We start from the raw sequence: 72,089 nt of genomic DNA on the forward strand, positions 1-72,089 counted from the left end.
TAGTCACGCTTTGACTGGATCTTTTATAAAGTTGATAGAAAGCAAGAACTGTGCTGCTGAAGAAGTGGTAAAAGCATTTCTATAACAGGTGAAATGTCTTTTAGATCTCAGAAAAGGAGGTTTGACGATTACCCTGACATTGGCTGCTATCTTAATTGATTGTTTTTGCATTTCTGATGGTCCTTTAGCCTCCGGTTTTTTGCTTATTTGCTTAATGGGATCCGAGGAGAGGCTCAAAAGTAAGTTTGCATGTGGTTAATAAATTTTCTAGTTCTATCTTTTGTTTGTTTCTTAATCATTCTTGGGTTCGCATCATCCGCCTCACACTATTTATTACTATTAAACTGAGTTTTTTTTTTAATTTTTTATTAAGATTGTTGTACCAAGAAGGCAAGGTTATTTTCAACATCCATCTTTTATTCTGGGGCCTCATGTCTCGGGGGTGTGGAAACATGACTGACAGCTCAACACAGCGGCTGAACAACATATTCCCAGCTGCTGCATTCAGGGACCGTGGGACCTGGAATTATCATATAATGACAATAAAGAATCCTGAATCTTGTGGTGGATAAAATCTATATTTTTTGGATGAATATCTTCTCTGGTCTCAGATGCTGTGCAGCTGGATGGATTTTTGCTGATACTATTTTACTTTTGGACATTTGTTATGATGCATCACCATAGCAATGGGTTTGTTTATTTACTAGGACCAGCTGATTAATATCTTAAAAGCTTAAATAATACTTCAACTGCAACCCCAAATCCCTGATGAGTTGAAAAGGAGGCACCATGGATGCAGAGCAGTAGAAAAGAGAAGAGAGAGAAGGAGGAAGTTCAAACCATCTCTTCCATAGATTCGGATGGGCAATGTGAGATCATTGGGAAACAAGCTGGATGAACTCCAAGCTCTACAAAGGACCCAGCCAGAGTATTGGTAATGCAGTATTGCTTTGGAAAATAAAGAGCAAATGTCTCCAAATTCACAAGGATTGTTGTGTATAATGTGAGGAATGAACAACCCAAAACATAAGATGATTGGTTAATCACTGTCCCATGGGGTAACAAAACATTACAGGGTGTGAAATATTCTGTTCCCCTTTGATTTTCCTAAAACATTTTAACTCTCTTTTCAAAAGGGTGGAAATATGTTCTGATACAATACAGGGACAGTATGTGTGATAGAGGAATATGAAATGTACTTAATACATCTGCTAGAGAAGATTATTTTAGAAAAAACAGAACACATTACTGATCAAAAATTTGCTTGTAGAAATATCTCATTATTCCAGTAATGTGTTATATTTTACATTAGAACGTGTTCTACCAGGGCTATCAAAAACAGCTGACCAGAGAGCAACAGCTACGGCTAAAGTTACTGCAGAGAAAGCTGCTGTCTCAAAAGATGTAGGAACTGCTGTAACAGCAGATGAAGACGTGGAAAAGGAGTTAGGATCCATAGTGGCTGCAGCACTCTGGAGACATGTTGAAGAGCTCTTGGGAAAATATGATAATGATGGAGCCAGGACTGTAGATGATGGTGAAGATAATTGAGATGCGAGTCTGTGTTTGAACCCATGAAGGAGCTGCAAACGCATTCTGGATATGGGGACCGGTGAACTCAGCTAAACTCAGGTGACTCAGGTTGTAGAATGCTCAGCTGCAGGAAGCTGCATGGAGAAAACAGAAAGATTTACAAAGCATAACATTCCTTGATGCCGGGCTGATGGTTCACTCTGAGGAGACGAAGACAACAATGATAATTAGAAGGTATCCTGGTAAGTACTGAGGTAGGGTCGAAAAATGGACCAGTGAACAAGAAAGGTTAATCAGAGGGGATCGGGAGCAGCTGGTGGGAGATTCATGACAACTGAAGTACAGAGGCTAATTAACTCAGATAATCAGGGAGTCCAGGGAAACAACAAAACATCTAAGTGAACACAATTAAGTAAACAATGGAATTAAAGAACGCAAACAGGGAGGAAACCAGATCTACAAGGAAACAACTACTAACACATCTAGCAAAGGAATCCAAGAGAGTCAACACAAGGATTAATCTAATTAACATGAATAAACTAAATTACGAGCAACAGAAGACATGGCAGTTCCGAGAAAACGGTTAGAATTAAAACTCAAAAAACTAACACAGACAGATCATGACACCCCCTCCTTTAAAAATGCTTAAATTAGCAAATCCCCATGTGCTTCCTAGAGTGTTTAATTTTGCAAGAGTGTGCCTATTGCTCCCAGGAATTAGTGACCATCTTACACTAAACTTACCCAAAAACAATTTGCAAAATACAGTGAATGCGTAACATCAAACCAAAATTGATTTTGATCATATTATGTCTTCAGTTCGACATAGCTATCAGAGTAAAGACTGAGTAAAGACGTTGCAACGCCAGTAAATAGTTGGCACCAAATGCGGAACAAGTTTGTCAACACTAAACAAGATGCATACAACTCTGCTACAAAACCCTTTTGATGACTAGCTCACGTTAAAGTCAAGTCTCCCAACGACCTATCCCTGTTTTTAGTCTCATGATTCAAACAGTTGAAAAAAACACATGAACTACAACTTATGTGAACTGTCAAATAAGTCAACATTTACATTATAAATACAAAACAAAACACAGTTACTACCTGCAATGCACTGGTGACCTGTCCAGGGTGGAACCCACCTCTCATCTGTAGACTGCTGGAGATTGGCACCAGCTACCCCACAACCATGTGTGGAAGAAGCAGGTATAGAAAAGGGATGGATGGATGGATGGATGGAGTTAATAATTTTATATGCCTTTCATGCGGCGGCTCCACAGGTTGGCGGGTTACTTTCTGTAATGGTATAAAGTTACACATTTCCTGGCATTAGCGCACATTGCGATGTATGGCCCAGAATCTTAGGGTACATTTATGATATTTTGTTATGTGGCAGCTGTTAACAAATATTTAGGGTAGATAGGATTTACCCATTGTAATTAAATTGCTGCCTACTATGTGAAGGTAATGTTTTAAAAATTGGCATGGATTGTATTTTGGGAGCGAGCGGTCGGATCTCTGAGCCAAAATAATTAAAACAGTACTCAGAAATATTCTCCCTTGAAACATCTTCACGAGAGGGTACTGTATTCTTCAAAAAGCGCACAGAATCATCTTCATCAAAAATTCCAGAAGTCACCCTGCCTCCAGTCTTTACAGGGCATTTTGTATACAGATACAAAGCATTGGTGTGTATTTGGATTCTCTTGACCAATTGAAATACATCATATTCATTTACGTAATACATCTGGCATCCACAACATTGCTTCCTCTATTTTTCCGGGAATACACATTTAGCTAAACATCTGGAAAACATCAGATTGGCGTACGTGACATTTTATAACAACACTCTCATGACTTTATCAGGATGCAAGCTCTCAGGTCAAATTGACCTGGCAGGACTTTAGGGATATCAAAACTTTCCCAACTGAAACACAATGCAAGCTCTTATTATTCCATGTCACACTGGCCTGGCAGAGTCAGAATATCACCAGATTTCCAAACTCATCAGTCTTTACCTCTCACCAAGAACTTTTCCCTAATGTAATCTGTTTCCAGACAGGCCTGTTTCCCTATGCACAGAAGAAAGAATTCACAGAATTCATCTTATAATGGTAAACACAATAACACTTTTAATCTATTCAAACACACCTCTACAGTATTTACCATCCTCCAAAATTCTTTCTTCCAGTGTCCCCATGAGGTCCCCCCTTCTCAAATCAGAGGGAACATCAGGCCGCCAGCTACGCCATGAAGTGCAAGAGAGAATACCCCTCCACAAAAGACCTATAGAAGATATGCAGCATCTTGCCGTAAACACTGAAGCTTCCTCAAGAAGTACAGTCTGCTCTGTCCCTTCTTGTAGATGGCTTCACAGTTGCATCCCCACTCCAGTCTGTTGTCCAGGTGAACACCGAGGTAATTATACTCCTCCACCACCTCCACTTCTTCTCCCAAGGAAATAGTGTCTGACCTATTCTTGTTTCTCTTAAAATCTACAATCATCTCCTTTGTTTTATTCATGTTAAAGATGAGATGATTGTCTCTACACCATGCCACAAAGCGGTCCACCACCTTCCTGTACTCAGCTTCTTGTCCATCTCTGATCCACCCCACGGCTGCAGAATCATCCGAGTATTTCTGCAGATGACAGGAGTCTGTCTTGTACTGGAAGTCTGAGGTGTACAGAGTGAAAAGGAATGGTGAGAGTACAGTCCCCTGTGGTGCTCCTGTGCTGCTGACTACCTGGTTAGACTCATAACCCTTCAGTTTCAATATTCTGGAGTTTCTGACAAAGCAAATCAGATTGGATTATATTAAATGCACTGGTGAACTCTCTGGGTAAATAATATGGAGAAAAAAAACTTACTGCTAGCAGCTCATTATCTGGACTGCAGAGATGACACTTCTCTGTAACATGTTCTGGATTACACCATCTGTTGTTCACAAGTACTGCTACTCTACCTCCTCTATGTTTACTGCTTCTCTTTAAATCTCTGTCTGCTCGAATGATCAGAAAGCCTGGCAGAAATATGCTGGAGTCAGGGATGTGATCCTGCAGACATGCCTCAGTGAAACACTTAATACTGGATTCTAGATACTCTGGCTGGGTCCTTTGTAGGGCTTGGAGTTCATCCAACTTGTTTCCCAACGATCTCACATTGCTCATCATATTCGACGGATGAGATGGTTTGAACGTCCTCCTTCTCTTTCTTCTCTTTCCTACTGCTCTGCATCCATGGTGCCTCCTTTTCAACTCATCAGGGATTTGGGGTTGCAGTTGAAGTATTATTTAAGCTTTTAAGATATTAATCAGCTGCTCCCGGTTGTAAAAAACAAACAAACAAATAAAAAAATAAAAAAACACCTTGTTGCTATGCTAATGCATCATAACAAATGCCCAAAAGTCCTAAAATATCAGCAGAAATCCTTCCAGCTACACAGCATCTGATACCGGAGAGGATAACTGCTGCTTCAACCTGCTGCCATCTTGAGCAGCACAATTTTAGAATTAAAATAATTGTGTAAAGAACAGAGGGCCAAGGCGATATAAACTAAACTGGAATCCTCCATGGTGGTTGGTTGGTTTGCATAGTTTTTCACTTAATGAATAAATTCTTCATCTGAAAACAGCCATTTTGTATTTATTCATGTTATCTTTATCCAGTATAATTTTTTTTGACGATCTGAAACAAAAAACAAAAACCGAGGAAATTTGCCAGGAGGCAAACCACAAGGTGTTTAGAAATTGTCTTAAAAGCCTATCCAGACTTCTCCATTGTCATTCCTGATGTCCTTCCTTCTTGTCATGGTGTTAACAAATACATGCATGCTTCTTTACCTCTATGCATGTTATGAAACCTCTCTTTTTCTCATGAATGTATGTGCCAATTCAAAACAACACAAGGACTTTTAAAAGGAAACAAGATGGTAAATAATTTACCATGCCAATAACAGCTTTTAAAATAAAAGAGAAAACAGATTTTTAAAACCATTATTAGAAAACACAATAAGACAAAATTCAGTGTTGTTTCTCAATCCATGCAGCAGGTTGTGCGCTAGCATCTATGAATATTTTTACTTTGATGCCCTCTAGTGATTGTATGTTTTCAAAGCAATTGGGAGAATAATTATGTGACAGAACTCTTTTTGGATTGTACATCAACTACTAAGTTAGGCTGAAGGTTAAGGCTCCCAAAGAATTGGTAAATAAGTAAAAAACAAAACCTAGATTACTAAAGTGGTAATACTACTACTAAAATTGGTCATCTTACCATTTTCTGCACCAGCTTTATGGCCACAGATGCCTCTATCCAGCAGTCAATGGGCAACGTCAGAGAGGTACACACAGGACAGGTCACCATCCCTTACAAAAACACACTGCAAAGGAACTAGTGCTGTAAAAAAGTTTTTGCCCCCTACAGATTTGCTATCCGTTGTTGCTTGTAGGCGTGGCAAAACCAGAAGCAACTTTACAATAACTGACATTTAGTCTTTAACATCGTCATTGAGGAATTTTGGCCCATTCTCCTTTGCAAAAATATTTGAATTCAGCCAAGGTGGAGGGTTTCATTATGAACACTGTGTTAATACAGTATTTGAAAATCCAGACTTTAGCTAGGCCATTCCAAAACATAATTCTTTTCCTGAGTCAATCAGAAGTGGCCTTGCGACTGTGTTTTAGATCACTGTCCTGTTGCATAACCACCATGTTTGAGTGTCAGTATGATTAGCTGTTTCTCAAATGTTAGTTGTTAGGTCAGATGTAACATGACACACTACACTCTAGACTATATTTTCATCATTTCTTTGATTAAAAGCTGAGGACATCTACAATTTAACAACTCATCAATAATTAATACTTTAATAACAGGTTTGCAGGGAAATAAATAAACTTTAGACATCAAAAGACAAAAGACATTACCCTGGATATCGTGGCTCTTGATACATCACAAAGACTTGCTGTCTTGGTCACAGATGTGCCAGCAAGACGTGCACCAACAATTTGTCCTCTTTTGAACTCTGGTATGTCACCCATAATGTTGTGTGCATTTCAATATTTTGAGCAAAACTGTGCTCTTACCCTGCTAATTGAACCTTCACACTCTGCTCTTACTGGTGCAATGTGCAATCAATGAAGACTGGCTATCAGGCTGGTCCAATTTAGCCTTGAAACCTCCCACACTAAAATGACAGGTGTTTCAGTTTTATTGTCCAACCCCTGTACATTCAGATCTATTTGTATATTCACCAATAACATTTATCTGTTAAAACCCTTTTGTGTAATTTTTCTCCTCGTTTAGCTGCCTTTCAATGTCTTGTCCCCATGCAAATATGAACACATCAAACCAGTAAATAAATAACACCCTTATTAGCAGTATTATTATCTGTTTCATGATATTTCTGTATGCTGCTATGGAAGCCATTTCCAAAGGAAAATTCCAAAAACCTCGGATGTATTAGTTGGATAAGCAAACATGTTGCTGTTACCTTAAGACCCCAAGGGATGGCAGCAGAGGGACATTTACAGTGTCTTGCAGGAATATTTATACTTCTACTCATTTAGATTTTTATAACCACAATCTTGTGGTTAGTAGATATTTTATGCATTAGAACAACACAAAATACAGCTTATGTGAAGTTTAAGTAAAGTGATGCGTGGATACAATATAAAAATAGAAACGTGTGGTCTGTATATCTGTTCAGCCTCTTTTATTTTCAGTAACAGCAATAATACTAATATACTTGTAGAGACAGACTCCAAATGACAATAAGAAAGGGACTCTTTGAAAACTGTGAAGAATATAATTGTGTGCAATTTCTGGTATTTCAAAATAATAAAACAATAGAATTTTTTCACAACATAAAGTGTTTGAAACCGATAGCAACAGCTGGTAAATTGTGTATGTTTGAACAATCCAAACGTATGTTCATTCAACTCGATTTATTTATTTATGTATGTATGTATTTATTTATTTATAAATGTATATATTTATTTATAAATAAAAGTGATGAGATATGTACTGGATTTTTATGTGCCCAAATAGCAAAGCAGGCTCACCAGATGTGTCCATACAAAAAGTCTCTCCATTCCATAAACTATTTTTGTATCTGCATGTTTTGCTAAATGTCCTTTTTTCACTCCGTGAAAAAATCAGAGTTGGGAAGAGTCTGCGAAAACTGTACTTTACTTCAAATATTATATTTCATGTAAATTCAAGCAAGTGCAACTAAGTAAATGTAACTCGTTACTACCCATCTGTGTGAGACACATTAGTTACTGTTATTAGTCATGTTAGTGCCCTGATAACCTCCTGTATTGTATGAACACCATTCACTAAAACTGTGATAGATTTTAATGTATTCTCCTGAAACAGCTGCTGAGATTATACCTGTGCTTCTAAATGTCCCGTGTTGTTAACAGCATGTAGAACAAGGTCAAATTAGACCCCCCTTGTGAATTGATATAGTTACTGTTGCTATAGATTTAAAACAAATTAGAAAAGAAAAACAACATCTCAGCAACCTGAATCTAATTAAGAGTAAAGATTCCAGATACAGATTCTACCTAGCAAACAGCTGTAGAGCTTAGTGTTCCTAAAAGCTCATGCTTATTATTAACAGCAGGGTTGATGAGGTAAAATATGACCTTATTAGCTTTACGTAGATTTAGGTTTCTTATAACAGAAGAAGTTCTTTCTCTGGCTGCAGTCTCTGATCCCAAATAAGCTGTTGCTGTTCTTCTCCAGAACACCACATCTGACAGCTGGGCAGCTTGGAATGTCGGGGTACTGCACCTCTTCTCCAAGCATCCAGAACCACTCATCAGCCAGGTAACGCAGACCCGTCCAAACCTATCAATATTTAACAGAGAGAATCACATAAACGCTGTGGCATTATGCTACCCTCATATGTAACACAAGTTTTTATTTTCTCATCATGTCATTTTTAGAATTCCAGCTGAGTATGTTTTGTTATAGTCAGATAAGGCCATAGGCAGGTGCAGATGGAGTTTCCATTATAAGAAAATACAGTGTGCTCCTCTTTATTGCTTAAGTCATTTTAGAATCATTGTTGTAGCTGTGATTTTAAAGGAGGATTGTGTAAATCTAAATATAATCCTGGAACTATTGTAAATGTCATGTTCAGAATTATTTATGAATTACAATAATACATTTTATGTTTTATTTTGGAAACTTTTTTTTTTTTTTATGTTTTTCATTTTATCTAGAAAAGAACAGAACAGTGTCAACAACAGTTAGTAATTACTACTCTAAAACATCCATTATATAAAGGCACCAGCTCCCCCACGACCCAGTATGGAAGAAGCAGGTATAGAAAATGGTTGGCTCCATATGCTGAATAACTTGGTGGTGGATGAGTATAAATACCTCGGTGTTCAACTGGACAACAGACTGGAGTGGAGATGCAGCTGTGAAGCTGTCTACAAGAAGGGACAGAGCAGACTGTACTTCTTGAGGAAGCTTAGGTCCTTCAGTTTTTGTAGCAAGATGCTGCATATCTTCTACACTCACCGGCCACTTTATTAGGTACATCTGTCCAACTGCTTGTTAACGCAAATTTCTAATCAGCCAATCACATGGCAGCAACTCAATGCATTTAGACATGTGGACATGGTCAAGACGATCTGCTGCAGTTCAAACCGAGTATCAGATTGGGTGAGAAAGGTGATTTAAGTGACTTTGAACGTGGCATGGTTGTTGGTGCCAGACGAGCTCTTCTGAGTATTTCAGAAACTGCTGATCTACTGGGATTTTCTCGCACTACCATCTTTAGTGTTTACAGGGAATGGTCCGAAAAAGAGAAAATATCCTGTGACAAATGCCTTGTTGATGGTTTGGTCCTTATCAATCAGCTCAGAGACGAATGACTTTAGACTGTCATATATAATAGATGTGTAGTCTTGGTTCAGAATTGATATAGCTCTATAGGAGCTATATAGCATTTTATTAATGCCTTCTTTTGGTAGAACCGATATAATTGCCTCATACCACTGTGGTGGTGTTGTCATATTTACTTGTGTCCAATTCAGTGCTTTTAATAAAATTGGAGACATTTCCTCTTCCTTTTCCTAACCCTTATACCTTTTGGCTGGGTTAGGCTTAGTTTTTTTAGGGTAAATGTTTTTAACGTCACCTATAACTCTTTTTTTTTATTATTAGGCTTAGTTACATGTTTATTCTGACACTCTCCAATTGTTGATAGATCTAATGAATCAATCTTCCAAATTATTTTGTTTCATTTGTATATACAATCTTAGAATATGTTTGAAAGGCCATATCAATACCTTATATACTACTTTCTAATTTTCGTGTCTTTGGATCAATTATTGAACATACTGATTGCATTACTTATTTCTTATGATTTTTTCTTGGAAGTGATTATGCTGCTTTCGGACCAGTTTCATAATACAATTATTTGTATTATTGTTATTTTTTTCTCATTATTATTATATATCCAGAATTTTATTCCTTGTCTCTTGGATTTGTGACAGAATATGGTTTCTGTTAGTCTCAATCGGCATACTTTCCAAATGTTTTAATGTATTGTCTAGTTAACTTAGTTGTTTTCCCTTAGCTTTCTTAATAGCCTCACTTAATGATATGAATTTGCCATTTATAACGGCCTTCTAAGTGTCCCATTAAATGTTAGGGTCAACTTGTCCATTGTTATTTCATTCTAGGAAATTTATAATTTCTGCTTTTATCTCTTATATGACATTCTTATTATTTAATGAGTTTGTGTTTAGTCTCCATATAGTTTTTCTTTTGGTCTTGTACAGATTAAATGTTAAGTATATTGGTGCGTGGTCTAACAAGTTCCTGGTACCAATTTCACAGCTTCTTATTCTGTGTCTGTCATTTCTGAGAACCAAAAGGAGATCAATCCACAAATACACTGCACAAAGGGGAGAAAAGTAGGTAATATCTCTATCTGTTCGGTACATATCTCACCAAATATCTGGAAAACCAATATCAACCAAGCCCTTTCTGAACAATTTACTTTGTGGAGTAGCTGTCCTTTTATTATTAGATGTGTCGTTTTTATGCAAGATTATATTAAAGTCACCTGCACAAATTAATACTACTCTTGACCCTGAGATCAGTTCCAAGACTTTTCTCAGCAAGAACATGTCATAGTGAGCGGGCATATGCACAGACAAAAGAGTACACATTTTCCCCTCTGTTTTTCCCTACACCAGTATATACCTTCCTTCATTGTTTCGTATTTGCTAAATAAGTTCAAAATGTAAGGACTTGTGTCTTAAAACTGCAACATCTCTTTTACGATCTGTTTTGAATGAGCTGTAATAAACATTTCCAAATTTGTTTTTTTCATTTCTCATCTTCTGCTTGGATCAGATGGGTATTTTGAAGAAGCAGAATTTGAATTTTGTCCCTTTTTATCTTAGACATGACTCTGCTCCTCTTGACAGGATTGTTGAGACCATTTATATTCCATAAAGCTGCTGTGATATCACAGAATTATATAGCCATACCAGTATGCGATTTTGCTTACACAAGAGTTAGAACACTATTAAAATATAACAAAACTACAGAACATAATGCCAAAAGAACAACTTCAGGGCTTTACTCTGTCCTGTTAAACTACAATTTCCTTCACATAGTTGGAGAAACAGTCCTACTCTAAATAGGGCCTCCTTCTCTGCCTTAGACAAAGTCCTTTCTTTGAGCATAACTCTTCTCTCAATTAGTCCTGATTAATGTAGTATTTTCATGTGACATGGGAGTTCAACCTGCGTATTAGAAACAAACAAGGTATTATGAATTCAATAAGTATCCTGTATAATATATTAATGTTAGAACACAACTAAAAAAAGGCATCAAATAGAAAGGTCAATTGTTTATTTTTTGGATCTCAAAGGAGATATACAATAATGTCGTACTTACGTAACAGGTATAAATCTTAAGTACACAGCTGACACTTAAGATACTTAATTTGCTACTTGCTGAAATCCATGGAGCTTCTCCCTAATGTGTTTGGAAAAGGCGCTGCCCGCTTTATTCCAATATGCGTCTTGGGAGAGTAGTGGCTCCTCATCTACAGCAGCCGAGCACGGCGTCTCCAGCGAGTATTCTCTTTTCCTCATGTCCTCGGTCATATCAAACACATTCCTGTATAGGCGCGGTCCGTCTTCCCAATGAATCCTCATCCTAACCGGGTATGAAGTTTGAAAACAAATTTTTTCCATCTTCTAGATGTTTTTGTATTCTTTAAGCTTGTTGTTTATCAGTCAGCAGATCATGCACGAATGATATCAGTTTAACTTCATAGATAATCCTTTTCCCTCATGTCAATTTTAGGATTCTCTCTTCTATGAAAGTTCACCAGGATAGATTTTACGATCGCCACATTTTGTAGCTTAGGACCAGTGTCTGGTGTGCTCATTGTATCTGCAGGTCCACGTGTTCTTTGAGCAAAAGTTGTTCTTTCAGAAGGTTAGCAATGAACGTAAACGTAAGAATTACCCTCGGCACCCTCCTTGATACTGTAAATGTGAATATTATTTCACCTGGATCTTCCTTCTACGTCAGTGACTTTCTCCTGGAAAGTTTTCTGTTGTTTCAGGCAGTAAAGCAGCGAGTCCCTCGGGTACACGTTCACAGTCTCCTCCTCATTCACCCATTGTTCTGCCTCAGTTAGCCTTGCTCCTTGATTATGAATATCCGCACTGACCTCTTCCAGCTTCTTGTTGATTTCAGTCTGCTGCCCAGATTCCGTTTGATATCATTCTCCATTGTGTTGTCATTTTGAATTTCTTTAATATTGTCGCATAGGTTCTGAACAGTTGTAGCCATTGTCAGATCACTTTCACATTCGTCTCCACGGCCTGCATCCTGCTGGTTTTGTTTTCAGCGTTTGTTGGATTGGTCCTTGCTTGGTCGTGACTTTTAGAACCCCCTGGTCTCTTTTTGGATCTAACACCACACATAACATGTCATTTTAGGAGACATATTATTTAGTTTATTGAGTTTTGTGGAGTTTCTTTATATCTGATGAGGACTGTTTAAATTTTCAAGCCACCATCTTGAAATGCTCCCCTATATCACATTTTATGTTTAAGGTCTTTTTTGAAGTATTGCTTTGATGGGTTAAAAGCCTTTGGATGATCTTCTGGAAGTTGTGTGAGAATAGCTCCATCATTGATACGGTTTAGCCTAAGCGAAACCGTATCAATTATGAAAGAAGAATGAATGCCATGTTCCATTTGTGTTTACTCTATGTTCAGCATGGCTTCGGGAAGTAAGAAAGTCTCTCTTCAATAAGACGTCAGACAAAAAGGAATAACAAGAAGACACTCAAGAATTTTACTTTTATCAGTCAAAGTAGATTATTGTTCCTTCTTTGTTCATCAATATTTTTGTGTTAGTTTAGTTTATTATTTATACAGGTCCTTCTCAAAATATTAGCATATTGTGATAAAGTTAATTATTTTCCATAATGTCATGATGAAAATTTAACATTCATATATTTTAGATTCATTGCACACTAACTGAAATATTTCAGGTCTTTTATTGTCTTAATACGGATGATTTTGGCATACAGCTCATGAAAACCCAAAATTCCTATCTCACAAAATTAGCATATCATTAAAAGGGTCTCTAAACGAGCTATGAACCTAATCATCTGAATCAACGAGTTAACTCTAAACACCTGCAAAAGATTCCTGAGGCCTTTAAAACTCCCAGCCTGGTTCATCACTCAAAACCCCAATCATGGGTAAGACTGACGACCTGACTGCTGTCCAGAAGGCCACTATTGACACCCTCAAGCAAGAGGGTAAGACACAGAAAGAAATTTCTGAACGAATAGGCTGTTCCCAGAGTGCTGTATCAAGGCACCTCAGTGGGAAGTCTGTGGGAAGGAAAAAGTGTGGCAGAAAACGCTGCACAACGAGAAGAGGTGACCGGACCCTGAGGAAGATTGTGGAGAAGGGCTGATTCCAGACCTTGGGGGACCTGCGGAAGCAGTGGACTGAGTCTGGAGTAGAAACATCCAGAGCCACCGTGCACAGGCGTGTGCAGGAAATGGGATACAGGTGCCGCATTCCCCAGGTCAAGCCACTTTTGAACCAGAAACAGCGGCAGAAGCACCTGACCTGGGCTACAGAGAAGCAGCACTGGACTGTTGCTCAGTGGTCCAAAGTACTTTTTTCGGATGAAAGCAAATTCTGTATGTCATTCGGAAATCAAGGTGGCAGAGTCTGGAGGAAGACTGGGGAGAAGGAAATGCCAAAATGCCAGAAGTCCAGTGTCAAGTACCCACAGTCAGTGATGGTCTGGGGTGCCGTGTCAGCGGCTGGTGTTGGTCCACTGTGTTTTATCAAGGGCAGGGTCAATGCAGCTAGCTATCAGGAGATTTTGGAGCACTTCATGCTTCCATCTGCTGAAAAGCTTTATGGAGATGAAGATTTCATTTTTCAGCACGACCTGGCACCTGCTCACAGTGCCAAAACCACTGGTAAATGGTTTACTGACCATGGTATCACTGTGCTCAATTGGCCTGCCAACTCTCCTGACCTGAACCCCATAGAGAATCTGTGGGATATTGTGAAGAGAACGTTGAGAGACTCATGACCCAACACTCTGGATGAGCTAAAGGCCGCTATCGAAGCATCCTGAGCCTCCATAAGACCTCAGCAGTGCCACAGGCTGATTGCCTCCATGCCACGCCGCATTGAAGCAGTCATTTCTGCAAAAGGATTCCCGACCAAGTATTGAGTGCATAACTGTACATGATTATTTGAAGGTTGAAGTTTTTTGTATTAAAAACACTTTTCTTTTATTGGTTGGATGAAATATGCTAATTTTGTGAGATAGGAATTTTGGGTTTTCATGAGCTGTATGCCAAAATCATTCGTATTAAGACAATAAAAGACCTGAAATATTTCAGTTAGTGTGCAATGAATCTAAAATATATGAACGTTAAATTTTCATCATGACATTATGGAAAATAATGAACTTTATCACAATATGCTAATATTTTGAGAAGGACCTGTATATCTAATCAGCGAATGCTACCAAAAATCTACTTGCTTGATTAATGGTAAAAAAAAAGAAGGTAAATGGACTGAACACATTGACATATGGCAGAAGGAAGCTGGAATTGAACCCTCAACCTTCTGATTGCAAGACAACTACTCTTCCTACTGAGACACAGTTGCTGTAAGAATAAATCTGAACTTTGATTTTTCATGGTCCTTATATGTTCTTATGTCTGATTGAAAATAAACCATAGCATCAAGAAATGTATTAAACACCTGGTCTTTTTAATTGTATAATACACATTGTTTTGTGGAAAGGCACAGGATTCACATCAAATTAATTATTAATTAATTAACTCAAAAGATAAATATATGAGACTGATTGATTAATAAGTAGTATAATTTAATGCAGGGTTAATATGTGCTACAAAACAATAAATGAATTGGTCAATAACACCAGTACAGTAGAAAACTGGCCCACCTCATCAGTGGTAGCATGTTGTGCTCTCTCTCGTGCATAGTCGTAGTCATCAGGAGTGATCAGGGTGACCAGGTCGTAGCTGTTCACTTCTGTCAAAGTCCTGCAGTGTTCTAATGCCTCCTCCCAAGTCTTATTCTCCTTCACAAGAACCAGGGTCTCGTCATAACACATGTAAGTATGCTCAGTGTCACACCCATCAGGCGCCCAATAGTGGGGGCCTGATGTGTTGGGCCACTGAACAGCACAGTGCTTATCCTGCTTTGGTTCTGTAAACAAAGCAGTACATGGGATGAGTTTTTGGCTGGAGAACAAATGATGTCAAGGTGTGCCACCAAACATTCAACAGAAAATTCCATCTAAGGCATATTGTTTTTTATAGCAGTCATTTTAGTAAATATGTTGAATTTAACCCCTTATTCAATTTAGTCAAACATGCCTTAATTTACTCTTCTGGTGACAAGTTTATACCCATTTTAATGATGAATTTGAACTGTACTTTCTTGAGGGTGTAATGGCATAAAACTGCAAGGTATTATAAAAACTAGAATTGGGTGTTTTCTTGAAATCCTCAAAGTTATACATACAGGTTGAAATATATATTTAGACTCCGTCTAAAATTTGGTTAAATGTCCCTTGAAAAGTTGCACAGCATCATGAAGCACCTGTCCTCATTTTGCTGCCTGAATAAACTCATAAGCTCATTCTTCTTACAGAATCTTGGTAGAGTAGATTTAAATCAGTTGTTGATCTTTGTGCAAAGTCTACAAAGGCTGGGACTGTTTGGGTGTGCTTGAAATGAATTTTCTATTGAAACACCCAACTGTTTCAAGTGTGAAACAAATTTCAAGTGATGAACCAAAATTTGTTAGGTTGTTTAGAAAACAACACGTAACGATAAAGACTCAGGCTGATCCAAAACCTGGTGATGCTGGAGTACCAGTGGCACTGTCCAGGGTGACGTGTGTTTAATTTTGCCATCGACTGAGAAGGTCACAGCCGAGAAAAAAGTTCCTGCTCCAACACTGACTCTTAAGCTAGACTGGGTTTTATTGCTGCCCACATGGACAAGCCAAATAACTTCTGGAGAAAATCTAAAAAATGTGTAAGTGGCTGTCTACCTCAGTTTCAGTGTGGATCTACATTTTCCTGACTAGATGAGACAAAGATTGAACGTCTTGGCCAAAATGACACAACCTACGTATGTTTGGAAGAGTCAAGGTGAGGCTCTCAAACTAAAGAATACTGCAACAGCTGCCAAGTCTAGTGGTGGCAGCATCATGATGGGGGTCCATTTTGCTGCCAGTAGTATTGCAAATTGCAAGTATTACCTCCAAATTCTATAACTGCACCTCAAATCAACAACTAGACAAATTACACAGTTGGGTGTTCCGATTGGACAAGGATTCAAAACTGGTTTTGGAATTAATGAAGTGGGCTAAACTTAGGCTTCCGGAATCTTATTTTAACTAAACTGTACCAGCTGGACCAGGAACTCAGTTTAAATGAGTTCTACCATTTCTGGTTAGAAGTGTAGTCAAATACCTAAGTAGTTCATAAATACTTGTGCCAGAAGTTTGTTGATGGTTGCAAAAAGCATCAGGTTTCTCTGAAAGTTTTTGAGCGTTTGGAGAAAATACCCAGTAAAATTAAAAGTGTGCCCAATAGTGCCAGGACAATCTAAATTGGTAATTAATTTGATTGTGTTTTTAATCTTTCTTTTAGTGTCTTCCATTCCTGCAATTTGTATTACAAGTAATGAACCCACACACGAAACAGTTTGAATTGTTGACTTTCCTGTGTGGAAAAAGCCCTCATGCACATACAGTACAATGAAAAATTTAGTAGTCTAGGGAAAAACATTTAAAGACTAATCAAGACTTAGTCAATACTGTATATCCAGCAATCAGAATGCATTATGGGGATTGTAGGAACATGTGTAAGTGGCTATTTGTCTCATTTTAGTCCACCAGTAGACCCTTTTGAATTTGCTTAGGGATTAAACTGGACCATTGTTCCCCCCCCCCCCCCCCCCCCCCCCCATCAATTACTATCATTAGAATTAAGCAACTCATTGTGTGTGAGTAGCTTATGTTTGAGTAGCTCTGTTACTTTTATTCGGATCTATTTAATCTATTTAAAAACATTTAAAGAGAAACACAACTAAACAAAGCTCCTCTAAAGGAGTTACCACTGCAATTAATGTTTTACTTTTCGTTAATGTAGAATGTATTCCTAGATCAGCGCTTCTGTGTTTTTTGTGTGTATGTTATGGTATTGTATGAGGCTAAATGTGATTCAGTTTCATCGCTCTGGTTTAAACCATAAAGGCTCAAACTTATGAAAAAACATCAGGTTTGAGTCTCCATGAATTAAATAAAACTGAATGGAGTCATATTTCGGTGTATTTAGGTGAGTTTATAGTTTATTATAGTCAATTGAAAAAGCTTGTGTGGCTGCTGCACATTTTCACTGCAGGTCAAAAGTTTGTGTGGATTTCTGCACACTTTCACGCAATGTTCATTTTTGTACAAGCCAAGTTGTGCGTAAAACATTGCGACGCAGGGTTTTTGTGGGTTTGCATGCTTCGTACATGAGGCCCCAGTGAAGCTGCCTACAATAAGGGACTGAGGGACAACTGGGGAAGTCTAGGTCATTCCATGGTTTGAGAAACGTGCTGCATATTTTCTATTAGCCTGCTTTGGAGAGTGTACACTGTTCTGGGGACTGCTATGGAACCGCTGGAAATGATTGTGGAAAGGCGGTTTCTTTATAAAATCAAGAACATTGTGGACAATACTGAGCATCCTATCCAAGGGAAGATAATTGTCAGAAATCCAGTGGTTGTCTGTCTGTAGCCTCTCTTCCTCCGTCTCCTGGTTGCTGCAGAGTATTCTGGAGGGTTTGCTAAATGGCTGAGTTCCTGCACACTGGCAGCTAATCATCCTCACCAGCACAGGAAGAGCTGTATGACGGTGATTAGACGCCTCAGTGTCAACCATAGTGGTTCCCTCCAGGATTTTCTTTGGCTTCTTTACCTTCGTGAAGTAACAAAATTCCTTGCTCAAGCTCTCTGGTTTAATAACCTCTCCTGCTTCTCTCACTCCTGTACAACCTGCCTGCCCTCCACATCAGCCATCTTCATGCCAACCTCTCTCACAGACAGGCTCAACTGGTCTCTACATACACCTCCTTGTCTTTACCTCCCACAACTTCAGTAAAGACAATTCTATCTCAGAAAAACCTCCACTCTATCCACCTGTCTCCCTTCCCCCTTCTGTCTCAGTGGCTTTACCCCAGCTGGATTTCTCCAGAGCTCCTCCCTGGATCAAGCTCACCTTGGTTCCTAACAAAAATAAACCTTTACATTTGCTTTGTCTCCCGAGTGTTTTCTGCATGTGGGTCAGGAACTAGCCCAAAACTGTGACAATAATACAATAGGTGTCTTAAGTCAAAGGCTTCTTCAGATCTCCTGTAATACTGTCTGCTACAGGTGATCTTTCCTGCCCACAGGCATCACCATCTACAACTACTCTTGGAAGAAACTTGGAAAACATTCCCTTTGGGATGATAAATACATTTTTTAATTGGAACAGTATTGAATAAACACATAGAAATGCAATGGCAAAAACTGGTGTTCAACCATCAACTAATGTAGTTCTGCTTACCGCCAAGGCGCCAAAAGAAGAAGGTTGCCTTATCATCTCCTCTGGACCATTTCCAGGGACCAGCATTATTTTCACGGTACAACCCGATCCAGCCTTGGCCATGGGAAAAGTTTTGTCTTTGTTTTTCATTTCTGATGGTAACCAGGTCAGTGTGACTCTTTCGACAGGCATACTGAGCTTCTTGCCAAGTAACCATGGTAGAATAATGTTGAAACTTCAGACTTTTGAGTTTGGAATATTGGCTCCAGACAGGATGGACCAAGGGGACAAAGATGCAGATGATCCAAATCATGTTCCCAGAAAAGGCCATCCAAACACCTGTAGTCAGATATGTGTTTTCAAAAATATTAATTACTGTAAAATGTCTAACATCTCTAGAGTGATAAAGAGATATACTGATATGTTCAAAAAGCAGATTTTAAACACATAGTCTTTACACACCTCAGCAATTGTTATTATATTCAGGTTCTTTGGCATCTGAACCAGAAACTCCACTGACACATTCACATTACTAGAAACCTACTTCTTTACCTTTTGTCATCTTGTAAATTCCCAATGAAGTTTCAATACTTTTTCATTTTTTTATTTGTTCAATACTTTTCATTGTGTCATGAAAGAATTTTATTACACATAACTTCATTTATAGACATTTATAATTTGATGTCTTGCATGTGTGGACTGAACTGGTTGTTACTGATATCGGGTTTAATTCAATCGCACCATTAGAAATAAATTTACTTAGAAAATAGTGAGGTGTTTACCCACAGTAGAACATGTGAAAGATATAACTTTAGAAATTAAGTATGTTAATTAACCAAAGTAGGGCATATCTCTGACTACTATATCTCAGTAATAGACCTTCTCTTGTGGACCTTGGTATGTGCAGAACATCCATTGTCAGCAATTAGTGAAATGCACACCTGGTGGTTTGAGGCAAATTGGAGAAAGTAGCCCACAAGACATTTGTAGGTATGAGTAAAACTGTGAACACAGATTTCTTGTCTGATTTTATCCCCTGTTCCCACTTGAGAGATGAGAGACTAAACAACACAGGGCATAATAGAAACAATAACCAACCAATTACAATTATATTTTGATCAAAAACATAAACTAAACAAAAGCCAAAAGAGAGAAAATGGATAATTGAGACTAAAAGATGGTCAAAAAAAATTAAGGACCTTAATAAAATAAACCTACCAATTAAGATTAAGAAAAATAAACTCTTAATTAAAATGAAGTAACAGTCACTGACGAAACCTCAGCCTGCTTCAGTTGTATGTATATTAGCTGTTAAATCGTTTGGCCGTTCCTTTCTTACTGCTATTAGTTAATGTGGAGAGATTTGACCTCATCATGGAGAACTTTTACATCAGTTTTTCATATAAGCACTAAAGCTATCCCTATTCCATTACACACACGAGATCAGAGACTATCTGAAATCAGTATGTATTAAGTCAAATCAAAATATTTCATTGGAAGATCAGAGTGTATATATTTAACTGAATTTTAAAACATGCTGTCCTAAAGCTCGTTCCAGTGATGCATGTGCATGTGTATAATCCTAAACGATACATCTGTACTCACCTGAAGCTGTAGAAGTGACACTGTATTGAAGCTCCAATTCTGGTAATGCTGATTCTGTATGTTTGCACTCAGTAAAAAGACTCCACCGACCAACTGTACAAGCTATAGCTAGATATGCAGATTAACCCCACGGGTTAACGCGTCATTCACCAACCTGCCTCTCAGGCTTTCTGGCTTCTATAACATCTGTGTTGCACCTTCAACTAGCATTCTCAAACTGTCTACATACAGTGCTGTGAAAGTATCTGCTCCCTTACATATTTATTTTAAGTTATCTTTTTTAGCACAAAGCTGTCCTGGCACTTTGAATTTATTCTGGACTGAAAAAACAGCTATCTGCAGACTGTATCCTAATTGCTTAACTTTAAATAAGTGATGCATCTGGCATCGAGGTAGACAGGTTGTACTGAGAAAATATAAACCTTTGTTTGTACTACCATCACCTTTTTTGATTGGTGGTTAGAGAAAATGCAAAATTCAAATCAGGGTTTCATTTTTTAAGGGTGTGCAGCCGTTAGCACTGTTGCCTTGCAACACAAAGATCCTGGGTTTGAATCCCAGCCTGAGGTCTTTTTGCATGAAGTCTGCATTTTTTCCTTTTGATCCATAAATCCTCTCTGGGTACTCTGGCTTCCTGGCACATTCAGAAAATTAGATTTTATTTTGTAAAGTTCCACCCTTTTAATTACATTTTTGCATGAGGTATTTCTGTTGTCTTTTTATTAATAAATGTAATTGTCTTTTCTAAAGAACAATCTATTTTTCAAAAGGTCAAATTTCCTTTAAGTCAGTTTTGCATATTCGGTTCCAGAACCCATGAACAGTCAAATGTTTTCCTTCCGTCGAGCCTTATAAGACACGGCATTTGTTAAACAGATATCTTGTCTCAACTTATCTTTGCATTAAGGCACATTTGTGTTTTTGTCTGTGGCCAAAATGCAACAAACTTGATTAGGGCCCTCCTTGTTTCTGCCTAAAAGACGTGCATTAGGAGAACTTTGTAGTTTGTGAGAAGTTTGTAAGATGGTGTGGTGATGGTTGTTCAACTCTATAAATATAAAAAATGTTTTTTTTTCACAATGTTAGTGACAATGGAGCATATACTTAGTTTTACACAAATAAAACAAACAGCAAAAAACAGCTGGGAAATCCTGAACACAAATGTGCAGTTTATGCTGCTGAAACCAATAACCTGTAAAATGATGCAGTAATATCACAGTATGAGTGAAGTGTGAATGTGTATGTTTAGGAGCGCATTCACACTGCTGCTCCAGTCGAGGGACCAGTAAAAGTGAGAAAATGTACACCTTCAGTTTGCTTTCACACAGAGATTTTTAGACCGCACCACACGTCATCCAGTTGCAATGGAAGGTTTTGTGGGCAGTTTGGCTCCAGCATTGCGCTGATCGAGAAAAAACAAAGCACGAAGAAGATAGTCCATCTCATGGCATGGTGTTTGTTTGTGTGTCTGTGGTTATTTGAAGGGTTATGATGAATGCAGATGTGTATGTCTAGAAATTCAAACTGGGGTTATGGCCGGGGTGTATGAGACCCCATTGCTTGTTGATTGCATAGTCTCCCCCACCCCAACCCCAAAGCTCTAAGTGTCTCTAGGGTACTAAAACTGAGGTGCAGGATGGGGCCAAATATAGCAGAGGGGGACATTGCATGGTGCTCCTCCCATGTCCACAAGGCCCATCGTCCAATAAGCCAAGACCGTACTGTTGTGTGGTGTTACATATGCATGGGTACTACTCCTCCCTACTTGAAATTATAGTTAGCTAAATAAAGATTAGAAAATTCTGGTGTACCTAGTGTATTTGGCATAGATTTGGAAATGTGGGTTTTGTGAAGTAAGACAATGTCTGCTTTAAGTTTGCTAGTTGATCTATGATTTTATGCTGTTTATAATATATATAATTTTCAATTCCAAGTACATTCCAAGTGACCATTCGTATTGAATTCATATCACTAAGTATGAGGTCTAAACTGAGTTTGTACTGGAGGTGTCGTCCTTTATGTTGGTGTGAGGGTGTGTTAATGTCAAGGTGTGTCTGTGTTGAAGTAAAAGAAACAGAAACGAGGGGGTGGAGAGACGCACACATCAAAATCACAGTCACAATTAGTTGCGCATTCATTCCAATGAACTTCGACTATTATCTTTTTTGTGTTTACAGTTTAATCATACTTGCAGTTCCATTCAGTATAACTATTCAGTAATCTCTCGGTCTCAGAACAGCTGGTTATTCGCAAAAAGCCTGTCTGCTGTGACTACAGAGCGAGCTCTCTCAGCAATGTTCTTCTTCCTTACAGGAAAAAGAGCAATCTCCTTTGGAAACTGATGTCCTCTTCCCCCTCTCTGATACGCATCAAATTGTATGCACTGCACAGATACAGTTTGGTAAGCGAGGGGATGGTGATTCTTAAAGGTGACCTTGTTCAAACCCTGATTGTTGATACAAGGGCGGAGCCCTCCATAATTGTTCTTAACAAAGAAGAACCCAGCAGTGGCTGGGGAGGTGGAGGGTCAAATTATACCCTGTTCAAGAGCCTCTGCAATGTGCTCCTCTATGGCCTTGCTCTCCTCGGTGGACAGGGAGAACATAAAATCATGGGGTTGCACAAGCGTTGCAAGTGTAGGGTAGAGGGTCGCTTCTTACTGAAGACCTTTAAGAGATCGTAGTGGACAGGTGGATTCATACCCCAGTCAACTGGCTTTGGGAGTGATGGTTCTGTGGAAAATGTTCTGGTCTTGGGAATGAGACAACGATGAAGGCAGCTGGGACACCAGTTCAGGATTTGAAACAAAGACCAGGAGATATGAGGGGCAATGGAATAGAGTTGAAAAGGATGTCCATCAACATAAGTGACTGAAATAAAATGTCCACAGAGATCAAGATGATACATAGTCGAGAGGCTAGCTCCTGGTCTATAAAGTTACTGAATGTCCCTGTATCCAAGAAAGCCTCAACAAAAAAATATTTATAAGGCTGACCCACAGTAAGAACAGAGGCCTCGCCGCTGGGGGTAGCAGCTGCTCCTCCAAACGAAAGAGCTGTAGATTGTGGAAGTAAAACAATTTAAATGTTTGAGGAGTTTTGTGATGTCGTGACATGATACACTGATTAATCTTTACAGCCAAATCAACTGTTTCATCTCATCCTGGGTGTTAGGAGCCTCACGACCGGTCATCTCAGCACGAATATTATTGGCCAGCCCCACCAAAAAGATTGAGCGGAGAGCAATGTTTCACCAGTCAATTTAGCAGCTAAAGTGCGGAACTCAGACAACATGGCAGACAGGTTGTTATCCCTGACCTAAATGAAATAATTGTGATTCCACTTCACTGCCAGCACAAAAAAAAGTTTTCTTCAGCTCTTCCGCAAATTGGGTGTAATTATTGCAGGCTGGAGATTTAGCATCGTAGAAGGCTGCTGCCCAATCCTCGGCATGCCCAGATAAAACAGAAGTTAACATGGCAACCTTGGCACCGGAGATGGCATACTTAGAAGGTTGACATTCAAACAGCATGTCTAGAATGGCAAGCAAACCATCGGGCCAACCGTCAACTCCATTCCATTTATCTGGGACTCCGATCCAGTTTAGCACTTACCAGTGTGGATGGATGCTGCAGTGCTGTAACGGAAGCAGAAATCTGGATAATCATCTTCCGTGAGGGATTCCAGCTTAGTGTTCTGGCGATCAACAACCCCACCGAGGTACAAAACATTGGCTTTTAATTGTAAGAAAATAGCACACAGTTTTAACTAGTAACACCTGAAGCGCTAAACATGGATTTGTAAAAGAGGCTAGTGTTCAAAAGGGCTGAAGACAACACCAGAATGGCAGAGAGAAGAGAGAGACAGCATGTATAGCACCTGAAGAGATGGCAGGCTGATGACCAGTAGAGATCATCAACCTACTTCTGGCCCATCTATAGAGAGGTTTCGGCCCATGAGGTGGCTGTCCCCTGGTTCAAGTACCAGCCACGGCAACCTGTGCTGCATGTCTTCTCCCTGTGTTCACCTAATTTCCTATCTGCCTAGTTTAAAAGAAAAATGATCAAATAAAGGCAGTAGTGCGGCAAAAACAAATCTAAAATAAAAAAAAAAAGAAAAGCCAGTCCTAGCGGTCACCTGACCACTACCTGACACTGCAATGCATAGCAACATTGGTTGTGGCTTGGAGATCCTCAGAATCAAACTTCTTTTTGCATTTATTACAGTTATTTACAAAGCACATTTACAGTTGTTTCCTAATGCCAGCTGACCACTGACAACTTTGCTGTCAACTTTTGAAACCAACTGTCTCCTGTCAATCCTTATTGATTTATTTTTCTCCATACTTTTCGATTTTTTTGAAATTCCTGCAGTGAAAATATATGCTTCACTACCCCATTGTATTTATTTTTGTACAGTTGTTATTAAAAAGAAATATATCAGTGACTGTTTCCCCCCCTATAGCGAAAGTGAATAGTAACTGTGTGTACATTGGATCAACTGGGCTTGACTTCCAAAAAGATCCTTGGAACGTATACCTTATTTCCAAATGTTTAGGTAGATTTTGCTTTCATGCCAGACTTCAAAATAGCTTTTTAAAAAACTAATTCTGCACTACTCCATATGGATAGATTAAGTAAGCAAACCTGTTGTTTTAAACAAAAAATGTTTTCTTGACAAAAAAAGACTTTTCATGTTAAACTGCTGAGTCGATGCAGTTGCTTATTAACAGAAATAGTGTTTCTTTCCCTAAAGATCCAACAATGTACAAACATTTTATCAGATTCTTGAAATAAATTGAAACCTTATTTCAACCTGGAAAGACTCACAAAATGGAGAAACAACAAGATGACGTTAGAGAGTTTATTAATGAAAGATTATTTCTTTGGCGCTCGAACCCCGGAGGAAGACGTAAAAGCTGAGGATGAAGTGGGTTTGAATAAACATCTTAGGATTATGATGAGGTACGTCTTCCTCCCTGGGACCTGATCCTGGTGGTGGCGTAGGCCTTGGTATATTTGGAAGGAGTTGGGAGCCTATGGTGGAGAAGGGGTGGAGGAGGGTCTAAGCTCAGCAGAAGAGCAGTGTCTTCCATGCAGAAGGTCTTTAAAAGCAATGCCCTGGGAGATGATTGGCCGAGGAGAAGTGCGGACCTGCCGTTAATTGGAGCAGCCAGTGAGGAGTGATTGGACGCAGTGGGGGTGATGAGTCTTCCATGTTGAATTTTCATTTAAACTCCATATATACATAAGCTGTAAAAAGGCATATTACCTTTTTTCTCCCTGGCTAAGTCATCACAAACTCTTTAACTGTGCAATACCTCTCTGCTTATGGTAGTTTCTGGTCACAAAGTTATCCATATGGAGCTCCCCTTTTTTGGACTGTGCCATAAAGCCAAAGAGGAAGATTTCTTTTAGAAATCTGAAAAAGATCAATCCTGAACTAAGTCATATTCATATTTCTCCCTCCTTTCTAGTATCCGTCAATGCAATGGACCTTTATAAGCATCTTGGACCATCTTGCTTCTGTTAGAGAGAGGACAGTTGCCTTTTCACATTCGGCCCCCTGGTTTACCCCAGAGCTGAGGAAAATGAAGGCTGCTGGTCGATTGCTCGAGAGACGCTTTTTAGCCTCTGATCAGCTGGTCCGCAAGCTAGCTTATCAGGAGCACCGTTCACTGTATGCAAGGTCTCTCAAGGAATCCCGGTCTCTATTTTATTTATCCATCGTCTCTGATAATTCTAGTAATTTCATTACCCAGCTCCTTAAGCCACAATCAGCATCCAGAGCACCTACATGACAGCAGAGTACTGGAAAAATTTCAGTCAGTTTTCCAATCTAACCATAGTACTGAAACAACTTTAGTCCAGTCACAAATTACCTGTTGATGACTTCTGATCATTTACTCTTTTTCTTCACTGTTTATTCTTCTGGATTTGTCGGCAGCCTTTAACACTGTTGACCACCACTTCCCTCTCCACTGCCTACAGCATCTTGTAGGACTCACTGGCGCTGCCCTGGAGTGGTTCTGTACACTTCTGAACTTAAATAAAATCTCTAAACAAATCCATCCCTCATTAGTCTTTATCATGCATGTAGCAAATAGTGTTTTTGGTTGTCAGTATTATTTTTGATTAGGACCTTGGGCTTTTAAAAGTTCTGTTTTAGTTAACCCATTTCAATGGCATTTTTCTGCTTTTGGTTTGCCTGCAATTGAAATCTCTAACCCTGAACCATGAAATCTTCAGGCTATTGGTCTAATTGAATGTCAGAGACTGAGAACTCATTTTCTCTTCTGCTCTCGGTGGGGTCAGACACTTTTCCACTCTCTCCTTGATCCTCCCCCATTTTTTGCCCTGCTTCAGCTTTTTGTCTATGTTTTTCTTAGAGCCTCTGTTCGCATATCCTCCTAATTTGTTCATTATGGATTTGGTCAGCTGGTCTCTCAACGCAATTGATCAAATTTTCTCGACATGAAGAGAGGGTAAAGGGGAACCCTCTTGTCCAGACGGGAGGGACGTTCTTCTTTGAATACGCAATGGATTCCTGGCAGCAGTGGAAGATTGTGTGCCTGAGAACAATGTCAATCGAGGACGTGGAAGATTTGTACATAATTGGATTTCTGATAACAGGATTTCTGCTTTTTGGAGTAGGCGGTTACCTGGCTTATCAAAAGATTTGTAAAACATCGGCAGCTGTTCAAAGCACTCCAAAGCTGCCTGGGATGTTTGAAGGGATCTTTAGAGCTCTCAGCAGTCAGACTGATATGTTAAGAATTGCAAGCTGGATGCTATCCTTGAACAGAATCGCAAGCTGGCTGCGTTTCCCAGACTCATAGGTGATATGATTTAATCTTGGAGAAAGTTCTTTGCTCAGGATCTACTGAAAGTACCAGAAATTTGGCTATTTGGATTTGAAATTGAGAATGCCAGTAAGACTTTGAAGGCAGGCGGAAAATCACAGCTGGCCTGAACCAAAGCATTTATTATTTGTCTAATCCAGGCGCCCCAATATGGCCTTCACAGGCTTCTTATCAAAACATTTCTCCTGGATGTTCTGTAAATATGACACTCTGCCCCAGCAACCCCCCTCATCTGTGAACTGAACTGTATGGCCGTTTGATAAAACTTCCATCTGTTTTTCAAGGACAATGGCACCTTCGTCAGTGTTGACAGTCTAATTCTTTGCACACATGATCATACTTAAAAAATATTGGCACCCTCACGAGTCCACCATGCCCCTGCAAAATCTTTGCTTATGTGTGTTGCTTTCCCATGCTCCTTATTTTTACCTAAATGAGGATTTCATTTCTTAATTTCCTCCCCTTTTCATAGATTTTTAGATTTACCAGTGAAAGGAAAATAATACTAGTTTCTTAAAAATTTTAACAAAAGCTGCTTTAACACCAGTGACTCAGCTTCCTTAGTTAGAACTCAGTGATTGCTTAGTTAAATTTCAATGGATGCAAATGATTTATTATTGGACTACAACTGCATTATACCAGCGAACCCAAGGATCATTCTCTCTTAGCACAAGATGCTTTCCCTACATAGAGGACTTAATGATATAATTACCTTTTTAGAAAGATCGGTTTAGAACCAGCTCTTACCAGTAAAACCCAAAGGATTATTAATGTTATCTGTATCATTGTAATGATGGCCAGAGATTTTTAGATTTCTCAGAAGGATTCATAGATTTTTAGATTTCTTACAAGGATTGTAGTATCATTTGATTTGTTTTTCTGTGTCTGTATCTCTCTATTTTCTTTGTGATTGTATTGTAATTGTATGTGCAGTGCTTTGAGTGTCTTGTTACTGAAAAGCACTATATAAATAAACTTACCTTACCTATTGGTTATGTTTCTTTTTATACAGCAAATGCCAACATCTGTTTTCTAGCCTTGGGTGAAACCAGTGTCCTCATCTTTTTGCCACAGGATTATAAAACAAATGTTTCTGCTTAAGCAGACTCATGCAAAAACTCTTTCCTAAGGCAAGGATCTCCATGTTCTGTCCTTACAATTGACCTTGTCTTTTTATGTTGATGCTTGTGCCTTTGCTATGCAAAGCTATTGAAGGAGCTATTCCTGCAACCAACTATATTTCCTGTTTTTCATCCCGTAGATTTTATTACTGGCTCAAGTGTATATGTTTAGTTGTGTTTCTCTCCTAGATTAAGCCACTAAAGGAGGCAATGCAGCCATTAACTCTTTTAATTTTTCTTCAGCATAGAAAGTACTACTAGACCTGTGCTTCTATGTTTTTCGTGTCTGCTCTTGTCAAACTACCAGTCATTCATTGCAGACAGCTGCTTACACTGACTCAGGTTCTATTGACTAAGTTTGTCTACAGTCATATTCAATAAATTAGAATATTTTTGAAACATTTTTTTGTATTTCAGTAACTCAATTTACTAAGTGAAACACAATATATAGATTAATTACACATACTGATATTTTCAAGCCTTTATCTCTGTTAATTATAATATTCTGCTTACTTTAGAATATTACATAAAAAGTATTTTTAATACAGAAAAGTATGTTTAATACCAGCTTAAACGTTGTCATTTTCAAAAGGTCCTTTTATTCTGACAAACAGGTCTACTCAGAACACAAATTCTAATTTCCTAAATATGACTGTACATTTATGTATATTATAGAAAAGAATAGAAACATCATTCATTGTCCCTTAGTGGGAAAATTCAGGTGTACCAGCAGCAAAGCGGCAGGCATGACGAAGCATGCAGATTCCCACAAGGGTACAAATATTCAAACAGTGGTGAGACTTTACAGTAAGGGCAGATTTACAGTCTGTTTGGTTTAACTTTTATCTGCTTTCCACCATGTCTTAGCCTAATGAAGAAAGGTCTGATTGTATATCAGTGTTGGATTCCAATAAAAAATAAATGACAAACACACAGAATCAAAATACAAGCTTCAGAGATCTATTGAAGGAAGTAGCAACACAACATCAAACTGGCCAGCACAATATCATCTCAGTAAATTGTATCAATGCTGTAAAATTTTTTAAAGTCAACTTAGAGATTTCCTAAAAGCTGCCAACATTTCTAAATCCAGCATGTACCAGACAAAGGTTGAAAGCCCCAAAGGATAAAACAGGGGGACATTTTTCTGTCCTGATCAGCTTTGTAGTTATCTGCTGACATAGGTGAGCTAGGTTTACCCCAATGTGACAATTGTGTCCATTGTAAAGAATAAAAACTTTAGCCAAACACCCTTCAGTCTGTTAGGTATTGAATTCCAGCCCATTGCAGCGGTGTTATAGAACAATGAAGGAGTGACTTCAAGCACTGGCATTCTGAAACAGCAAGCCCTGAACACATACATATACAGGTCCTTCTCAAAATATTAGCATATTGTGATAAAGTTCATTATTTTCCATAATATCATGATGAAAATTTAACATTCATATAGTTTAGATTCATTGCACACTAACTGAAATATTTCAGGTCTTTTATTGTCTTAATACGGATGATTTTGGCATACAGCTCAGGAAAACCCAAAATTCCTATCTCACAAAATTAGCATATCATTAAAAGGGTCTCTAAATGAGCTATGAACCTAATCATCTGAATCAACGAGTTAACTCTAAACACCTGCAAAAGATTCCTGAGGCCTTTAAAACTCCCAGCCTGGTTCATCACTCAAAACCCCAATCATGGGTAAGACTGCCGACCTGACTGCTGTCCAGAAGGATGCTATTGACACCCTCAAGTAAGAGGGTAAGACACAGAAAGAAATTTCTGAACGAATAGGCTGTTCCCAGAGTGCTGTATCAAGGCACATCAGTGGGAAGTCTGTGGGAAGGAAAAATGTGGCAGAAAACGTTGCACAACGAGAAGAGGTGACCGGACCCTGAGGAAGATTGTGGAGAAGGGCCGATTCCAGACCTTGGGGGACCTGCGGAAACAGTGGACTGAGTCTGAAGTAGAAACATCCAGAGCCACCGTGCACAGGTGTGTGCAGGAAATGGGCTACAGGTGCCGCATTCCCCAGGTCAAGCCACTTTTGAACCAGAAACAGCGGCAGAAGCGCCTGACCTGGGCTACAGAGAAGCAGCGCTGGACTGTTGCTCAGTGGTCCAAAGTACTTTTTTCGGATGAAAGCAAATTCTGCATGTCATTCGGAAATCAAGGTGCCAGAGTCTGGAGGAAGACTCGGGAGAAGGAAATGCCAAAATGCCAGAAGTCCAGTGTAAAGTACCCACAGTCAGTGATGGTCTGGGGTGCCGTGTCAGCTGCTGGTGTTGGTCCACTGTATTTTATCAAGGGCAGGGTCAATGCAGCTAGCTATCAGGAGATTTTGGAGCACTTCATGCTTCCATCTGCTGAAAAGCTTTATGGAGATGAAGATTTCATTTTTCAGCACGACCTGGCACCTGCTCACAGTGCCAAAACCACTGGTAAATGGTTTACTGACCATGGTATCACTGTGCTCAATTGGCCTGCCAACTCTCCTGACCTGAACCCCATAGAGAATCTGTGGGATATTGTGAAGAGAACGTTGAGAGACTCAAGACCCAACACTCTGGATGAGCTAAAGGCCGCTATCGAAGCATCCTGGGCCTCCATAAGACCTCAGCAGTGCCACAGGCTGATTGCCTCCATGCCACGCCACATTGAAGCAGTCATTTTTGCCAAAGGATTCCCGACCAAGTATTGAGTGCATAACTGTACATGATTATTTGAAGGTTGACGTTTTTTGTATTAAAAACACTTTTCTTTTATTGGTCGGATGAAATATGCTAATTTTGTGAGATAGGAATTTTGGGTTTTCATGAGCTGTATGCGAAAATCATCCATATTAAGACAATAAAAGACCTGAAATATTTCAGTTAGTGTGCAATGAATCTAAAATATATAAATGTTAAATTTTCATCATTACATTATGGAAAATAATGAACTTTATCACAATATGCTAATATTTTGAGAAGGACCTGTAGAATAAACACAAACAACAATTTTCCAAAATATAACAATTTATTAACAAAATAATTAAACTTTAAGTTAAAATACTTCAGTGTTTAACTAGGCTAATACCATTCAACTAGACTACTAAGGAAAAATGAAAAGTATATGATCCAAATGATCACAAGAAAACTAAAAAGCCAGCCGTGGCACCAATCGGCCCTGAGATCCGATGCCCAACCCCAGCCAAGACCTCAACCGCCCAAAACCTCAAACCCCGATACCCATCAATGACACCCAGCCCACCAACAGAAGAAGCTGCCAAACCCCAAGTGCGGGAAGCGCGCAGCAGTGACCAAAAGCTCAACCTCTCCCCCCCAAAAAGAGCTGACCATCTAGTCCAGCGCAAAACCTGCAACAAGAATACACTGTGCAAAGGAGGGCGCACAACCAACACGTCCAAACACCCCTGGACTCAGGGTGCAGAGCCAACGGACCGCTCAGTCCCTGGCAGACAATCTAGCCCCACAACCAGTACAAGGCCAAAAGGCCCAATGCAACCACAGAGCCCAGCAAGGACCACCCCACCGCACTCACACTTGTTTTTGTCCTGATACATGCTGTTGAGGAACTGTATAATATTTTTAACAGGTTTATTAAAGAGTTTCCAAAACCAAATTTACGCAAGGTTGCAGAATTGCATTTCCAGTTAACTATGAAATCCTTTTTCTACATCCAGAGACAATATATTAGTCTCAATGTTTTTATTGAAAGTATAGTCTATTAAATTAAGTGATCTGCATGAATTTGTGGATGAATGACTCCCTTTATAGAACCAGTTTGGTTGGGATGTATTATGAGAGGAGCAACCTTTTCAAGTCTTTTTGTAAGGCTTTACAAATTTTTTACAAATTTTTAAAGTCAACACCAATAAAGGATATGGGACAGTAGCTGGTGGGAAATACAGGGTTTTTGTCTGGGTTTAACAGGAGACTACTGTTTGCAGAATTTATATTTGGTGGAAGTCTGCCATTTTCCTCCGTTTCCTGTAACATTCTGTGGAACACCAGAATTCTTTGTAGAATTCTGCTACAAATGCATCTGGACCTGGCGCCTATTTATTGGGCTTTTGAGGTCTTTCAGGAGTTCAGCTGATATCAGTGGAGAATCCAGGGCCATCGCTTGACTATCTGATAATTTAGGAAGTGTTACTTTATCCAGAAATTTATACATTTTATTGTCTAATGGGTTTACCTGTGGTGAGTATAAAGCTTTGTAAAAGTCAGTTTTATTTAATTCTAATTTTGTTTTACATATTTTGCCCAGCATTTTGTCTTTGTGGGAAGCTTCCAATAATTTAATGGTTTCCTCTAATTCCCGAATATATTTGTTTTCTTTTTCTTCTTATATGATGAGAATTATTGTACCCCTCATCACTGCTTTCCATGTCTCCTGGAGAACAGATGTTGATGTCCCAGGCAGGTCATTATACTTGAAATATGAAGCCCACTCTTCTTTAAAATATTTGATAAAATCTTCGTCCTTAAGCAGTGATGTATTAATTCTCTATCTTTTACTTTTTTTTTTTTCTTATATTCTAGAACTAAAGAAATAGGACCATGATCGCTGACAGCTATAGGGTGTATCAGTGTCTACCCTTTGGATCTGTAACTGTGTCTAATACTGTGAAATAAAAATTTTTGTTATCTCTTGAATCTTTTGTAATAAGACATCTGCCTGTAGCCTGTAGCTGGTTAAAAATATTTTTCTCTCTCTGATGCCAGCTCCATGCACATTCCATGTGACAAACCCTAGTGTGCCCATAGTAATACATGTGTAGCTAAAGCTGGACAGCGTATGGTCCAAGTGAAATTAGTTTGCACTTGGGGTTGCCTGATGTAGTCCACAGATATAAAAAAGAGAAAGACAGAAAATTAAGAAGGTGCTATGGGTAAGAGAGGGTGACCGATATAAGATTATATCATGTAATATTTGTGTGTGTATGGATGTGTGTGAGTGTGCATGTTTGTATGTGACAGAAAGAAAAAAGAGTGACAAAGAGATGTGGTAACAGACAAAATCAGATGAAAAAAAAGAAGTGGATGACCAAACGCCCAGCGCTGGCCCTGCCAACATCTAGCAGTGTAAACGTCATACTGACCTGTGCTTTACATTAGATTACAATTGTCAGTATATCTAACCTCTTATCTGGTGCCTTCTGTAATATATTTCTTCCTGATTAGCAATAATACTTAATACTACTTGCCTCCAATCAAGGATCTCCTTTGGAAATTGGTCATTAACAATTAAATCCGTTCCCTGTAGCTCTCTGTCCCGACTTCTGACCTACTCTTTTTGCTAGTAGTGCCTAGAATTTTGCTAAAATTGGCGGAAGTTGGTTGTTATCGGGCTTCTTACCGCCAAGCCACTGAACACAATGGAATGTGATGTTTTTAACCTTGTAACTGACGTGGAGTAATTTACAGACCGTCAGTCCTCCACTGCCCATGCTGGGAACCCGGAGAAGACATGACGACAAAACAACACATGGCCGGTATGGCAGGGCCTAAAACGGAGCGCCATCTATGAAGGCAGCATTCAAAGGATTATTAGTTCCAATGTATCACTTGCAGAAGAGTTTTTTTAATTTCTTTGCCCACTTCGAGGCTAAAAAGCCCCACTCAGTTATGACTTACAGCCAAGACGTTTTTACTGTTCAGTCAGTGAGAAGGACTCTAAGGACAGTTAATGATGTGGGCCCAGATTGAATACTTAGTGGGGTACTCAAAGCTTATGCTAACCAGCTAGCTGAGGTGCTCACCAAGATATTCACCCTGTCTCTGAAGCATGCCACTATTCCTCCTGGCATGAAGTCTGCAACCATCATCTTAGTCCCTAAAAAGCCTGCTGTGAATGACCTAAATGATTACTGGCCAGTGGCCCTAATGTCTGTAGTCATAAGGTGCTTTGAGAAGCTCATTGCTCATAAAATCAAGGCCAGCCTCCCTTTGTAGAGCAAACAGTTACAGAGGATGCCATCAGTTCTGCCCTGCACCACACTAGGACGCTTAAAACACCTAGAGAACTAATTTAAGATGCTGTTCGTGGACTATAATTTGCCATTTAATATTATTCCAAGTATACTGATGGATAAACTCTTGCTACTGGATTTCCCCTCTCCGTCTGTGCCTAGATCTCGAATTTTCTAATCGCCCACATTCTGTCAGGTTTGGGTCATGTTCCTCCTCAACCCTCACTACCAGCACCAGCTCCCCACAAAGCTGTGTTGACTCCAGTCCTCTAGACCCTGTACACTGACTGCACACCTGCCCACCTCAGCAACAAAACTCAAGCTGGTTATACAATGGCAGTGGGTTTCATTAACAGAGGTAATGGAGCTTTGATGAAAATTCAGATCGAAAGACTCACCTCCATCATCTGCTCCAGCCAATGACATCTCCATGCGTATTTCCTCCATCCAATCAGCGTCAAATCCGCACGACTCTTCAGCCAATCGCTCTCTGACGCTCCGCTTTTAAAGACCTTTGGCCATGGACGTCCTCGCCCGTCAGCTGATCTCATCCCTCCTCCGCCCCACCTCCACCATCTTCCTTTCCATCTCCTCCCGGCTTCACTTGCCCTGGCCTCCAATCCACCACCAGTTTCAGGGCCAGGGGGGGAAGACATCTTTAATTCTAAGCCTAAAATGTACATCTAAGCTCCTGCCATTCTCAGCAATCATGTCTTCCTCCAGGGTCCGAGCACCAAAGAAATAACCAAGTAATCATGAATCAATAAACTTTTCTAATTGCCATCTTTGTGCTCTTTATGAGTCTTTTAAGGTTGAAATAACTGTATACAGGGACAAGTTGTCTCAGTGTGGTGTTCTGAATAATCTATCACTGAAGTGAAGTGCTTTAAAATCTTGAAGAGTAGAACAAAAAGGCGGTCAAACAGCTTCTACCTATGGTCCACAACTTGTTACTCTCACTGCATCTTTAATAACTTTAATAATGTGAACTTCAGCCAAAGAGGTTGTGTAATTGCTGCCTGGCTCATTGCAAACAAGTGTGTAATGCAGAAGGACCTTTTACTTAAAATTGAATTTTAGAAGTTTGTGTTTTTAGTCTGATGTTTGTCTTGAGTGCACCACTAATGCCAATTTAATTTAGTTGTATTTTTGTATACAAGGCCAGTAAAGTCTTCAATTCAATTTAATACATATATTAACATCTTCTTGCAAATCCCAAACACCAAAATTTGCTCTTCTTTACTAATTTCCATATGTGACGGTTCTATGGACTCTGGTTTCTTGCCTATTTGCTTACTAGGATATAAGGTGTGCCTCACTGAGAGTGATGGATGGCTTTTGGCGTGTCTGCTCATAAAGATTCCTTCTTCTTCAGATTACTGGCTTGAACCTTTAATTTCTTTTCAATGTACTCACCCTTTACTGAATGACTGCTTACATATTGTTTATTGGCATATCTTCCCTAACTGTTCATGCCTTGGAAACAGCAAAAGCTTCTTTGTGGTTATTGATTAAAAATCGGCAGAGAAACAATATATCTAAAATTTCAACGTGGGAATTACTGGGCTGTAGCTGGTAAAGCTCAGGAAGCTTTCAGGGGATGAAGACTTCACAGAAAAAAAAACTATACAATTGGGATAACTTTATCAGTAAGAATAAAAAAGCATTTCAAAATTGGACATTTATTCAGAACGTACATGTATCACTGATGTCAGCAATATGTTAATTTCTACATTAACATGTTAACTGTATGTTCAAAATAAGAGAAACTAAATATTTATCAGCAGACTTTATACATTTCCAGAAATAAAAGGTGTAGAAAAATAAATCAGTAATGCATGCTTGCATGTTTCTCTTAGTCAAGATCCCTGCACAGAGAGCTACTGTAATCATAGTTTTAAGTCCAGGGACGTTCATGATCAGGAGTTGGCACCAGTCCTTGGTCCTCTGGTGATGTGGATCCTCGCTTCTTCATCCAGCTCCTCCACGATCCTCTCCTGTTTGACCGACAGGATTGTGTAGCTGACTGAGTGCAAGCTGGTTAAAGGAAATCTTATTGGACCACATATTTAAGTGTGAAATCATTAGCAGTGATAATCTCTAAAAAAACACACCCTGTGACTCTGAGAGCTGTACGTCTCACTCAGCGAGTCGCTCGGATTTGCAGAAATCTAAACCCTGAAGCCATCTCTCCTTTCCTGAACCAGAATCGAAAGGAAGGACCATCCTCTCATACACTGCATTACACATGTATTCATTCACCTTTGAAGTTTCTCACAATTTGTCACATTACACACAAGTTTCAATGTATTTTATTAGGATTTTATGCGATAGACCAACATAACGTAATGCATATTTGTAAAGCAGAAGTAAAATGATTCATGATTTTCTTCTTTCTTTTCAGAAATAACCTAAAACGTGTGGGATGCATTTGTATTTAGGAACCATGAGACAATATTTTGTAGAACCAGCTTTCGCTGCAGCTGCTTCTTTTTTCAGTAATGCATCTACCAGCTTTGCACGTCACTAAACTTTTTTTTCCCATTCTTCTTTGCAAAGCAGCTCAAACTCCAGTTGGGATGATGTTTGGATGGAGAGTACATTGAGGTATATTACTAGATTGGACTAAAGATAGTGGCACACGCATGCAGGCGTCATTGCTATGTATTGAATTATGTCAACAAAACCGTGCTGTTCCGATGCAGGATGGGCATCGGGTCACGAAAACAGTCGAAGAGCCCTTATTTCTTATTGTAGTTTTATAGAATATGGCTCAAATAAAATCTGAAAAACTTGCAGATGTTATGATACAGAGCAACAGTTCTTCTCCCTTAACATAAATCTATGAGCAGTGTGGGAACTGTGCATTGTAGTGTTGACAGGTATATCTACTGTGCCATAAAGATCAGCTTAAGCTGCATAGTGGAGATTATTGTATCCCAGTTTGTTGGTTCCAGTCATTGATGCTGGAATTTCTAAACTGTTATATTGAAAGTGGGTTCATATGACTCCTGTCACTGAGACCCAGGGGAGGACTGGCCATTGGGAGCACCGGGACATTTCCTGCTTGCCTTGCACACACACCTATGGTCCAGGGGCAGGACCAAAGGCTAGGGTCGGGTAAACCTTGATTTTTTAAAAACAAACAATCCATACCGTTTGTACGGCTCATTCAGGTATCTGCCTCGCTGAAGCTTCTAGATGCCCCCTTCTTTCTTTTTCTGAGGCCCAGCAGCGTAGAGACACACAGAGGCAGCTATGGAGGGGAACGGATATAAAACAAGAAAGCACTGGACGCCGATGCAGCAAAGTGCTGTAAATGGTAAGTTTTTTAAGGGAGCAGCTTAGACATAAACACTAGTGGTGAAGAGGGGAAACGCTAGCATAGCCTATCCATAACAACTTGCCTAATTAGGTTAGTTTCAGTGGATAAGTGGTAAAGTGGATACTCAATATAAAAAGGGACCACTTTACAGTCATAGATGGTACACAAGTGTGTAGCCGACATTTCACAACTGCAGACCTGAAGGAGCCTTCAATTCCAGGCGCACCCAGACTTTTAAACTCCTGTTGTGTTGGAACGGAACAGCTTCTCTCTACTTGCCACACGCCCCAGTGTTTGGGACCAGACAGAGCGACCAGACCCCCCTTCTGACAACAGTGACCGAACTATGGACATTGAATATTTGGACCATGACTACTGCTCCTCTGTGGAGCCTGCTGCACTCAACCTGTCACTGAGTGAAGTAGAAGACCTCCAGGCTTCATGTTAGTAATCATGTTAATGAGAATTATCCCAGTATGGGCAAATACTGTTTATTTCCATGGATTTTCTGTGTGAACACAGGGCTACTTTTAAAGTTAAGTTTACTGCAGTAGATCGACTTAGTCCAATGTAGCTGACACGTGTTTACAATTTTGGCTGCACTTTGCATTCAGCCTTGAACACTTTCTACAAGCTGTCATTTAGTCATTTAGTAATTTTAGTGTCCTTGTATCTCCCAGTGATTAAATGATGTTGACAAATGCTTAAATATTCGATCGTAAAGTAAATTACATGTTCCCCCCAAAAATAGTTCAGTTGTGCCACCAGCTAACCTAACCGGAAATACTGCGCCCCCCTGAGGTCAAACGCGTGCATGTAGCCAATAAAACAATTGTGAAGGTTTTACAAAGGATTTAGCAAATTTCAGAATATGATTAAGAAACACAATCTGGAAAAAAACATTTAATGCTAAAATGTCCAGAAATTCGGATTATGTGTACCCTTCATTAACTCCACTAATAAATTACTCTATATGAATACTGAGATCATTGTATTTTATTCTTTAACCTCTTTTAAATCAGGTAAAATGTTTGGTTTCAGTATTTAAACACTGTACTACTTTTCATAGCATACCTGTGTGCATCACTTTTTTTCTAGAATGTTTTGCAAATTACATTTCATGATATTTCAATTAAATCTAAGTTAAACAGTCAAAGCAATGTGTCATGCGGTTCCTAGAACTTTATTGGCCTTTACAAAGAACCAGTTTTCTGTACTTCTGACGCAGCCCTGCTCAAATCTATCTATCTATCTATATGGGAGAGAATCTGTGAAATTAGTTTTAATGTTTTGCCACAAACTTCTCTTGACATTAACCTACTTTGACTGGGCCATTCTGACACATGAATATCATATGATCCAAACAAGTCCATTATAGCTCTGGCTGTATATTTAATGCTAGTGCGCAGCTGGAAGTTGCCCTGCTATTGAAGCCCCCCAACCCCAGCAGTTTATTTTTCCCAGGATACCCTGCATGTATTTACCTCCATTCATCTTCCCATCAGATCGGACTAGTCTCTCTGTTCCTTCAGGATGTTCTCTGTCTCTGAGCATAACAATATCATATTCTACCGTAAGAACTATTTGCTTTAAGACAAGGCCCTTTACAAGTCAATTACGTGACCTTTATTCGAACCACTACAATAGCAGAGCTTACCAAACACTGCTGAACATTTCATGACCATATGTAACAACGTTGCAGCTGGCTTGTTTTGACTTACATGCACCGTCATTTGAACGTTTATTTTACTTTAACTCTCCCTTTGGGATAAATTGTTCGTTTTGACTTTCAGTTGCCCTTTCTGACAGGCACTGTAGATCACTAGGGATGCCACCCCCTGATGTTTAAGTGACCCGTGAAGGATACAGATGCCGACCACGAACGCTCCGATCCCCAGGCCGGTCAGCAGGTTCCTGCTACGTATTCGCGCTGCGTTTATTCTGAAGTGTTCCAGCTCCTGCCGGCGGCGGTGAAGCTGCATCTCTACGGCTGTTGGAGAGGCTTTGGCTCCGGTACCCGAACCTTCCTCCGCCATGTCTAGTCATTAGGCTACCCGGAAAAAATGAAGCTCATTCTTCTTCCTGTTCCTTTGAGATCATTTTGGTTGCATTACCGCCATCTTCTGGCTGCAACGTCTGATTTTATTTTATTTTTTAAAGAGCATTTTTTGTGTTCATGAAAAAGAAACCATTTTGGGTCTAATTTTGACTCTTTCAATAACATTGTTTTTATTTTCAAGGAGTGAGAAATACAATCATATCTGCTACTGTCCAAAATCTGGCATTTGCTGTGTTTAGATGTATTTTGGCATATTTTTATCTGTAAAAATGTCAGCTGTTGATTATCATGTACTGAAAATTATGCTATGTAGCCTCATGAGTCAAAACTTAGATCTAGGTGTATTACTGAGAGAAAAAGCAAAAATACAATTACGATAACAGTTTACTACTCGTGTGTTATAGACAAACCTCAGCCATATTGGATCGTCGGGTCAGGGTTTGTGTGAAACCTCAGATTTTTCAGCTTATTTTTGCAACTTTGAAGATATTCCAAATTTTTATTACACAATAACCATCTTTAATAATGTTGCTGTCATACTGCTATGTAAATTAGTAGATATGTGGTCCAGTCCAACTGCATGCTGTTTGTAATTTTGTTTTTTTCAGTAGGAATTGCTTACTGTTGTGCTCAGTGACTGGTTTTACCTTCTGGACATACATGGAAGACGGACGGATGGACAAACGAACAGATGAGCAGATAGTAAAACATAAGCTGGTCTTCTCCATGTGCAAAAAAAGCCCTTTACTGACACCTGTAAGGTGCATATACAGGTCCTTCTCAAAATATTAGCATATTGTGATAAAGTTAATTATTTTCCATAATGTAATGATGAAAATTTAACATTCATATATTTTAGATTCATTGCACACTAACTGAAATATTTCAGGTCTTTTATTGTCTTAATACGGATGATTTTGGCATACAGCCCAGGAAAACCCAAAATTCCTATCTCACAAAATTAGCATATCATTAAAAGGGTCTCTAAACGAGCTATGAACCTAATCATCTGAATCAACGAGTTAACTCTAAACACCTGCAAAAGATTCCTGAGGCCTTTAAAACTCCCAGCCTGGTTCATCACTCAAAACCCCAATCATGGGTAAGACTGCTGACCTGACTGCTGTCCAGAAGGCCACTATTGACACCCTCAAGCAAGAGGGTAAGACACAGAAAGAAATTTCTGAACGAATAGGCTGTTCCCAGAGTGCTGTATCAAGGCACCTCAGTGGGAAGTCTGTGGGAAGGAAAAAGTGTGGCAGAAAACGCTGCACAATGAGAAGAGGTGACCGGACCCTGAGGAAGATTGTGGAGAGGGGCCGATTCCAGACCTTGGGGGACCTGCGGAAGCAGTGGACTGAGTCTGGAGTAGAAACATCCAGAGCCACCGTGCACAGGCGTGTGCAGGAAATGGGCTACAGGTGCCGCATTCCCCAGTCCTGGGCTACAGAGAAGCAGCACTGGACTGTTGCTCAGTGGTCCAAAGTACTTTTTTCGGATGAAAGCAAATTCTGCATGTCATTCGGAAATCAAGGTGCCAGAGTCTGGAGGAAGACTGGGGAGAAGGAAATGCCAAAATGCCAGAAGTCCAGTGTCAAGTACCCACAGTCAGTGATGGTCTGGGGTGCCGTGTCAGCTGCTGGTGTTGGTCCACTGTGTTTTATCAAGGGCAGGGTCAATGCAGCTAGCTATCAGGAGATTTTGGAGCACTTCATGCTTCCATCTGCTGAAAAGCTTTATGGAGATGAAGATTTCATTTTTCAGCACGACCTGGCACCTGCTCACAGTGCCAAAACCACTGGTAAATGGTTTACTGACCATGGTATCACTGTGCTCAATTGGCCTGCCAACTCTCCTGACCTGAACCCCATAGAGAATCTGTGGGATATTGTGAAGAGAACGTTGAGAGACTCAAGACCCAACACTCTGGATGAGCTAAAGGCCGCTATCGAAGCATCCTGGGCCTCCATAAGACCTCAGCAGTGCCACAGGCTGATTGCCTCCATGCCACGCCGCATTGAAGCAGTCATTTCTGCAAAAGGATTCCCGACCAAGTATTGAGTGCATAACTGTACATGATTATTTGAAGGTTGATGTTTTTTGTATTAAAAACACTTTTCTTTTATTGGTCAGATGAAATATGCTAATTTTGTGAGATAGGAGTTTTGGGTTTTCATGAGCTGTATGCCAAAATCATCCATATTAAGACAATAAAAGACCTGAAATATTTCAGTTAGTGTGCAATGAATCTAAAATACATGAATGTTAAATTTTCATCATTACCTTATAGAAAATAATGAACTTTATCACAATATGCTAATTTTTTGAGAAGGACCTGTAGATGTTGTTAGATGGGTTTTTTTCAGCTCGGGAGACTACATTGTAAAGTCGTAGGATGATATTTTCTTTGTGGGAAGTTCTTCACAAAACTAAACCTTTAGTGTTTCCATGTAAATCTATCTTTTCATAGATGAAACCCTTAAATTTGTTCCCAGGTTTCCTTCAGGATAAACCGTGATAAGAATATTTGTTTGTCAGTAAGTGCACATCCAAAGTGTAATCTTTGTTTTAGAAAAGTCAAGGAAAGGGACAACTTCTAAAAACAGGATCTAGTTTTTAATTTTGCAGATCAAGAGAGGCAACAAGGCTCCAAAGCTAAATTGCCACACACCCTAATGGAAAGGAAGAGTTCAGGAACCGGCAACAGCAGGGGGAGGAGGCTGCTCAATCAAGGTGAGGCTAGAGCTATGGAATGAGTTGGGGAGGCTCTTGGCGTGCTCCACCAGCACATAGGAGTCTCTGATGTCTGTCAGCCCAAACCAGAAGACAGTCCACACTCCATTTACAAAACTGCCATCACAGTGCTTAAAGTACCTGGCCAGATAAAGACAAAAGCAACTGTAGGCAAAACATAACATAAAACTGAACATTACATCCAATAACAAATAAATTTTCATAACAAATGAGTTGTAGCTATTGGCTTTAGTAATAGTTTATCACAACATTGGGGAGGCTTTTGAACCACTCTTTGTTGTTCCTCACTTTACCGGTGCTTAAGGGTAATTACTGATACACTATGCTTGAGATCCTTCTTCAGCTATTGGCCTCTAATTTGACTCTAATATACATTGGTATACAGAGGAAGGCATGGTCTACTCAGTGATTGCAAGGTTCCCTGTTGATGAGGCAGACTAAACAAGTCTGCATCATCATTCTTTCACCACCGTGCTTGGGGTTGAATATGAGGTGCTTGTGCTGTTATCATTTTATAAGTACACAAAACTAACTGTGCAACCTCTGTGCTATTAAAATTTAGTAAACTAAACCCCCGTAATCTATTGGCCTGCTTTTTATGGATGGGAGTTTCAGATTAGGAATTACTGCTTTAAGGGATTTCTAATTTCATATTTGAGCTGATTAAGGGCTCTTACAATTGAATGAAGTTCCTGCTGAAGTCAGAACATAGTTTAATTACAGTCACAGACTAAAAACCATAATAAAATGTGTATTCATTTAGAGTAGTTAACTAAATACCAAGTTTATTTCTTTAAATATCCCTGTCTGTGTGGGACTAACCATGGGTTGATCCTGTTGGTGCCTTTTGACCTCCAGAAGAGTTGGCCCAGGTCCTGTCGGATACACTCCCAGAGGATGTGACTGGTGCCCTGCCCCTGCTTACTGCTGCTCACCACAAACTTATCCAGGTAGGGCGTCCCACCGTTCACTGGCTCCATCGTAATGATGGCTGCTGCACTGTAGCTGGGAGAGCACATTCATGCAGAATATTTGCCATTCTCTCACACACATTTAAAGAATACAAACTGGTACTGATCAGATACTGTCCTTGCAATAGTATTCACATCAATTTAACTTTTTACCATTTTTTCAGGTTACAACCACAAACCTTAATAGATTTTATTAGGACTTTATGTGACAGACCAAAACAATGTAGAGCATTATTAAGTGGAAGGAAAACAACATTGTCACCATCCTGGTGTGTGAATGAGGTGAGTGTTCTCCCTCAATAGAGGATGTCTGTTGAAGAGGTGACTGCATCTTCACACACCTGTTGGCAGTTTTCCCCATCAGCTGCTGAGGATTTACGCTGCTGCTGGAAGACCAGTCTTCACCTGATGCTCAGCTTTCCTGATAGACTCAAGCCGCCCTCTATCTATTTGTAACTAGATCTATATTTTTAAACCTATCTTCCTTGATCTCAAGTCCTGTTTTTGTATCTCTCATGTTGTACCTCCTCGAAGTGGTTTCCACTAGTCATGGCGAGAATAAGCCTCGTGAAGCACTGAAGCTTTCAATACAGTTGCTCGACTAATGAGCCGTAGCATCATGATGCTTTATTTGCTCTACTGTGCTATCAAGTGGACAATAACTGTAAAACAGGCTGAGTGGTTATTATGAAATGACTTCGCGGTGTGAAGTTTTAATTTGAATAAATAAATTAAAAGTGTTTACTAAAAAAATGCCCTTGCACAGGCCACAGGTAAACGAGGGAGCCAGAAAAGCAACAGCAAGTTAATGTAATTTGGGATAAACATATTTCTGTCCATTCAAAAACTCTCATCTTTCTTGCTGGTTCCAAAGTAAAATTAAACACTAAACCAGATTGCTAACGCATACACAAAACAGTGTTTTGTACGTGGGTCGACCACATAGTATGGTCGACCCGCTAGGCCTCGAATGTCAACACATGCATCATTAACATAAGCCTTGATAGACATTTAGCAAAAATCTCCCTGGTTTACTCGACCACTGCTTCAAAACCTCGAGACACAAGGACACATCACTATATTCCACGCCAGGCCAAGCTTTTCCCACCTGACGTTTTTCAACAGATTGCACTAGAGAGTCAACAAAAAAGCAGCAGCATCCTCCCTAACTGCCTGCCCACTCTTCAACCACTTTACTCGGATCTCAAACCTCCATCGGTTGCCTTTGTACTGGAACTAAGCCCCACTCAAAGATGGCAGCATTACTGAATTTCCACCAGGAACAACCTTCCCGAGCCATTCACCTTTGATCAAATCAGTAAGCCATTATTGCAATTAAAGATCCACAATTACTACTATGTCCTGCACAGTCTAACAGCTCCTCCCGCTCACCAGATGCTACCAAAGCACATTATTGAAGACCCTCAATCTTGACAACTTCCCCTTTTCCTGATTAAAAAAACTATGTATTTTAAGGCAAGATTGTCTTTGAGTTTTGATTCTGCTTGTAGGTCAGGAAATTGCCTGGAGTCATGACAGACATGTTTTCTTATTTGAGAAGTGAGGTGTGCATTTCCTTTTCTATAAAACGCCTAAATAAAATCCAATGCAACTACTTGCCTTCAGATGTCACCTAATAAGTAAATAGACTATACCATTGTCTAGTCAGTGTAAATTCAGCTGTTCTGTGAAGGTCATAGAGGTTTGTTTGGTAAACAAACAGCATCATGAGAACCATGGAAAACAGCAGACAGATCAAGCTTTGGAAAAGTTTAAAGGAGGATCTGGTTATAAAACAATATGCCAATCTCTGAACATCTCACAGAGCACTGTTCAATAAATCAGCTGAAGATGGAGATTATGGCATAACAGCAAACCTACCAAGAAAGACTACCAACCCTTCTAAACTGAGCAGCCAGGCAAACAGAGCACTAATCAGAGAAGCAGTCAAGAGGCCCTTGGTAACTGAAAGATCTGCAAACATCCACAGGTCAGGTGAAAGAATCTGTCGACATGGCCACTAATAATTGTGCACTGTTCAAAGCAGGCATATACAGGTCCTTCTCAAAATATTAGCATATTGTGATAAAGTTCATTATTTTCCATAATGTCATGATGAAAATTTAACATTCATATATTTTAGATTCATTGCACACTAACTGAAATATTTCAGGTATTTTATTGTCTTAATACGGATGATGTTGGCATACAGCTCAGGAAAACCCAAAATTCCTATCTCACAAAATTAGCATATCATTAAAAGGGTCTCTAAACGAGCTATGAACCTAATCATCTGAATCAACGAGTTAACTCTAAACACCTGCAAAAGATTCCTGAGGCCTTTAAAACTCCCAGCCTGGTTCATCACTCAAAACCCCAATCATGGGTAAGACTGCCGACCTGACTGCTGTCCAGAAGGCCACTATTGACACCCTCAAGCAAGAGGGTAAGACACAGAAAGAAATTTCTGAACAAATATGCTGTTCCCAGAGTGCTGTATCAAGGCACCTCAGTGGGAAGTCTGTGGGAAGGAAAAAGTGTGGCAGAAAACGCTGCACAACAAGAAGAGGTGACCGGACCCTGAGGAAGATTGTGGAGAAGGGCCGATTCCAGACCTTGGGGGACCTGCGGAAGCAGTGGACTGAGTCTGGAGTAGAAACATCCAGAGCCACCGTGCACAGGCGTGTGCAGGAAATGGGATACAGGTGCCGCATTCCCCAGGTCAAGCCACTTTTGAACCAGAAACAGCAGCAGAAGCACCTGACCTGGGCTACAGAGAAGCAGCACTGGACTGGTGCTCAGTGGTCCAAAGTACTTTTTTCGGATGAAAGCAAATTCTGCATGTCATTCGGAAATCAAGGTGCCAGAGTCTGGAGGAAGACTGGGGAGAAGGAAATGCCAAAATGCCAGAAGTCCAGTGTCAAGTACCCACAGTCAGTGATGGTCTGGGGTGCCGTGTCAGCTGCTGGTGTTGGTCCACTGTGTTTTATCAAGGGCAGGGTCAATGCAGCTAGCTATCAGGAGATTTTGGAGCACTTCATGCTTCCATCGGCTGAAAAGCTTTATGGAGATGAAGATTTCATTTTTCAGCACGACCTGGCACCTGCTCACAGTGCCAAAACCACTGGTAAATGGTTTACTGACCATGGTATCACTGTGCTCAATTGGCCTGCCAACTCTCCTGACCTGAACCCCATAGAGAATCTGTGGGATATTGTGAAGAGAACGTTGAGAGACTCAAGACCCAACACTCTGGATGAGCTAAAGGCCGCTATTGAAGCATCCTGGGCCTCCATAAGACCTCAGCAGTGCCACAGGCTGATTGCCTCCATGCCACGCCGCATTGAAGCAGTCATTTCTGCCAAAGGATTCCCGACCAAGTATTGAGTGCATAACTGTACATGATTATTTGAAGGTTGACGTTTTTTGCATTAAAAACACTTTTCTTTTATTGGTCGGATGAAATATGCTAATTTTGTGATATAGGAATTTTGGGTTTTCATGAGCTGTATACCAAAATCATCCGTATTAAGACAATAAAAGACCTGAAATATTTCAGTTAGTGTGCAATGAATCTAAAATATATGAATGTTAAATTTTCATCATGACATTATGGAAAATAATGAACTTTATCACAATATGCTAATATTTTGAGAAGGACCTGTATGTAGAGGTAGGGCAAGAAGATTGTCATTGTGAAATGAAAGCTAACAGGAAATTTCCCATTGAGAAGATGATGCAAGAAAAACACTTTCTGCCCAGTATGAACGAGCTTCAGCTGTTTTGCATGGCAAAATTGGCACATATGTCAGGTTGTAGATGCTTGTAGAGACATAGGTTAAAACATATGCCCGTGTAACTCCAGCTAAAGGTAGTTCTACAAAGTATTGACTCAGGGGACCTGCCACACCTTTACTTGTGAGAAAGGTTAAAAACAGTGGCGGATGCTGGTCTTTCAAGGAGGGGAAGCTCAATTTCAAGATCGCTGATTCGCTCATTTCGCTGTCAATCAAAAAGGGATTCAGCCTCACACAGATCATCCAATCATCATGCAGAAGTTGAGCGTCCCGGCCTGCCGAGGCCGGCCCACTGCCCCATAGACCCCCAGAGACGCTGAGCGTCTGATGGGCGGGACAAAGCCCAGCATTTTTGCTTCGCAATTGAACTCACTGTTTAAAGCACTGTGAGGCTGCAGGAATGAGTGAGAGGAAAACCACGTCATTACCAGCGATAAAAAGCTGATTCTGAACAAAAGTTGAGCGCGTTGTAGCGCATATTTAGTCAATGACATGAACACACAACAGTATATATTTGATCACTTATTTTTTTACATTTTAGGGGAAGCTGTGCTACCCTTGCAGTCTTAGAGCAATCGCTACTGGTTGAGAAGCATCACTTATGCAATACTTTGCATTGGACAATCACATTAGACACTACATTAAAGTTTGTGGTTGTAACATAAAATGTAAAAAGGTTTAAGCAGTATGAATACTTGTGCAAGCCAATGTATACTGAAAGCTTTACTTTACTTTGACTGATTGAACACACCCTTCAGAGAGGTAGAGGCAGTGCATCCGTCCCTTCAGAGAGTCTATGTAATCTTGCCTCAGAGTTTTGTCAAATGACTTGTTGATGAGAGCCAGCAGACGCTCCACATCGATCCCATCCAGAGAGTTGTACCTGCACACGCAAAGCAATGAAAACACTTGTGTTTTTCTTTGTACACGTCAAAGCAGTGTGACTGGGTTTTTCGTGCTTTTAAAAATGGGTCTAAGAAAGTAAGCCAATCCACATGAGAGAGGTTAATTTTGGATTATGGTGTACAGATCAGATTACGTGTGCTTGTCTGATATTTACTGACCTGTGAATGGGGTCGTCATTTTTGAAAAGTGTCCCAGAACCTAACATGAAAAGGGAAAACGGATGGTAAATTATTGGTTTACTTACTATAACAATGATATGTTAGGGGTCAAAACACTTGTCCATCAAAAGCAACTAGGCTAGCAGCAACTTAAAATAAACTGTTCTCTATACTGCTTACAGCACTGTGATATCTCTCTTACAGATTACTTCTGTTTTTGCTTTTCTGTGACACTTGTTTCAGATAATAAAAAAATAAAAACAATTCAGAGAAAAACATTGTTTTTAAATGATTATTTCATGAATTATTTTTTATAGCAATGAAGCTGCTTCCGTTTCTGTGTACAAACAGAAGTGAGTCTTAGTGGACAAGCCACCGGCCTCACCCCTGTGGCTGAAGAGCTCAGTCAGTAATGTGTCTGCAGAGGTGATCACAGCAGAGGACTCTGTTGGTAACTGATTGAGGAGTCTGGCTATCGTGGTCAGTCTGCGACGCTCTACTGGGCTCAGCCACTCCGCTCCAGATAGACCAGGCAGGTCAGTGGGCAACGACACCATGTCCAGTACCTGTAACTCAAACAGGAAGTGGTACGGATGAGTTAAGTATAAATAAGGAGTGCATTTAATAATTTCTAAGGATATGCATGAGGACTTATTTTGTGCCTTGTGTTTTTCGCTCCGTAGGCCTCCTGAGTTGTTCAGAAATATAACTTTGAGGGGCTGGAGGGCTCGGGAAATGGCTGCTGTAACCTCCGTTGGGTCTAGCACCAACGAGCATCCCCGTCCATCCCTCCCCACTGGACAAACCAGCGGGATGGTCCCACAGTCCAGACTCCACTGGAGGAGGCTAATGTCCACAACAATTGAGTGTGGAGCACTGCAGAGAACAGACATGAGATAAATCTCTGCAAACATGATAGAAGGAGTAGTAGAGGGAAGAAAGCATTGAAGAGCAGAAATATGAACATTTATAATGAAATGAAAAGCTTTGTTTTTAAATAAACAACAAAAGTATTTCACACCCCTTGAACATTGTCACATTTTCTCACCTTACGACTGCTAACATTAACGTATTGCGTTGGGATTGACGTTCTGAAGGTCAAAGGAAAATGCTGTTTTTCTTTTTTTACAAATAAGAATCTGATAAGTGTAGCATGGACTGACCGCTAAGCACATAGGTGAAGAAAGTCATGGGAAGCCCTATTCGCAGTTTGTCACAAGCCATGTAGGGGGCATAGAAAAAAACAGAAACAATCGGAATTAACTCTTTGGCCAAGTTTGGGCACACAAACAACGAATTTGACTGCGCTTCCACTTTACTCTCAATGTACAGACATTTTAAATATAAATATATAAAACAACTTTTGGGTGGGAAATAAAAAAAAATGCAAATAAGCATAGTATATATCTGGGCACTTTGACCTTTAGGTGTTCATCAGAGAGACCGCCTGGGAGAAGAAACTGTCTCCGTAGCAGTTCTTTTTGCAAATAGCCCCTCGTAGTGTCGACCTGAAGGTAAAAGTCTGAACTGTTTTGTATCCAGGATGTGTGTGGTCTGCAGAGATGTTGGCTGTCCTTTTCCTGACCCTAGACCTGTAGCCCTGAGGATTCTCTCTGCAGACCTAAATTTTGTGTGGAAAATGAGCTCTGGTCAAAAGAGATCTAAATTGAACTTCTTGGCCCACATTTAAATAAACATATGTGAAAGAAAACTAAAACTCCACATCACCCTAAACCACTGCTGTAGAAACACAGTCACATGGGTTGCTAGAGTTTTATTTTGAAAACCTCTTTTATTTTGTTGGTTTGTCAGATGAAATCCAGATAAAATAGAAGCTGGTTTTGGTAACATGACAAAATGTGAAAACATTAAAGGGTTATGGATACAAGGCAATGTGTGTTTACGCAGGTGCTGAAACATTTGCTACCATGCTCTAACTCTTCAACCTAGTTGGAAAAAGAATAACTGAATTTAAAAATGGTTAAATTATAAACTGTAAGGACTGTGCTATGTTGGAATGGCCATGAGGCTTATAGAGGCGCTGGGAGTCTGCAGCCAGTCTAACCAGTGTTCCAGCTGTAGTGCGATTGATCAGCTTGACAACTATAGAGTGATTTGTCAAGATTACATAACAGTAAAGTAATTGGTCCAGATTGCTGTACACTGATCAGTCAAAGCTATGTACTTGTGCCTGGTTGGACCTATCCTAAACATGTACAGAAACTTAACACAAAAAGGAATGGAAGGAATGGAGCAACAGTGATTCTTTAAATACCTAAAGTAAAAGCCTCTTCAGAGAGAGTGGTACGTTTTAAAGAAAATTATTATTTCTGTTAGCCAATGCAAAATCATCTATTTTGTCTTTTGTACAAGTCACCACTTCCTATGACCACTATTTAACCTGCTTCCTTGAGGCGCCTCATGCAGTTGTAGGAAAGACTCTGCAGAGAAGAATGGAAGGACAGTTGCTGAGTGTTGCTGCAGAGCTTCGGTCAGCTGCTGGCACCGCTCCACCAACTCCTTGGTGCACCACGGCCTAGTGACTGCTTCTACAGGCCCTGACTCCTGGTTGTCAAAGCAGCCCATTACCACCACGGGCTTCATGTCCATCCGCTGAAGAAAAGACAGCCCGAAGGCCAGGCTCTGTACCATCTCCCTGCTTTGTAATGCCGAGCTATCCACCTCAAAGAGACACAAAAACGTTTAAAGAGTTTAAAAAGTAGTAATTAAAGGGGAAATCCAAAACTTTTACTTTTTTGTGTTTTGGTCATTGAAAGTTTTTCAATACAGTCTGCCTGTAATACACAAGACTGTAATTCAAAAAACAAAATATTTGGCAGCATTCAAACAGACGCTGTTATATATGATCCAGTTCTGAACAGCATTGTTACTATTATGTGAATGGGTTTGCATCATGAATCGCTCTACGCCAAAGAACTGGGTTCTGTGTGTGTGTGTGTGTGTGTATATAAATATTGGTTAGATGTGTGTATGTAGATCAAACTAATCAAACTGAGGTATTTTTTACTCAAGGTTATCAAACGATGAGAATTTCATACATTCCCATGCCTACTTTTAAAAAAGTTACAACCTCAAGTGAAATAAACTGATCATTTGCAGAAAAGTCAGACTTTCAGCTGCTTCCATTCACAGCTGCTACATTTTGAACAACTTCTCTGTAGCTCAATAGCATCCTAGTATAAAAGTAGAATAGTTAACCCAGTTCTTTGGCGTATATGTAAATATATATATATACACACACACTCACCAGCCACTTAGGTACACCTGTCCAACTGCTCGTAAACGCAAATTTCTAATCAGCCAATCACATGCCAGCAACTCAGTGCATTTAGGCATGTAGACATGGTCAAGATGATCTGCTGCAGTTCAAACAGAGCATCAGAATGGGTAAGAAAGATGATTTAAGTGACTTTGAACGTAGCATGGTTGTTGGTGCCAGACGGGCTGGTCTGAGTATTTCAGAAAGGATTAAGGCAGTTCTGAAGGCAAAAGGGGGTCCAACCCGGTACTAGCAAGGTGTAACTAATAAAGTGTCCGGTGAGTGTATAACCAAAAATGTTTGTTGTTTATTTATATATATTATATATAAATAAACAACAAACATTTTTGGTTTTCAAGCTATTAGGCAGAATATTTAAACCCTTTGGCTTCTGTTCTTTGTAAAATACCACAAGTATGACAAGTGGGATGTAGCTAGCTATATGCAGTTTTAAAACAGAGATGTTATAATAGGGGTGAAGGGTCTCCAGTTTTCACACCGTGACTGTCTGAGTTTTAAGAGACCAGCAATATTCCTTAACAGTAGTCTCTCTTTTGTAAGGGAAATGTGCAGTGGCCTTTTTGTGAGGGAGATGATGGGGCAGTGCTGCACTACTCCAAACAGCTGGAGAAAAATCTTGTCCCTCCTACAAATACTCTGCCATTTCACTACACAAACATCTGAACCCTAGAACAATATGGATTTTTAAAATTTGTTTGCAGTTTTAAAACCATAAGTTTAAAACGTTTTTGCTCATTGATGCCATTAACCAGCCTGTGCCTACACTAATGTAGCAATCAAAAATTATTCTCAGAAAAAGAAAAGATAAGTTGCTCTACAGCAATCAGTTGTCAGTAAACTTGTAGGTGAACGTTAGGGGAGAAGAGATATTGGTTAAACCTAATTAGGGCTGAAAACAAAACAAAAAAATCCTAAAGCAAAAATCTAACCTGATGCTTTGCTTATTTTATGTAATGGTATGCTTCAAAGCCAACATGTGTATCAATCAGGAAGTTCCTGCAGTTGCATTACATGCTTCTGTTCAGTGAGATGGAGGAAGACCGAAGATAAAAGCTGAAAATCAGAGAACAAGACCTTGAATGCCATTAATTTGGCTCTATTAAATAAAGGGATGCAAACATCCTCTATAGGATATTGAGTTTGCTTTGTACAACTGGTCATCCTGTCATCCTGTACAAACTGGAGTACAGATGTGAGGAAGATAAATTCCTAGCAAACGCACACACCACAGCTGAAACAATCTGATGGCTCCGACAATCTTGAAGCACAAATGTTCAGCTATCAGCAGACAGCATTAAGATCAACTTTAACTTCACATTCTTACAAAGGACTGGTGAACTTCTACATTTCCAGCTTAGAATATCCATGAGAAGCGTGCCACCTTTCAAATCTATTTGGTGTCAAAGAAATATTTTCAAAAGTATTTAGAACTCAGGTGATTGATAACTTAGCAATTTGTTATGATAATAATATGAAGTTACCACAGGGGTCAGAATTAGGATCAAAGCTATTTATAATGTACATTATTGACATATGTAAAGTATCAAAATTGTTGAAATTTATATTTTTTGCAGATGATACAAATACTTTTGTTCTGAGAAAAGTTTCCAAAAGATTTTGGAAATTCTTAAAACACAAATAAACATATTAAAACTAAAGGGATGGAGGATACAATCTAAGGGGAGATATGACTTTTAAAAAACCAAAAAAATAAGAACAACAATGATGTGCATATCAAGCTGTGGACTGTCTTTATGGAACAGCTTTGATAGAGAGATTAGGCACAGTACAAACATGAATATGTAAAAAAAAAAAAGGTATAAAATATACATTTAAATAGGTATATGGAAGTTGAGGGATAAATGTAAATAATATGGGGCATCACGAGATGATCTAGGTATCTATACTGTTTTAAATTGTATTTTATTTAATGAAACGGATGCAATATATGTTCTTTTACAGGGGTATGTATGTATTATTTGAAGTAAGATAAAATATATAGTCCTGAATGTGTATTATTAGCAAGAAGGTCCTGGGTTCGATTCAAAGCCGGGGGTCTTTCTGCTTGGAATTTGCATGTTCTCCCTGCGCATGCGTGGGTTCTCAACGGGTACTCCGGCTTCCTCCCACAGTCCAAAGACATGCATGTTAGGTTAATTGGTCACTCTAAATTGCCCTTAGGTGTATAAATGAGTGTGTGCATGGTGGTTTGTGTGTTGCCCTGCGATGGACTGGCGACCTGTCCAGGGTGAACCCTGCCTCTCGCCCATAGACTGCCCGAGGCCATCATCCTAATGAGTCCTGCTCATAAAGAGTTGCTTGAAACTGCTTGACATGATCTTCAGTTTAGAAAGCTTTTAATATGACGGAATGTAAATATTTAAATTAAATTCAACTAATAAATTACAATCTAAACATCAAGGCCGAACACTTCACCAAAAATTTTAACAAAACTAAACCGACGTTTACCTCCACAACAGCAAAAGCTGGGGACTGAGACAAGTTCGCTTTCTGGAACTGGGTCAGCCAATACCGAGCCTCCCGGGGATCCCCACCAACTTCACTGAGGAAAGCCTTCACGTCCCGGTAAATTAGGTTCCGGTTTGCCAGGGTGTGTCTGTCAGCGGTGGAATTATACCCCAGACTTTCCTGTTGACCCACAGCCGCGGTTCGTCCTCCCATGCGGGCTGTGGTGGAGCACATCGTGCGGCTTTGAGTGACACACATCCGCCCCCGCTGCTGGCCAGTATTCCCTGGGATCACCGTGGAACCTCGGCCGGGACCGGACAGGTACTTTCCAGCCATCACCACGGCCCGACAGCCAGTGGAACCGCTGGTTACTTTGGACATGTGGAGCGCTGGGACAGTCCTGAAGGCCGGGGCTGTGCAGCAGTGTGTCCCGTCTGTTGACGCTGACAGCTGTTCCTTTCAGCGCGCTGTTGCTGCGTCGGCATTTCTCACATTTCAACTGACCACCAGATGAGGTGGCGACGAGGGCGGGGTCTGAATACCAAATGTGGTAAAGAAAAAAAAAAACTCGCCATTGATTTGTGACTATGATACAGCTTTATTTAATAGGCGCACATTTTTTATACATTTGCTTCAGCAAAATACAGTGATTTGGAAAAGCACATTTCATTATGTCACACAGACCAACATAAAGTAGTGCATACCACCTGAGTGGTATTTGAGTGGGAGTTCTATGCAGCTCCTCCAGAGTAGGTAACATGGGTCCTTTAGTCACCTCTATGATTAATGCTTTCTTTTGCAGTTTGGCTACTCTTTTTCATTTTCAAAAGATGGATGGAACAGAGTGCAAACCTTATTGTTTTTATAACCTAACCCTACTTACCAGTCCAGGGTGTACCCCGTCTTTTTCCCAATGACCACTCGAGACACAAGTCCCCTTGCAACCCTGCAAGGACAAGTGGGTATAGACATTTTAATTCCTAGATTTTATATCCCTGATTAAAGGAAATCGAAAATGAATGCAGAGATTGCAGCTGGCCCAAGACTACATCAAACATTGTTGGCTTAAAATGCTTATTTTGCATTGAGAGACCCACAGATTGAAGGAAGCATGTTAACAACTATATTTTTACAGAGATCTTTAAAAACAGTTTGTGATTAGTGAAGCATGGAAACAAACCTCACTACAGTGTATGTGAAGCACTTTGGTCAACATCAAGTGTTGTTAAATGTGCTATATAAATAAATTGGCATTGACATTCACATTTAACACCTGATTAAGACAGAGTTTAAATTAAAAAAATCAGAAAGTGGATTGTGTTAGTAGGGTCTTGGTGGGGTCTTCAGGTATGCAGTGGCTTTCAGCTACAAGAGATAGAGCATACAGTTTCATATTGTTGTGTCAGCATACCAGCCTGGAAGATGGCTGGCATAGGTCATATATATTTAATTACTTGATTAATCCAGGAATTATAATTAGATTACCCAATTACTAAAATATTCAATAGTTGCAACCCTAAAAATTAATTATACAACTGTGGACATTACCAGGTGTTTTGAATTCACAAAAGACACATAAAAAGTGAAAAAAAAAAAACATTTTAAAAAACATATTGTCTTTGTTTCTTAAAAAAAAATGTTATCCTCCCAGTTAGCCGAGGTTGGATTCATGTGCTAGTGCTATTTGTTGTCACTGTGTTGTGTCTTTGTCCGTCAGCGGCTGGCAGCGGAGAAGCAGGGAACTTGGAGGCTAGCGGCAGAACCGGAAGAACCCACTAATAAGCTTGTCAGGGGGGCGACCAGGACACTTAGGGGACCCACGGAGATCCTTCTCTGGATGTGGACCGGAAGCCATGGAGAACCTATGAAGAATCCTCCCACAAGGTTGAGCTGGAGATCTGGGACCACGGTGGTGATCTGGAGACTTGAGACCATGGTGGAACTCTGGAGATCTGGGACCACGATGGGGCCCTGGAGACTTGAGACCATGAAGGTGCGTCCACCAACCTCTCTGGAGCAGGACCGTGAGGCGGTTCCTCCTGCAACCCCTCACGGACCTCAGGAACAGGAATGTAAAGCAATGATAATGCCATAGCCAGAAGTGTAGATGGCGATGATGAAGGCTGCACCAGGGGAGTTTCTGCAGCAAATACAGCTAACCAGAGAGCTGCAGCCACTGCCATGGTTTCTGCAGTGAGAGCCGATTCTTCTGTGGATGAAAGGACTGCTGCAACAGCCACTGCTGTGGCTGATGCTGTATTCTGGAGACGAGGAGCGTGCTGGTCTTTCTGATGGTCCTTCTGATGGTCTTTCTGATCCCAGAGAGAATGTTTTTGGTGGGTAAGGAAAATGTGTCTTCCTTACCCTTGTTCCTTTCCACAGAAAGGGGACCTTCAAAGCAGAAGTCCTCATACCATTTTTCAGTGTCACATCCATTTAACATGGATGTGTCATACTTTATTTAAACAATCCATTAAAAGTCTCTTGCAATAGATGGGCAGGCTCAGGAGACTGGATGCCATGAAGGAGCTCAGGAAACTCAGCTTGGTAGCGAGCCAGTGGAGCTTGCTGAGCTTCGCACAATGTTCCTTCTAATGCAAAAGAGAGCATCCATAAACTACGGATAATATGGAAAAGGAGATGACGACTCCGTGCAAAAACGATGGTATGTACAATGTTTTCATTTGCATATGTTCAGCATCCCCAAGTGTAACAGAAACAAGTAGTTATGCAATGTTTAGTGTGTTTTTGCAAACATAATGTTTATACAGTACATTCATCATCTTCCCCGCCGTACTTGTTGCTTCTATTGTCTACGGCTTTGACCAGCCCACAGGTGACATCACGTATCGCGCTGAAGAACCAAATATTCTGTGGTGCCCAAATTGAACCAGAGTTCGCCCTTTTGAAGCTCTTTTCGTTGGTGGAAACACGCATCACCAGTTCGAAATCACGTTTGCAAACTGGAATGGGCTCTGAACCGCACTGGTAGTATAACAGGGGCACAACTTTCACTATTAACCACATTAGATAGACATACTAGTTAAGAACAATATTATCCAAAATACCCAATATTGCAAAAGTCGAAAGAAATTCATTTTAAACTAATCAATAATTATCCATCTAGTGAATTCCTCCGACTAATGTCTGTGTGTTTTGTAACTCAAATATAGAAACCACAAATCACATATTTTATGAATGCGAATTTTCTCTTAAATTGTGGAATCAACTCCATCCGTGGTCCCTACCTGCCTAAAGTCCTCCACTATTGTGCCTGTGCCCAAAAAATCAACCATCACCTGCCTTAATGATTACAGTCCCGTTGCTCTGACTCCGGTCATCATTTAGTGCTTTGAAAGGATCCTCCTGAAGTACATCAAGGATGACATCCCTGCTGGCCGGGACAGCCTGCAGTTCTCCTACAGGGAGAATCGTTCCATAGAGGATGCTGTGTCATTAGCCGTTCACACGGCCCTGACTCATCTGCAGCGCCCTAACACCTATGTTAGGGTGCTATTTGTGGACTTCAGCTCAGCCTTCAACACCATCCTTCCTGACATGCTGGCAATGAAGCTCCACAACCTTGGTTTATCTGCACCACTTTGCTCCTGGTTCAGCGACTTCCTCACCAGCAGGATCCGTCTGTTAGGTTTTTGTGTTGTTAACTTTCTGCTTAGATTCCTTCTGGTTAATCTTGTTACTTCCTGGGTTCTGGTGTTAGATGTGTTATATTTCCTTTTAGATCTTGTTTCCCCCATGTTAATGTTCTTTAGTTCAGTCTCATTGTTTACTTGCTTCAGTTCATTTAGATGTGTTTTGGTCACCTCCCTGTACTCCCTGCTCATTTGTGTTAATTAGTCATTCTCCATCTGTATTGTTCAGGTTCCCTACTGTAGCCTGCGGTCTCACATTCTCCTGATTAGCTCTTCTCCCAGTTCATTGGTTCACACCCCACCTACCTCAGTATTTATCCTCTCTGATTTTCATTGTTTGCCCTTGGTCCCTCCTGAAAACTACACCACTGACTTTCCCATGCCATGTTTCTGTAATCCTGCCTGTATTCCTGCCTGAGTTCTGTCATGTAAGTTTCCTGTTGCTTCTTTATTAAAAGACTTCTCACTCACCATGTGGCTCCCTCAGTGGTGCTCCAAGAACAACTTCATCCTGAACACCAGCAAGACCAAGGAAGTGATAGTGGATTACAGGAGGTTCAGGAAGACTGAACACGCTCATCTCTGCATACACGGGGAGGTGTTGGAGCATGTGGACAGCATAAAGTTCCAGGGCCTTCACATTTCTTACCTCTCCTGGACTGAGAACACCTCCCACCTGGTAAAGAAGGCCCAACAATGGCTCTTGTTTCTCAGAAGGTTGAAACGGACTGGACTCTCTACTCAGCTGCTCACAAACTTTTACAGGGCCCCAATAGAAAGCATCCTGTGCCTCGGTGTGACAGTGTGGTATGGAAGCTGCACGGCACGGGAGAGAAAGGACGTAGCACAGGTGGTGAGAACAGCATAGGGGATTCTGGGATGTCGTCTACTGGTTCTGGACTCGGGTTTATGCTGCAGGAGTCAAGAGAAGGACCAGACACATTGCTGCAGACCACACCCAAATCGTTGCTGTTAAGCGTTTAACTCTGATAAATGTTTAACTTGGCATTGTACTTGATAATAAGATGAACGGCCTGCTGGTGAATTCAATTCTCATAATGGCAAATCATTACATACATTAGTCTCAATTAGTTTAAATTATACTTAAAAAAAAGATAGGCATACTAGCCAATCATACATAGGGTGGGGGCGGGACTTGGGTCTTGGCAGAACTCCACTCATCAGTTTATGCAAGAGGTTAGCAGAGAATAAAGTTGCCCTCATACACTTGTCTGTTTCAAGGGCGCATGCTAGCTATGTAATCACACACAGTATCTCACCAGAGATTTAAAGAACTCTATCTGAAGAGTGGCATGTTTTCACTCATCGATGAAGCCACAGACAATAGTGTTTGGGATTCAGACATTACAAAAAAACAAATGACACTTAATGACAACAGTCATGACCATTAAAAGTGTCATTAATGTTCATGATTCATGTCATGTTTCTGACAGGTTCATGACTCCCTTATGCCATCCACCTTCCCTTGATCTTGAAAAACTCTTCTTCTGATTCTGATCCAGGCAATATTTTCTTCAGCTTTTTGCTCCTCTTTACACATTTTTTAACTTTCCTTTCTTCAAGTCTTTTTTTCGCCAGTGCTTCCTTTTGTGGCGTGTCAGTCAGAATAGCAGTGGATCGCCGTTTCTTGCCTTTCATGTTCATTTTTCTAGGCCACGCTTTAGGATGTGACCGGACAGCCTCTGAAGAAAAGTACGCAGGTATGGCTACTGGATGAGACATGGAGATCCCACCTGAAGGTGGGGGATGACACGAGGGTGAAGGAGCAGGAGAGGCTACTTCTGGAGACATGGAGACCGCAGGAGCTGCTTATAGAAACCCAGAGGTAGGGGGAAGAGACCAATCCATCACCAGAGAAGGATAAAATTAATGTTCCATAAAAGCATCCTTTTTGAATGGCTAGATCCCTGTACAGCAGAACCCATCCTGCACATATGATGGCATTGCAAAACGAAGGAGAGACTCCTTGACAATGCTTGGGGTGTCATAGGTGGTCATTGTCATGCCAGGACAACTTTTTATCCATCAGTCGCAGGCTGAATTTACCTGTCAAGAGGTTGCAATTTAAGACAGCAATTGAGAAGCAATGACATCAGCACAATGCAAGGGTCTGGAATCAATTAATTGTATTTCAATTCATTTAAATGAGGAAAATGATTTCCACATATGAATAATTCCAGTTAAGAGCTCCATCGGAATAAAGTTGTTCTTAAACTCAGAGAAACTATGTTTACTGTAGCTTAAATAAATTAGCTTCTTTTCACTGGTATAAAATTGATTTTCGTAGAGATAAATGGAATGGTAAGACCCTAAAAACACATTTAATTTATTTCAATTATGCTGTGAGCTCTCCCAACATTTCATTAAAGTATGTTCCTTCTTTCATGAGCCTGTTCTGTTTTACTGCCATATTTCCATTAGTTCAGTCTTTACTATTAAACACTTTCTGTACAGAAAAAGGTATTTAAATAGAACATGGGGCCTCATCCTGGACTCTCATCTTTTGTCCTGTTATCAGTACTAATATTACAGTTATTAATAAATGCACCTGACTGCTGCACCTCCAGTCACCAGTCTGTCAAGCTTCTGAAGTTTGCGGACGACACCACCCTGATCGGACTCATCTCTGATGGTGATGAGTCTGCGTACAGATGGGAGGTGGACCATCTGTTGGACTGGTGCAGCCAGAACAACCTTGAGCTCAATGCTCTAAAGACAGTGGAGATGGTTGTGAACTTCAGGCAGAACCCAGCCCCACCTGCCCCCATCACCCTCTGTGACTCCACAATTGACACTGTGGAATCTTTCCGCTTCCTGGGAACCATCATCTCCCAGGATCTCAAGTGGGAGCCAAACATCAGCTCCCTCATCAAGAAAGCCCAGCAGAGGATGTTCTTCCTGCGGCAGCTGAAGAAATTCAACCTGCCAAAGACTATGATGGTGCACTTCTACACAGCCATCATTGAGTCCATCCTCACCTCCTCCATCACCATCTGGTACGCCGCTGCTACAGCCAAGGATAAGGGCAGGCTGCAGCGTGTCATTCGGTCTGCTGAGAAGGTGATTGGCTGCAGTCTACTGTCGCTCCAGGAACTGTACACCTCCAGGACCCTGAAGCGGGCAGGGAAGATTCTGGCTGATCCCTCCCACCCCGGTCACAGACTCTTTGAGACTCTCCCCTCTGGCAGGAGGCTGCGGTCCATCCGGACCAAAACCTCACGCCACAAGAACAGTTTTTTCCCATCTGCCACCAGCCTGGTTAACAAAGCCCGGAAACCACCCTGACACTCTCCCTTTCCCCCACACCCCCCCTTTTTTTGCTGACAGGACACCTGTAACCTGCAACTCTATGTGTTACATTAACGCTCAGCTTGGACTCCTGCTTTACTTGCACTGCTTTACTTGCACAATGATCACCTGCACTGTTGTATTGCTCTTGCATCTTATACTGCTCTACATTTACTCTCACTCACTTAAAACTGTGCACATATATTTATATTATATTGTAGATATGTTTATACTGTTTAATTTGTACTGTATTGCACCGACTACGCCAAAACAAATTCCTTGTATGTCCAAAAACGTACTTGGCAATAAAGCTTTTCTGATTCTGATTCTGATACATAAAGTGGTATGTATGTATTACATTGAGTAAAACTGTATCCTTGTTTAATGAGTTTAGTTTATATGATATTTCATATGACATGTATTATTCAGAAAAATAAAACAGTTAACTAATTAATGGTCCACCAGTGATTAGCTATGATTTATTTCTTATTAATTCTCCACCATTAAACAACCCAGAGCTGTCTGTTTAGGATCAGAAGATATGAAAGAGAAGAGGGAGGCTTACTTTTGCTCTTTCTACTGTGTCTTACTGGCACCAGGAGATATTTTCCTGGTTTATTGAGCAACACCTGTTTCTGTCTACATGTAGAATTGAACTATAGGACCGGCTGCAGCCATGAGATGCAATGTGGTGATCTGAAGGACCTTTTATTGTGTTTAGTAACTTTAGGATTAAATGCTTTGTTTTTGACTAAAGAGCAGATATTTTTCACATCATAATGCAGATCCAGCTAGAAGCTTACAGAGAAGGTTCCTACTGTTTTCTATCACGGCTAGGCCATTTAAGTTTACCTGTAGCTCAGGTGAAAGTCCCTCATCATGACCCCGATGATGCTCATCAGTGAACCTCCACCTCATTTCTTGCTGGGTGAATAAGTGATTAGTGCTAGCTTACAATTAACCCATTCTGAGCAAGCTCTCAGGTTTAACGCTAACTTCAGCCTGGGTTAAGCCACTCTGGTTCCACCTGTTCCTAGGCGCGCACACCCACCAGGCTCCTTCTGGTTGGGTCCACGACTGCTCTGAAATGAGCCATCTCCCCTACTGTAGCCCTGTTTGAAGCACTTAGTGTAACCTTACGGGTAATTAATAAGGCAGACCAACGGTCCTGGACTGAACAGCCGTTCTGGACTTGTCCACCAGACCTGGTGCGTGTAGTTACGGTACCGTATGTGTGCAAATAACCTCTTTTTATCTTTTTTTCATTTAGACTAATTGTCAGGTTAGGTGGACGTGATTATATGGAATACAATAGAATGTCTTCTTTTGTGAGATTCGGGGCTGTTCTGAAAACATCTGGGGAATTTGCATGTGAGTGGTCAGCTGATATGCAGCCTCCTAAACTTAAATGAAAGCGTGTAAATAGTATCCTACATATTATCTTTAGGTCTAATTCTATCATCTCCCTCCCTCTTTGTTCCCCAACTTCTGTCCCATATAAGCATGTTCCTTAAAAAACATTTTTTTCACTCATCTCTTACCTGTTTGGGACATAACCCAAACTCTCTCCTACTGCTCCAGTAGCCAACATCTGGTAACTTATCATGTCCATCTGCTTGCAGTCTCCCTGTCTTTTTGTGGAATCTGAACAATGTAGTAGATGAGAAATACTCTTGCCACTGCACTACCTGGTCTACATTCCTTCCTTAAAATGTTAGAGGCTCTCCCAAAAATATGGAGTGGGACCCCCTGTCTGTGACCCTCTTTCTCACTCTAGGCATACTGAAGAGAGAGAGAGACAAATATATACATATATTTATATAATTAGACTATTAACTGTACCATTCTCTGCACATAAACACATAGTTGTAAATAGACATGGACACAGACTGTCATAATGTGGTTTGCGGGTGGACCAAAGTGCAGACAAGAGCTGGGCAGCAATATGTTGTAAAAGGTTTTCAGCTTTATTTCCAGAGGTTATCAAAGAAACCAAACAAGGCACTGCAGATGCAAACAAAGTCCAGATCCAAAAACTTACAAGATCGGTTCTGCAAGAACATGGAAAAACTTAGCACAAATACGTGGGTTGAGAACAGGGTATGAAAAACACAAGGAACCAGCAACAAACAGAGACACCAAACCAACTAATATACTGGGGAAAGACAAAGGCAGGTAATCAAGGGAACTGAGAACAGGTGCGACAAGGAGGCAGGGGGGCAGAAGGAACAGATTAAACAAATAAACAATAAAGAGAAACCAAGACCTAAGCAGAACAATAGACTAAGATAAAATAACTAAAACATAAGAAATCTAGAATAACCAAGAGGTAAAGGAAACAGAGGAACTGGAAGGAACAGAAGAATAACAAGAACCTAAGGCCTAAGCAAAAGGAAACCCTCACTACAAGTAAACAAACAAACACTGATAGAAACAACTGAGAATAAAGCAGAGGACTAGAATGAAAGTCAACAATAACTCAAGCTGACCTAACAGGAATCAGAACTGGAACACTAGAAACTAAACATAAAGAACTAAGCTAGACAGAACAGAATAAGAACACAGAGAGGGAATAAAGACGAGGAGGAACAGAAAACAGACTAGAAAAACAAGAAGTGTGCAAGGTGAAAAAGAATACCAAACATTAAATAAACACAGAGATATTAAAAGAGGAGCTAACTAATCTAGGAGAACAAAGAACCCTAATACAGAGACTAATCAATAATAGAACCATAAGGAAACAACCATAAGGAAACATAATGAGGGAGGAGAACAACAAAACACCAGGAGGCAGTAGAACAAACTAATAAACTTAATAGAAACATCTAGACAAAATAAACCATCACAAGAAACCATAAAACAAAGTCCAAAATGTCACTCCGTGACACAGACGCATGTACACACACATAAACCTCCTGTCTCTGCTCTAACCTGATGAATTTAAGTAAAAACTAATAAAGAAATATACTTTTATGTAGTCTGTTTAGGGTGACCAGATATCCCGATTTGTGAGAAACTGTGCCACATTTTTTATTCCTGTCCCGGTGTTCCTCAAACAGAAACGATGTCCCACATTTGAGTCAAATTCTGATAAGTCAAAAAATTATTCAACTAGAGCTCTTCTGAAATGGCTTATAACTGGGTGAGGCCAATGAAAGGTGCAATATGAGTGTCATCGCTCATTGCACATGTCATGATAATTTTGTTTAATGTTTGGATTTGGAATGGAAGGGTCAGTGCTCTCAAAGCATTTCTTGATATTGACAATGAAAGCAATTATACGCATTTAGAGATTAACCTTTTTTAAAAAATATTTTATTAGTTTTGTACACAACCATGTACAGGTCCTTTACCACATTGGTCTACAACTGTGAAATAGTTTACAGAGAACTAAAGACAGAGGTATTTGGATGAATAACATTTGCACCTCAACTGACCATTGCTGTTCTGTTTTGGGTTCTGACTTAATTTCAATTTAAATTAGTTTTTAAATGTAAATTCAAATATTATCCTTAACCCTAATTACTAAACATATTAATAATGAAAGTATTACTAATTGTAGTTTTTCCTGCTTTAAGAACATACCAAGTAAAGAGCTATTTTCTGTGATGATTCTGGCCTGTCTGCATGCTGTTTTCCTCATCTGCTCTCCCTGCCAGCAATCAAGCTCATCTGCTCCATCTGTTCGTTGCTGCCCTGCAGCTCATCTTCTTCTTCTTCTTCTGTGTTGTTTTTTGGCAGTTGGCAAATAACTTGAAGATGTGCATTACCGCCACCAACTGGTATGGAGTGTGGTTCTTCATGGTTTTAAATCTTATTTACTATTACAACAATCAAATTTTATTTATTAATTTAGTGCTTTTGAAAAATCTAATTATAATTTGAATATGTTTGCTACCTAAACTTCTTTGCAAAGTATCTCTCAATATAAAACTTTCTTTAATACCTACAAATTCTCTCCTTAAAATTGTTCTTTCTTGTTCATATTTCTGACACTTCAATATTACATGTTCTATTGTTTCCTCCTCTCCACAATAATCACATTTTCCTGTATTATGTTTCTTTATCTTGAACAATGTAGAATTAAGTCCTGTATGTCCTAGTCTTAATCTTGTAATTAATCTTTCCTCTTTTCTACTCCTTCTTCCTGTTCTTACTTCTCCTACTATCTTGTTGATTCTGTAAAACCATCTTCCTTTCTTTTCTTCATCCCACCTTTTTTGCCACTCTTTCCTGATTCTCTGTTTAATTATATTTCTTGCCTCTGACCTACTAATATTTATTATAAAGCTAATGTTGTTTTGTGTTGCCTTCTTTGCTATCCTGTCCGCCTTCTCATTCCCTCCAACTCCTACATGTGCTGGTACCCATAAAAACACTAATATTAATCCCATTCTTTGTATTCTAAATAAAGTAAGTTTTATTTCCAACAAAATGTCTGGTCTACCCTCTGAATGATTATGTTTTAAACTTAATAATGCTGAACTTGAGTCTGAACAAATGATTGTTTTTAATGGTTTTATATCCTCCACCCACTGCACTGCTAACAATATTGCTAATAATTCTCCTGAATATACTGATAATCCATCTGTAATTCTTTTTCCTACTTTTATTTTAAATTCTGGTATTACAAATGCTACTCCTATTTTTTCATCTGTTTTTGATGCGTCTGTGTAAATCTGGACATAATGATAGTAATTGTTTATATATTCTTGTATTATACTTGAATCTAATCTACATTTTGGATCCTTTTTCTTTTCCATCAATGCCATATCCACCACTGCTTCTGGTAACAGCCACGGTGGCACTACTGGCAAAGGCAACATTAAACTTATTTCTTTTTCATATATTTGAAATTTTTCTGCTATATTATTGATAATCCAACCAAAACTCTTAACTTGTTTTTTTTCTTTTTCCCAGCATGGTTTTAAAATATCACGTGTGGGATGATCCGGATTATTGCTTTGTAAGTTTATCCAGTAATTTATTGCTAACTGTTTCCTTCTTAAATCTAATGGCATCTCTCCCATCTCTACCTGAAGTGCTGCTATTGGACTGGTTCTGATTGCTCCTGTACAAATTCTTAAAGCTTGATGTTGTATATTGTCTAATTTTATAAGATGAGTGTTTGCTGCTGATCCATAAATTATACTTCCATAATCAATATTTGATCTAATTAATCCTGTATAAATTCTTTTTAATGATGTTCGATCTGCTCCCCAATCAATACCAGCCATACATCTCATAATGTTTAATATTCTTTTGCATTTATCTATGATTTTTTCTATATGTACTTTCCATATAATTTTTTCATCAAACCATATACCTAAAAATTTTATATTTTTTACTTGTTCTAAAACTTGATTGTATAATTTTAGTTTGATATTTTCTCTTTTCCTTTTCTGTGTAAACACCATTAGTTTTGTTTTTTCCACTGAGAATTTAAATCCCCATTGATTTGCCCATTGTTCTATTCTAATAATCTCATCCTGTATTTTCTTTTCAATAAATTTGATATTACGACCCCTTTTCCATATAGCTCCATCATCTGCAAATAGTGAGCAACCGACGTCCTTACCAATATTTTTAAATACATCATTTATCATTATAGAAAACAATAACAGACTTATAATACTTCCTTGAGGAGTACCATTATCTATTATATATTTATCTGACAATTCTTGACCAATTCTTACTTGTATTGTTCTATTTGATAAAAAATCTTTAATCCAGTTAAACATTTTTCCAGTAATACCCATTTTATTTAATTTAATTAATAATCCTTCAACCCACATCATGTCATATGCTTTTTCTATATCAAAAAATACAGCTACTACATTTTCTTTGTTTATTTGTGCTCTCCTAATTTCATATTCTAAACATAATGCAGAGTCATTTGTGCTTCTCCCTTTTCTAAACCCATTTTGATTTCTAGATATATATCCATTAATATTTAAATAATATGTTAATCTATTATTAATCATTTTTTCCATTATTTTACAAATATTTGATGTTAATGCGATTGGTCTATAATTTTCTGGTTTTGTGTTATCTTTTCCTGGTTTAGCTATTGGAATAATTATTGCTTCCTTCCAGCTCTGTGGCAGCTCTCCCTCCTCCCAGACTTTATTGTATAATTCTAATATTTTGTCTTTTGCTTTGTCATTAAGATGTTCTATCATCGTATAGTAAATTTGATCTTTTCCAGGTGATGTATTTTTTGTTTTCCTGGTTACAAAGTTCAATTCTCCTTGTGTAAATGGTTCATTTATTAATTTATTTGTATCTACATTATTTTGCATTAATTCTTTATATTTCATCTTTGTGATTTCCCTACCTTTCTTTCCCTCTTCACTAATATTATTTGAACTATGAATTTTACTAAATGTTTTAGCTAATATTTCTGCTTTTTCTTTATCTTCCGTTATAGTTATATTATCTATTTTTAATATAGGATATCCATATTCTTTTCTAATACCCTTCATTCTTTTAATCGTTTTCCAAATTTGATCAATTTTTGTTTCTCTCCCTACGGTATTACAAAAGTTTCTCCAATATTCTCTTTTTGTATGTTTAATGATCTTTCTTACCTTTGCCTGCTTTCTTTTGTACTCAATTAAATTCTGATAAATTGGGTTACTTTTTAACATTTTAAATGCTTTATTTCTTAATTTTATTACTTCACTACATTCTTTTGTCCACCATGGCACAATTTTTTTATCGTTCTTTCTTCCTCCTTTTTTTATTGATTCTTCTGCAGCCTGTAATATTTTTTTACAGATATTTATATTTAAACTATTTATATCAATTGACTCATCTATTTCTTCCAATTTCTTTTGACTTAAATATTTAAATTTTTCCCAATCAGCCTTATTAAAGTTCCATCTTTTATATAATCCTGTATTCCTGTTATTTATTAATATTCCTGTTATGATTTTAATGGGGTAATGATCACTGCCTACTGTTGTATCTTTGTCAATGTCCCACTCACAGTTATTGGCTAAACAATTTGATACTATTGTTAAATCAATCACAGATTCTGTACCTGTTTTTACATTAATTCTTGTTCCTTTTCCATCATTTATACATACCAAATTTTTTATTTCCATTATTTCTTCAATAACTTGTCCATTTTTATCATTACATTTTCCCCATAATGTGCTGTTAGCATTAAAATCTCCACACCAGATTACTTTTCCTTCTAAGTATCCCATTAATTCATCCATCAACTCAAATGATAATATTTTACATGGATTATAAAAATTTATTATTTTACACTTTTCCTTTTTATTGTAAATTTCAACTACTATATATTCTAACTCTTTGCCTTTTCCTAATATCTGATATTGTATCCCTTCTTTTATAAATATTCCACATCCTCCTCCACTTCCTTCTATTCTATCCCTTCTGATACTATTATACCCTTTAAACACAAAATCTAGGTTTGGTTTTAACCACGTCTCCTGTATACATATAATTTCTGGTTTTTCTTCAATTCCATCTATATACCCTTTAAATTCCTGTCCATTAGCGATTAAACTTCTTGCATTCCACTGTAATATTATCATATATTTCTATCAGCTGGGGTTCCTCCTTGCCTTCCATCTGTTTCCAACTTTTTATTAATGTTTTCCCAAGATCCTTCTTTAAACCCTAAGAACTTTTCTGCTCCTCTGACTATTATTTTAATCTTTTCTGTTTTGTGTTTAGCCTGTTCAGTGCAGTTAATGACATAAGCTATGAATAATATCAGTTTTTCCACAGACATTGTAACATTTTCCTCTGATTCTACTTTTCTTTGTTGTTAATCTTGAATCCTAATTTGACCTTCATCCCTTGATCTTTCTTTCTGTACATTTTTGACTGCTTCGGCATAGCTTATGTTTTTAGTCATTTTAATTTGTTGGATTTCTTTTGCTTTCTTCCTTACCTCACATCCCCCGAATGTAACTCTATGTTGCCCTCCACAATTGCAACATTTTTCCTGCACTTCTTCCCCACAATCTTCAATTCTGTGATCTTCTCCACACTTTGGACATCTTTGTTTTCCTTTACAGACAGCTGCTATGTGACCATATCTCTGACATTTAAAACATCTTAGTGGTGCCTGCAGCTCATCAGCTTCATGCCTCTCACCTGTTTCCCAGCAGTTATATGCAGCTCTCTGACATGCAGACTGTGCCAGATTTCTGAAAGCCCAGTGTGAGTAGATATCCAGCATTCCTTAATTGTCTGACCACGCTTTTGACCACTTTTTGCCTCTTGGATTTCCCTGTCTCGCCTGGCTCTCATTGGATGCCTCTCGCCTCTGGATTACAGCTTGTTTCTGCCTCTCGACCTAAGCCTCCTGCCTCGCCCCTGGATCTGTCTGCCTGAGCCTGCCTCCCTAATTTCTGACTCAGTTTCTGCCCCTCGACCACCGAGTTTTGGGTCTTCCCCCTTTCGGCAATCCAACTGTTGCAGTGTGCAGTGTGCCTGCCGCATTATCAGCCCTGATCGGCTCCTGCTGAGCCATCACCTGGCTGAGGAACTACTCCTAGATCCCTGATCTATTCGGATTTTGAGAAGTGATTCCTGGTTCCCGGAGGGTAGCCTCCTGTGGTCTGGCTTCAGAGCTTTGAATAAACCTTTAACGCTGCTTTGTGTCTCAGGCTGATTTTTTGGGTCCTTCTGTCTTGTTTGTTACAATTTTCATTCTTTTTTTCTCACAGTGTTGATGTTGAAATGTATTTAACTTTTTTATAGTTTTACAAACGCAGTATTTAAATCTCCATTTTTCACTGACCCCTTGCTGCATTAGTCTGCTGTTCCCCATGGTTCTTGATTCCTCCTGTTCTCCTGATTTTTGTAAGCTTTTTGTTTGCTACAATACATCGGTGATATGATTTTGCCATCCTCTAGCCTGAATATGGTCCTCCTACATCTCAAGTCATGACACTTTATACATGCAGTAAATTGCAGAAAGTATTGGGTCAAGCCACCAAATCAATGAATTCTGGTGATCCAACCACTTCCATGGCTGCAGGTGTAACTATGGGGGTTGCATCCCTGCGCCTTCGGGTTGGGGACAGGTCTCTGAATATCATTTCAGCCTACGGGCCGAGTGGTAGTGCGGAGTACCCGGCCTTCTTGGCATCCCTGTCAGACAGGGACACCCCCGGGAGGGGATAGTGCCCTTCCCAGGGACTCCATTATTCTGCTGGGGGACTTCAACGCCCACGTGGGAAATGACAGTGACACCTGGAGAGGCGTGATGGAGAAGGACTACCGGTTGGCCTCGAAGCGATTCTGGCAAACCGTCCGGCGCCTCAGGAGGGGGAAGCAGTGCTTTGCCAACACTGTTTACAGTGGGGGTGGGAGGCTACTGACCTCAACTAGGGACATTATCGGGCGGTAGAAGGAGTACTTCGAGGATCTCCTCAATCCTGCCATCACGCATTCCCTGGTGGAAGCAGAGGCTGGGGACATGGAATTAGACTCTTTCATCACCCAGGCTGAAGTCACGGAGGTGGTTAAAAAGCTCCACGGTGGCAAGGCTTCGGGGGTGGATGAGATCCACCCTGAGTACCTCAAGTCTCTGGATGTTGTGGGGCTGTCATGGTTGACACGCCTCTTCAACATTGCGTGGCAGTCAGGGACAGTGCCTCTGGACTGGCAGACTGGGGTGGTGGTCCCCCTTCATAAGAAGGGTGACCGGAGAGTGTGTTCCAACTACAGGGGGATCACACTCCACAGCCTCCTTGGTAAGGCCTATGCCAAGGTATTGGAGAGGAGAGTCCGGCCGATAGTCGAAACTCTGCTTCAGGAGGAGCAGTGTGGTTTTCGTCCTGGCCATGGAACACTGGACCAGCTCTATACCCTCTACAAGATACTCGAGGATTCATGGGAGTTTGCCCAACCAGTCCAAGTGTTTTGTGGGCCTGAAGAAAGCATTCGACTGTGTCCTCGTGGTGCCCTCTGGGGGGTGCTCCTGGAGTATGGAATCAGGGGCCCTTTATTAGGGGCCATCCGGTCCCTGTATGAGCGGAGCAGGAGTTTGGTCTGCATTGCCGGCACTAAGTCGGACCTGTTCCCGGTGCATGTTGGACTCCGGCAGGGCTGGCCTTTGTCACCGGTCCTGTTCATAACTTTTATGGACAGGATTTCTTGGCGCAGCCAAGGGCCGGAGGGGGTCTCTTCTTTTTGCGGATGACGTAGTCCTGCTGGCAGCCTCTAGCCAAGACCTACAGCCTGCGCTGGGGCGGTTCGCAGCTGAGTGTGAAGCGGCTGGGATGAAGATCAGCTACTCCAAGTCCGAGGCCATGATTCTCGACCGGGAAAGGGTGGCTTGTCCTCTTCCGGTTGGAGGGAGTTCCTGCCTCAAGTGGAGGAGTTCAAGTATCTCGGGGTCTTGTTCACGAGTGAGGGAAGAATGGAGCGGGAGATCGACAGACAGATCGGTTCGGCTGCCGCAGTAATGGGGGTGCTGTGCTGGTCCGTTGTGGTGAAGAGAGAGCTGAGCCGAAAAGCGAAGCTCTCAATATACCGGTTGGTCTACGTTCCTACCCTCACCTATGGCCATGAACTTTGGGTTATGACCGAAAGAACAAGATCCTGGATAGAAGTGGCTGAAATGAGCTTCCTCTCTAGGGTGGCCGGGCATTCCCTTGAAGATAGGGTGAGGAGCTCGGCCATCCGGGAGGGGCTCGGAGTAGAGCCGCTGCTCCTCCACATAGAGAAGAGCCAGTTGAGGTGGCTCGGGCATGCCTCCTGGACGCCTTCCTCGGGAGGTGTTCCAGGCACGTCCCACTGGGAGGAGGCCCAGGGGACGGCCCAGGACATGTTGGAGGGACTATGTCTCTCGGCTGGCATGGGAATGCCTTGGGCTCCCCCCGGAGGAGCTGGAGGAGGTGTCTAGGAAGAGGGACGTCTGGGTGTCTTTGCTGAGTCTGCTGCCCCCGCGACCCGGTACCGGATAAAGCGGAAGACGATGAGTACGACGAGTACGAGTACAAGTATATAATCTTGTACTGTGTAGTTTTAGTGCCAAAAACTATATTTAAAACTTTCCTGGAATTATGCGTGCACAAACTATGTAACTGATATTTTTTCTCTCCCCTCTCTTAAAATATAGTCAGAGGTCTATCTAGAAAATGTAA

The 72,089-nt window shown here is 40.0% G+C and overlaps 2 protein-coding genes and 1 long non-coding RNA gene across 3 annotated transcripts; 1 reads left to right on the top strand and 2 right to left on the bottom strand.

Annotated features, from left to right (window-relative positions):
- Nucleotides 1-8,093: 8,093 nt before the first annotated feature.
- Nucleotides 8,094-39,505, top strand: LOC124864052. The gene is made up of 3 exons (XR_007037253.1): nt 8,094-8,173; nt 8,286-8,369; nt 39,384-39,505. It is a non-coding gene; the product is annotated as an uncharacterized LOC124864052 (long non-coding RNA).
- LOC124864051 (cytochrome c oxidase assembly factor 3 homolog, mitochondrial-like) lies at nt 35,916-39,645 on the bottom strand. The gene is made up of 2 exons (XM_047358663.1): nt 39,442-39,645; nt 35,916-36,275 (listed from the first exon to the last, which is right to left on the bottom strand). Exons 1-2 carry the CDS (start codon nt 39,608-39,610, stop codon nt 36,169-36,171), a joined length of 276 nt encoding a protein of 91 aa, XP_047214619.1. The 5' UTR covers nt 39,611-39,645; the 3' UTR covers nt 35,916-36,168.
- A 2,585-nt stretch (nt 39,646-42,230) lies between these two features.
- LOC124863735 (N-acetylglutamate synthase, mitochondrial-like) lies at nt 42,231-54,510 on the bottom strand. The gene is made up of 8 exons (XM_047358195.1): nt 53,990-54,510; nt 50,621-50,901; nt 48,882-49,095; nt 48,605-48,785; nt 48,220-48,259; nt 47,907-48,038; nt 43,210-43,392; nt 42,231-42,507 (listed from the first exon to the last, which is right to left on the bottom strand). Exons 1-8 carry the CDS (start codon nt 54,368-54,370, stop codon nt 42,324-42,326), a joined length of 1,596 nt encoding a protein of 531 aa, XP_047214151.1. The 5' UTR covers nt 54,371-54,510; the 3' UTR covers nt 42,231-42,323.
- Nucleotides 54,511-72,089: the final 17,579 nt, after the last annotated feature.

Source organism: Girardinichthys multiradiatus, chromosome Y (genome assembly GCF_021462225.1).
Source record: "Girardinichthys multiradiatus isolate DD_20200921_A chromosome Y, DD_fGirMul_XY1, whole genome shotgun sequence".
NCBI lineage: Eukaryota > Metazoa > Chordata > Actinopteri > Cyprinodontiformes > Goodeidae > Girardinichthys > Girardinichthys multiradiatus.

Coding starts and splice junctions, on each gene's coding strand:
- LOC124864051 (XM_047358663.1), bottom strand. CDS start 39,610: ATGGCGGAGGAAGGTTCGGGTACCGGAGCCAAAGCCTCTCCAACAGCC. Junction 36,276..39,441: donor AGCGTTCGTGGTCGGCATCT/GTATCCTTCACG, acceptor GCTTGCACTCAG/TCAGCTACACAATCCTGTCG.
- LOC124863735 (XM_047358195.1), bottom strand. CDS start 54,370: ATGTCCAAAGTAACCAGCGGTTCCACTGGCTGTCGGGCCGTGGTGATG. Junction 49,096..50,620: donor GAGGCGCCTCAAGGAAGCAG/GTTAAATAGTGG, acceptor TGTTCTCTGCAG/TGCTCCACACTCAATTGTTG. Junction 48,260..48,604: donor TGAGCTCTTCAGCCACAGGG/GTGAGGCCGGTG, acceptor TTTTCATGTTAG/GTTCTGGGACACTTTTCAAA.